Source organism: Gossypium arboreum, chromosome 11 (genome assembly GCF_025698485.1).
Source record: "Gossypium arboreum isolate Shixiya-1 chromosome 11, ASM2569848v2, whole genome shotgun sequence".
NCBI lineage: Eukaryota > Viridiplantae > Streptophyta > Magnoliopsida > Malvales > Malvaceae > Gossypium > Gossypium arboreum.
The window spans coordinates 13191364-13263452 of record NC_069080.1 but is presented as its reverse complement, the minus strand read 5'-3'; the positions used below and the strand labels follow the sequence as shown (position 1 = coordinate 13263452).

Genomic DNA, 72089 nt, shown 5'->3' with positions numbered 1-72089 from the left:
ATGATTCAAAACAAAGGCTACCACAAAAAAAAGCTTGAAAATCAATAATGGCTAGGGTAAAACAGAAATCAAAAGCAAAAAGCATACTAGCTGATTTTGAAACATTAAGATATTTAGTAGATCACAGCTCTCTACAGAAGCTGCTTAATACAATGCTCAAACCTTCTGCTATTTGCACTAAAAAGTATGTATTTAAACTCGTAAATTCATTGAATTCCAGCCTTATGGCTTGATAGCAAAACTAGCTTAAAATTTCCACTTTTGAGTTTTGCTATGGCCTTTGAAACATGGGAGAGGAACAAAACGTCGTTTTCGATCTAACCATACTTTTCAGAATCATTAAGGATCACATAATTTCAGATATGTGATCCTTGTGAGCTCTTGCCCACAAATGGATACATGTAATTCGATGGACATAATTACTTGGACCAATAAAGAGCAAATGTCAACATGTGCATGCATGTGTATGCAACTACATACCGATTGCAAGTGATACAGGATGAAGACCATATTTTTCTGCAATACCAAGGTACTCCTGCAAAGACAGGGAAATGGAATTATAAGTATCAATTCTTATTCAAAAATTCAAATAAAAATTAAGCTCAAGAGTGATGAATTACATGTAAGAGTAAAACTTAAAACAAAGAACTGTATGCTTTGATGCAAAAAGGTTTCCATGTCAAATAATAAAGTTTATCTGACAACCTACACATCCACAAATACACCGATTTGCCAGGATGTTCACATGTTGTTTTGGAACATCCTTCAATATCCTTCTTGATAGATGTCATCCATTTAACCCATTTGAACCGATAATCATACAATAAACTCACTACAAAATGTGAACATGCATTTTGTAAGTTCAAAACCTCACAATATTTTGTTTACCATTGTAGCTAATTTTAAAGTGTTTCGGGCCAGGCTGTATCGGGATTCACCCTCTGAATACCTCCCTAGAAAGCAAAAATGAGATTAAGAGAGAGAAAAAAAGAAGAAGCTCAATGATAATTCTGAAAGTACCCTAAAGAATGAAATTTAAAACAAGAGTTGTTAATCAACCTTTGAAAAGATTTAACCGAGCATCGGAAGGAGCACCATCTGAAGCAAAATACTTCCCTGAAAGTATGCCCATTGCAAGTGGACTGTAGCCCAACACGTAGATCCTATAAAATATTGAGGGAGTATAAGAAAGAAACAAACGTGCAAAAACCTTTTCCATTAATCTACATATGTAGTAAAACTAACTAAAGAGTTAACAAAGGTAACTTCTTTAGAATATAACCCAAATTTTTTAGCAAAGACCGGTATAAGTATATATGCTTTTTGCATGGTGAGCAGCAAAAAAAAAGAATCCTACAGCACTTCAACTATGAGCAGCAGCTATAAATTGCTTATGTCAATACCATATCAGGGTGGATGTAAATTCTGTACCTATGACCTATCATCATATATCCTGATCAGAATGATTATTTAATTCCAGAACAAAAATGGATATGATGCAAGAACATAGAATGCATAAATTATCCAGATCAATCCAATGATTTCCAGAGATTGACAATTCTAAGATAATGAATTTTTTTTTATTGAGATCCTATACATGATGCAGTTAAAATTTAAAAATAATCCATTATTCTAATTTAAAAACATTAAATTCAGAGTATACCTCTCATGATGACAGCACTCAGCCATTCCAGAATCAAAAGTTCGGCAGAGCAAGCTATAAGAATTCTGAAAAATATAAGCTTATAAGCTCCACCTATACAAATAAGAGATACTGAGGGCATATTGCTTTTAACCATAAATGCACAGACAACCTGCACGCTTATAATCTTAGGGTAGTGAACATTGTTTTCTGCAAAATGAAGGAACTTCATGACACCATATGGCGTTTCGTTACTGAGTCCAATATATCTGATCTGCAAGTCAAAACAAAATTTTACTAAATTCCAATGGTGAGATTTTGTAAAGGCAAACACATCATATATCACTTACCTTACCAGCATCAACAGCTCTGCCAAGAGCATCAAGTTGCTCCTCAATTGGGACAGATGAGAATTGTCGGACTGGATCGTACTCGGTTTCTCCAAACATGGGAACATAGCTGGAGACACAACTGTGAAGCACTTTAAAATGACGGCTCCTGTATTATAGAGGAAGAAACTAGAAAAGAAAGAAAACCTAAAGTATTTGTTACAATATCTACAAAAGTCACTTATCTATTCTCTGTTTACACACTTTGTCTTAAAATGGCAAGTCCACAACCCCAAACTGTCCCCCGGGGAAATAGACAAAGGATAAGAGCTATATACAAACCGGTCAGGCCAGTGGATTTGATAGAGATCAATGTGGTCCATCTGCAGACGCTTTAAACTGTGAAACCCAGACAATGAAGATATTAGAGCATAAAGGAATACAAAATACCCACACACAGACATAGGCACTCACTCCATTATTCTCCTAGAAATCAATTTGCAGTAGTCATGGGTAGTGCACACACACACACATATATATATATATATTCATACTAGATATCCATTTGTGTTGGTGTTATGCACTCATGGTGATACAGAATATGATGTTGGTTAAGTTAGATAACAATTTCCAAGTAACTCAAGCTGTATGCGTATGTGCTATTTATGCAATCTGCAAAAACCGAACAATATAGTTCCCGGACTTCTAACTAGGCATTGAAGAAAACCAAATTCAAATAGGTATATTTGCAACCATAATAAGCTATATATACATTACTAAGACAACTTTCAGTCACAAAAAGTTTGACCATCCAAAGTACGAAATCTATTGATTCCAAGTTAGACACTTTTTAGCAAAACAAAAAAGAAAAGCCAGATTCAGAGTGGTAATTGTAACTATTATAAATTAATGGTTACACATTCAACAAGTAAAAAATCGACTATTCAGAATACAAAAGGACTTTTTTCAAGGAAACAAAGTCACAAACTTTTTAAGTTGTTACTCGGACATCCAAGTGAGTGTCAGACATGACTCATATGAGTATGTTTGCGACACAATTCTGCTCAATCTTTTCCAAGTTAATATATTTGGAGAGTTGTATTTCCATACCCATACCCAAATATATGCCAGACATGGGTACTTCAAGGAAAAAAATGAAGAGTCAAGAGCAACATAGCTTTTAAGACTAGGCCTAAAACTCAACGCATGCCCTAACATGCAAAGATGATTAGGATTTGAAGAATGGAGCTCCCCGTGCTATACATGATAATACACTCATTACATGGCAAAATGATTTCAAAGAGGGAACAACCTGGAGACATTTCTGGTGCAACTGATGACACAAAAACCATGACATATGGGACTAACCTGCCATCTACTGCCTCAGTAATATTCTTGGCATCTAAACACTTTGGTCCATCTCTAATCCAACTCATTTGCCCAGATGGCCCCGCAACCTGTCTCATAACCACTTCTTATCATAAAATATTCAAAAGCAAAACTTCAAAATGTGTGGCAAAAACTAGTAAGACACATGTAGCGTTAGGAAAATACACGATTCGGAAGTCTTGTTCCCCAAGAGAACTATCATAAGTCCACACAACGCCAGCTATAAATTTCAGAACTAAATCACTGCTATCCTTGTCAAAGTTATTCTGCCTTTTGAAATGTTTTATTTAACTTTGGAAAGATTGCCGCATGCAGACCCATTAATTGAAGTTCTTACTACTACTTTAATGAAACCAAAATTACCTGTTTGAATTGCACTCACACTCGAATAGAACATAGACCTAAGATGAGTACAAATGTGGAATGAGCAATGATTAATAGAAGACATGAAGCACTAAGTAACATCTGATAAGGCAAGAAATAGAGGTAACCTTGGTAGCAATGACAACACGGTCACGGGATATTTTCCTCTTTCTAACCCACTGGCCAAAGTATTCTTCACTTTTCCCTTGAGTCTCAGCACGCTGAGGAACTGGGTACCTATACTTTACAAGATAGAAAATGAACATAAATAACCAAAAGAATGCCGAAAACCCAGAATGGGTTTGAGATGAAGCATGGGGGACACCGTACATTTCGGCGGAGTCGAAGAAGTTGATTCCGGCGTCAAAAGCTTGGTCTAGAAGACGTAATGACTGAGGAAGAGAGTTTTGCTCCCCAAAAGTCATTGTTCCTGAGGATAAAAAACCAAAAGAGAAATGGAGAGAGGATTAAAGTTCCGAATTGGTGGATATATGGTGGTATGCAGAAGACAGAATAGGGATTGACAAACCTAAACAGAGTCTTGAAACTGTCAAATTAGGAGCAAGGTTGAAGAGAGGAACGGACATTGCTCCTAATGTCAAGAAAACCCCCGGTGAAAATGGCGGGAAGGATGTTCCGTTGAACGATATATATTAGAGAATAAAGGAGGCTTTCCAGGCTCTGCAACGAACTCCCATTGTGGGTCGTACTGTGAATTTAAATACAGCTGATAATACGTTAAAAAAGGTAAAATTAAAAACCCACTTGGAGATGCAGGGCAATTGAACCGTGCACCTCTGGCATTTAATCCCCCATCTCATATTGCCAGAGGCAGCAGCAACATCGACTTGTAGTTTTAATTATGGAAGAAGCAACTATTCACGTTAAGCACCTATTTCATTTCTTATATATCTACCAAAATCTTGATTTTCAAGGAATTTTTTGACATCGAAGTCAACTAAATTTGATGATGAGAGCAGTAGGTCTTCTTCAGTTTTGTGGAATTTCATTTTTACATATATTTAATGTCTCTTTTTATTATGCTTAATGGGTTGATGATGATGATGATGATGATGATGATGAAGATGAACAACCTCGTTTATCCGGGCATTTGAGAGGATGTGTTTCCATTAGTGAAATTGGCGAAACAAATGTGTTCCAAAAATATTCGAGTTTCAAACATCATTAACCTAACCCGCCATCATCAATTGTTACTTGTCATGTCAAGCTGCCAAGACCCCAAAATCCTAATCGCTTTCCGATTTGGAATTTACATAATGGTTGATTTTAGATCAGAGCACTGTATCGTCTCGGCTCTTTTTATAGTCCCATGTCAACGAAAATGGATCTTTCTTTTTGTTCTTTCTAGTTATTACATATAAACAAATTTCATCATTCAATTCATTGAATGTATTGTAGAGCAAACTTTTGTTTTTCTTCAGGATGACCCAACAAAAGGGAAGAACATATATATAGATGGATGTAAGCAATTCTCACGGTTCGATTAACCTCCAGCAAAAGAAGCTGAAAACCTGGCTGAATCCATCGGCCATAGCTGGACTTTGCTTGCTGTAGCACATCGGAAATTTTGTAGACCTTGCATTGTATGTGCATGCATGAAAACCTAACTATTATAGTCACATGAGCGGAACTCCGAGTTTTTCATTAACAATGACAATAACCTAACAGAGGGGTAAAAACATCCTGATATTACATTCCTGACAGAAACTTACATTTGAATTCTATGATATCCCAATCTAGTTCAACTACATAAATCCTTAAGTTATGATCGTCTTCCACAATCCACTTGCAATTCACACTCTAAAATCTTTCGTCGAAGGACCAATCTCCAAGTCATGCATGGGAACTAGAAAATGCATTTCATACCTCACCTACGTGAAGTGGCTAATAATCTGTACCTCTTGCAGATGATCCAGTCCTTCAATTGCCTCAGTTTTCCTGTCTTGAGACTCGTAATGACCTCAACTTAGAAGCGGACTTAAGTGAATGAATCAGAGGAGCATTATCATCTTCCTCATCTCCCTCAACCTGAGCATCTTCCTGGTCTAATGTGTTAATTGAATCCTCTTCATCACTTGAACCATGCTCATCAAAAAGTCTCCTCCCCTCAATATTTTGCCGCTTCCTAGGACGACCCCTTTGTCTTGTAGTTGTCCATTCCTTCTCATCTGCAACAACAACAGCGTGATTAGCTCTTAACTCAAATTCCAGAGAACAGACTCATTTCTGAACACAATTTATATGAGAAATATATATATATAAAGACACGAGAATAAAACCTAAATGCTTGGGAACATGTATTTTGTTAAGGGGTTTTATCCCGCATTTCTTAATTATTGCACCCTTCACCTATTGCCAATTTATACTTCGCATAAAAATGATCCAGGGAATGATTGAAATGAAGCTCACTAGTACCTTGGATCCCTTCATTCTTTGCACACTTTTCCAGCAAACTCTCGTAAAATGTATTATAAGGGCGCCACCCACTTGGATCCTCTTCTGCATTTACATTCTCTGTCCTCTTCTGGACATCTTTCAGACTATAAAATAATAAGTGACGCACTATGGTCAGTCCCTGTTCAAAGAATGAAATAAAATGTTTTACATTGAATTCAGAGAAATTCTTACATGTCTCGTATGTCAGGTGCAGGAAGTCTTGACGCAAAATGTAGCACAGAAGCTTCCAGAAAAGACAGGTGTCTTGGAGTGTCTTCAAAAGCATACTCAATGCCTTCCTTAACAATCTTTAAAATCTCAGGTCTGTGTTTGTTCCGAGCAGCACCAACAAATATTCCAGCAAGCCGAGCAGCCAAGTTCTTACACTCCTGAAAAGACTCACTTTTTATGAATTCATCATCACTTCTTGAAAGTTCCAGATGTCGATGATAGGCCTGGTGAAAAGAAAAAAAAAGGTGAACTAAAAGGGATACACAAACAGAGACAGAAATATAACAATGTTTCCACCACATTTCAGTTTTGGGTTGGTCAAAGAATATGGCCCTACCGCTCTATAACCGTCATACCATTTCTGCAAATTCTGAAGTACGGATCATTAATTTAAGTGGACAACACACGAAACTCATATTAATAGCTTTTCCAGTTTCATTCCACTTTAATTATTTCCAATAAAAATGACAAACATATTATTATATTGGAGCAAAATAGAAATTTTCAATCATAAATTATTTCACTTTTTTCTATGTAAATATAGTCTCAAACAACCTATATAAGAGGCCCTATTAGTCATTACACCTAACAAGTGGCCAGTTCGTTTCAATGTTGAACCTCAGCCATTCGGCACATAGTGCTTAACTCAAGATGAAAAAATATAAACAAAATTCCAGTGGAAGCTCAACACGCAAATAAGTATTTTTCAAGACATGTTGAAATTAACACATGCAGCAAAAAAGAATGAATTTGTAGATTAGCACGTGAGCAGTGGCATCATCAACTAAATTTCACCAAAACAATTGAAGTCAAGAATTCTACCCTTTTCAAAGCTTCTAGAAAGATTTCAGAGACATTATCATCTTTCTTCCTCAGAACTGTAATCAGGCTCTTAACAATCTCTGCAATGCCAGCTCCATGCATCACAAAATGAGAAATTATCTCAGGAGCAAGATAATCCTGCAGTAAAATTTGAGGCTTATCTAAATTAAGAAAAGAAAGATATTGCAAGCAAAATTTTAAGCATACTTCAGAGATAACAATAATTTGAAACAAGAAAAAAAATTGCCTAGAAAGCAAGAAATAGACATCAAATTCTGTAGCGTACAGGTACCTTTGGGATTGTATCACTAGCAATCAACTTTGCAGCAGCAATCATGACTGTATCTCTATTTGTCTCCTCTATATACTCTTTGTTAACATCATCATCTTCTGTGTCATCTGAATATATACATACAAGGCTTAACTAAAATTTGCAAATTAACAGCAGTGTGAAATTTGAATGAATTCTCATCAAAATATGCAACCAACATCTAAAGGGTGTAAGCAAACAATATGCAGAAAGCACATAAAGGTTACTTGGCTCCAATTGGTTCAACCAGAAGGTGATTCCCCCGATAGTAGCATGTTAAGTATTTCAAAGCTTGAGCTCAGAAAACGAAAAGAAAGAATTTGCCACCTGAAATTTTCAGCTGCTTCTCACAAAGGGTCCAGAACTTCTGAAGTATAGAAACATCAGGACAATATCCTAATCTTTCAAGCTTTGTCGACGAAAAATTTGTCTTCCTAAACAGACACCAGACATCTGCTAATATAGTACAAACCTGGGTCATTACATAAACTTCATTAGAGAAAACAATCTCAGGGATTTTTTTAAATTCATATATTAAGGAAAAAAGATTACCCTGCAGGCTAGCTGATTTCCTGATTTGCTCCCTTCCCCGACTTCAGGAGGAGCATTAAGAAAATACTCAAGTTCCTCCAACAAGGTATCACGTTTAGACAGGAGAGACGATAAGGATCCTTCAGAGACAGTTTCACTGTTTATAATAGAGTGCAAAGACCAGGCTACATCCAAGTACATATTCAGCAGCAGAAAACTAACAACCTAAATGAGAATGAGAAGTGATTAAGAACAAATGCGATGGACATAAAAAACAAAACAATTTTTAAATTTTGCTCATCCAGCTTACTTCATCATCCAAATTTCTGAAGCTGTGCAAGATTGTGATACTATCCCCATAGAGTTCATCAATTGATATAGGCCTTGACAATTGAAGCTCGTACAATCTTTTTAAATTCACAAGAAGAGAATACTCATCCTCTCCATCCTGCAAATTTAAAAGTTGTCAGCCTTATACATTTAGTGATCAAGGCCACAACCAAGAACAAAAGGTTCAGATGGAAACACATACTATCACTTCTTTAGTTGCAGATTTAAGCTTATCAAGAAGCTCATCCTCAAGCTCCTTTAGTTTGTTACGAGCAAAATCTTGCAGCTCTCCTCTACTCTCAGTGGAACAGAATTTAATAGCCTTTACACAAGATCTCAATGCATCCTTCTCACCATGCTTGAAAAATGCATCTTTGATGAGCAGAAGAGTAGTTCTGAAATTCTGAAAGGAAAAGCACATCCGTTGGTGTTTAATTGTTAGACTCTAACAAGAAAACTTTATCACCTACCTGCTCCTGTCTCTTCAGAGAATAAAGCTCAAGGTTCATATATACAATAATCTCAACCAATGATGAAATTTTTGCCTTGTCAGCCATGAATTTACGTAGAAGTAATGGGTAGTTCTTCATCATGGCAATAGTTAAATCCCGCCGATTGTTTTCAATTGCTTCCTAATATTTAAGAAAAAAGACGGTTTGAGTTTTAGTCTTCTTCATGAGTGGCAATACAGAGCAGAGAAATCACCAACTAATAATGCAAAATAAGAACATAATATTGTAAATAAATCCTTATATGAGGTGAGGAATCAGAATAAGAAATATGAAACAAAGAAATCAGATACTTTTTGAGCTTTACTGAAATATTGTTTCCGGTTATCAGAAGCAGGAACAATCCTCTCTCCAACAGCCTTTCTGACAGAAGCAAAAAGAAGCCTAGTCAGGTTTGTTGCGTCTTCATCTGTTAGCTCTATTAATGGATTCTCATCCAAAAGCATGGAGATGATACACTTCCAATCCTGTAAGCAAAAGCCAAATTGCAAAATTAACTATGATAGATGGTATATAATATGCAGTTGTTCCTTAGAAGCATGTCGGCAAGATTTATAGAGGTGGGGATGAAAGCAAAATCTGTAAGTACACTCCCAAAATATTCCATCTAACTAGTTTTTCACCATAATAACAATCAAAAAAACTTGGCTTTTTAAAATATCAATTCAGGATACCTCAAACATTCACATGCACCAGAAGGACAAAAAAATCCTTGAAACATATAAATTGTACAGATGAAACTTTCGAGTTCTTTGTTAAATTATAAGCATTACTTCCATTTTTCTTCCTCATAAACACTCTAGGCAACAAATAGACTACCCAACAGACCTTATTGCTTCTCATACCCAACCTTAGGAAATCAATATTTTCCATTTTGTGCCTATGCCTCCACTATCCAGCAAATTTATAAAAAATTAAATTAGCAAAGCTAAAATTGCACTTTACCCCCCCCCCCCCCCGCCCGCTAAAAATGATAAAAATTTAATTTAATCTTTTAAAAATCATAAAGAGATAGATATTAAAATGGTGAAATTGCATTTTTACTATCGTAAGAATATACAATTTAATATTGGCCCCCCTAAAAATGATAAAATTTTGATTTAAACCTTTAAAAATTATAAAAATATAGATATTAAAATGGTGAAAATGCATTTTTACTATCGTAAAAATATACAATTTAATTCCGGCCCCCCTAAAAAAAGTTTCTAGCTTCGCCCCTGCCCATCACTTAGATTAAGTAGGTTTGAACCTATGTTGCTACAACTCTTCATTTTTCTTGAAGCACATGTGTCCAACAAAAGAGTCATACGCATATCTGGATATGAATAGAGGATATGACCTCCAAGGACTCTTCAAACACATGGAAAAACTTAGAAAAAATTGAACATACCTGGTTCCGATACTCAAACCCAATTCCAAGTAACATAAGTACAAACCTTCCTCTTAATACCTCATTCTCCCTGTCCCAAACTTTAGGAAAATTATAACGTACCTTCATGGCCTTCATGTACTCCCAGACATCATCGATAACATATTTACTTAAAATGGGATCCGTTGAAAACTCCCGTAATATCTGCAACATTCTTCCAAGATGAATCTCACTCTCATTGCCTAGAAAAGAAGGACATTTAAGAATGAGCAGTAATTGATACAATCATTTGTCAACAACGGATATTTAAATCTAAAGATGAACAAAAACCTTTTGGGCCAGGTTGGGAACTATTAAATTTTTGTGCAATTAAGTGGTCATATACTAATTCTCCTATTGCACGCCTGATTTCTGGTGGATCATCAATGAGTAGATCATACAAAGGACCCAAATCATCATCAGGTATAAGCTGATGCCTGCAAAACACAGAAAGATTCAATTTCAGTGGACAAACATCTCCATAATAGAATTAGAAATAAAATCCTGGAAAAATATTAAAAGCAAATATATAGGTTACCTAAGTAATTGTTTTACAAGCCCTATGGCACATACAGCCACAGAAACATCAACATCATCAGCAAGCTCAATCATCCGGTTAGAAAACCTTTCAGTAAAAAGACTAAGAGTGGGCACATTATCCTCCACCTCATAGAGATTTTGTAATGCAAGGACAGCAGCTTTTCTTACTCCAGCACTCTTCAAAAACAATAACATTGTATTATGAAGAATGTAGTGAGAATAAAAATCAAGTATGAACCTATAACTCAAATAGCAAATTGTACTTTGTCATTTAGAGTCCATCCAAGATACTTCAAGTATAGATCCTGCAAGAACAATGTAGGATATGACAAAATCCAAACACCCAGCGACTGTATGCATGACATTCGAATATTAGGATCAACATCTCTATATCGATGCACAAACAACCTTCAAAAAGCATAATATGGAACATGTTAGATACAAAAGAAATTTGTTATCAAACATGAACTTATCAAGTGATACTTAAATTTATTAAAAATAAAATAAATAAAAGCCCTACCCAGTGAAGATTTTGCGCATCATCTCATCTATTACAAGTTTCTGCTCATGAGTTGCTGATAACCTGTTATTTAGTGACTCCACACGAGGTCCGTCAACTCTTTTCTTCCTTTCAGCATTTAACTGTCTTTGAGTAGTATCACGCTGTACAGCAAGCCTCTTTGCAACAGAAATGAAAGATGTGACTAGCTGGAGACCCATCAGGGAAGCAATTAGACGATAAACTCTTGGTGGTGTGCTGCTCAGTGTCAATACCAGGCAAAAATATATAATAATAAGTCACCTTATAATGCAGCACAAAAGAAAAATACTCACAATGGTAATGTACTAACCACGACAGTGCAATTATATAATCCATACACTTGTCAAACAAATCTTTATCAAACAAAGGCCCATTCTGGCACTCAATAACCAAAGTGTCCCAGAATGAAACAAGATTCTCCTTGAAATTCTTGAATTCCTTCTTTTTTGAACCCTGATAATCTTCAATTTCCCCCTGAAGTTCATAGTTAAGCCAACACATTACATTGAAAGTTCAGATGCTAGAACTTAAAATGAGTTATTAAGTTGTTTTGAAAAAGATGGCTATGAACTATTAAATACTTTTAACCAATGCGGAGTTAAAGAAACAACAGAATAAGGATATGCTTTTAAAACTGAAAATGATTTATATAGAGGTATTCTGGAAATTTTTGAGCCTAAATTAAGCAGATAAAAATATTCTAGTCATAAAAGTTTCTGGAAAACAGAGCACTTAATATGTGCATTTTACACAGATTACAGCTACAGAAAAGTATACTGCTACTATATCAGGTTGTTATCAGTGAACCTCCGTAAAAAAAACTGATACCCCTCCCTAAAAAGAGGAAAAATGGGAAACATTACATAAACAAATATATATATATATGGACAGGATACTTTTCTAGCAAGGTTGACAAGAGCAACCACAACATCATCAACATCAGTCTCATCCAGATACTCTTCCCTGATGTAATACTTTGCCCCGCATGCCTGTGGAATCATAAATATTTAATTTCAGTCAAAAACTCCAAACTGAGAAAAAGGCATGCAGTTGAAAAATCCAAATGATGCGATTTAGTGATTCAGAGAACTAAGAAGTATCAGGGTCAGGTGAGAATTTTCCAATAAGGTTGTAAACCAATATTGTGGGTAGTAGGTACTCTGTCAGGAATTTCACTATTTTATTTGTTTTCCACTCTCTAATGAGCATTACTCGTAATTCTACAAGAATTACCTCAAAAAGCATCATTAAGAGTTCAACCATAGCAGGTTTCGGATTCTTCTCGTATCGCTCCACCCACTGCTTGACAGCTTGAGAAATATGTTTACCATTACCTTTGATAACCTCTGATGAAAATCACATCCAAACAAAAATATTAATAGGCACATCCCTAAATTAAAAGATGTAGGCCAAATAGCCACAAGGAAAACACTCTTCATAGGAAGACACTATACTGTAATATAGTACTTAAATGGAGGAATTTTATGGAAAAATAGTGAAATATGCAAAACATGTAGAGCCAACAAAAACTGAGATAATGAAGCTTCATTTATAACTCTATAAATCTCCAATATGGGCATATAAATTAAAATATTCCAAAACAAAAGAAATTTCGAAGTCAATTACCAATTAATCTCTCTTCAGATCTGTTGGGGACATCAGAAGTCCCCTCAGCAGGTCGAGGTCGCTTAGTTTTGGGACGAATTTCTTCAAAATCATCTGGTGAACCCTCCCTTTCCCCTGGGTTGGGACTCCTATCACTGCCGTCGCTGCTCCTTTCTTGATTCTCCCTATCATTACCGTTTGCCTTGCTGGGCTCATCTCCACCGTCTAGAGCATGAACCCTAGCCCTCTTCTGTGCACACAAATTTCACCAAAATTAGGTTAGTTGATATACTAAACGAACGGAAATTACAAGCGGAGAAAGAGACAGTGAAGGGGAGTAGAGAAATACCGAATGGCGAGTGGTTATTTCGGAGGCTAGAGGCGCGTCGTCATCCATGGCTTGTGATTTTGAGTAACTTCCAAGAGTAGTTGACCGGGAAATTTGAGTGCAGATAGAGAGAGAATGATAGGCGCCAATGCGAAAATGAAGAATTTCCTGATTCTGAGGTTTGGGTTTAGAGAAAAATTTAGAGGTTGTATACTTTAAATCATAAAATACATAATAGTTCTTTGGTGCCCATATTTCTAAGAATTGGCACAAATATGTTCATCAACATAAAAATGTGGCACATTAAATATTAAATTAATTATGACATAAATTATTATTAAAATCACTCAAATATTACATAGTAATCATTTATCTGTTAATTTATATTATTTTAACGAAATTATGAAATAATGAGTTAATTTTAATAATTAATAATTAATTTATAACTTTAATACTTTTAATTTTTTCATAAGAATTTTTAAAAATTCTTAAAATATCTGAAAATTCATAATTTAATTTTCCTTTTGTTAAAATTAAACCCATAATACGTCATCTTAGGAACGTAATTATCAAAATGTTGTATTATTTTTCCGTGCGTTTCTTAAATCTATTTTCCTTTTCTTTTAGTGATTTATGTTTTCGGCTTCCAAGTCTATCTTCTCGGCATTTGGATCATGCTGTTAGGTTTGATTTCTCACGCATCTATTTGTCTATATTAGGAACAATTAAGTTCAAACAACTAGTGAAATCCCGAGGGATGCAATTAGAGGTATCTATGGTTAGATTGGGGTTAGGTTACAACTAAATATGATATTAATATATTTTATATTTATTTAAATTCAGTTTAGTTTAAAATATGAGTTTAAATTTTACTAAATTCGTCAATATTTATAAATTTTTAACTCAAGTTAATTTAAGGTTCGTCTATATTATTTTTTAAAATATTAAAATTTATATTTATATTATTTTCATTTTAACATTTAATAATGTATATGTTTTTATTTATTTAATTTTATATATATTTATCTTTACATTTCCCAATGTTTACATTATAGTAGTTCTACTTTTTCAATGTTCAATTTCTAATGGTGTTGAAAACACATTTCAAAACTTCATTTTCATAAACTAAGTCCATAAATAAAAAATAAGAATATTTATGAAGTTCATATGAAAATATGAAAATGATCGGTTAAGTAAATTATTCGAGAAAATAGTTAATTAAAACTCATGGACTAAATTGTAAAAGTTCAACCGCTATTAAGTTTTTAATTTAGAAAAATGCTTGGGGACTTATATAGCTATAACACCCCTCGTCCGACCCGATCATCGAGTCCAAGCTATAAGATGCCATATTTGTTGTCAGAGTAACTACAGTCAAAATCAAAGTAAAAAATCATTCACACGTGCAATTAAGTGTCAACCACATTCAAATAATGTTAAACAATCAATTTCAAGTCTAAATCAAGCTTACGAAAGCTCTTTTGTCAATCCAAGCACGAAATAGGACCAAATTGCAAGGTTTTAGAAATTCAAGGCCAACACCGTGAAGCCGCCAAAACAGTATGTCACATCACAACCTCAGGCTACTTGGCATCATGACATCACTTACTATCAGCCAGCGTTGCAACAAGAAAGGTTGATCGTCAAGACGTGGCCCATATTTTTGGCAAAAATAGACCATTTGATACCTATTTTAAAGCTTCCAACAACAACCCTTCAATAAGTTCACAAATCACCACATTTACTTGATTGAAAACTTACCAAATCATGCTAAACAAGCTTAGACTTTACTCAACATCTTACATGATAAACAACACTTGTTCATCAATTAAACCTAAACATTTCTATGTTATTTCAACCTAATAATAAAGTCATGAAATTTCCAAACTATATTTATGCCATACCATTTTGAAACTTACCTTTCCACTTCATTTGCTTAAACTTGTGAACCTTATGCACATATATGGCATAAAAGCCTTAGATTTAGCCATCAACCATAAAAATTAAGCAACATTTTACAAGCATGTTTTAAGTTACAAATGTTTAAATGCATTTCCATTTCATACACCAATCAAACAAGCTACCATTTCTATCTCGTTTTATACAATTCCATTTGTCATTCTTGTAGTTATAGAACATCACATCTTCTGCATAGGAGCACATATATGTCAACACCATAGACAATCCAATTTATCAATTAAATATAATAGGTAGTGATTAAAACAAACTTGCCACAAGTAAACACATTCACGTACTAAACTACACTTTGTCACCTATATATTATATATATGCCACAACCTTTGACTCAAAATGACCAAATAACTACCGATTTGGGGATAGTGTGAGCTTCGAGATAATCCGATTTGACGTGTTCTGCAAGGTGATGATCTACAAGAAGAAGGGAAAACAAACTAGGTAAGCATATAAAATGCTTAGGAAGTTCATAAGCATTAAACAAAACTTACGTTATCATTCAATAAAATACAACAAGCTACCACAATTTGACATGGTTTGGCTAGGCATGACAAACCACAACATCAACAATGTGAGTTTTAACATATAATCAAACCATATGATATCTCAATTATTTATCATGTCAATTCAAATGATTTTAAACAACTAATCTCAAAACCCATTCAATCAAGGAATGATTCAATCACATACATTTCAAAATCATGATTCCAATACATTGTTCAATTCAAAATTTTTATATTTGAACATTAAGTTCATTTTATCTCATTTCAATTTCTCGTTTCATAAAAACTATTTCACCTAATGAACCTTAGTAAACGGACTCGAATACATAAGTATCTACACCACACCAGTTGCTCATCCAAGTTAAATATGTATTTATGTCAAGTCACTCGTTTGAGCTAAACCTTTAAAAACGACATTAGGTTACTCGTCCAAGCTAAACTTGTGTCATATATATATATGAGAATCCGCAACATATGTTGGACTTCAGTAACATCTGTAATCAATTTCATACAAGCACTCACAAGACCCTATTGGCATGCCAGTCATATTCTAACATTTACTAAATTCACACGGGCATCTATCACACATATTAACATTACTTTTCAATTTAGTCAAAAACTCAACTTTTGAACCAATTCACAACCAAACACATATAATTACAAATCAAATACACAACAACTTATAAATAAATACCATATAAACTTGTCTGGACAAAACATTAAATAAGTTGAACCTTCATGGACTAATTGATAATTTTGACTTTTCCTTGATTATCTATCGTTTGATTCAAGTCTTGATCTATACAATTAATCCATTCAACCTGGTACATGTGTTAGCTAAATCAAGTTTCCATGATCTTAAAAACATAAATATTACAAGAAAATGACTTGAAATTGCTTATCAATCAATAGTCAAATACTTTGAGTTCAAAAATGATTTTTTCCTTTGGGTTTTAAGCTCAAACGGTGGATAAGAAGAAATAATGATGAAAACTTTGCACTAAATCACCTTTTTATGCTTAGATTAAAAGTTAATTAACCTTAATTAATCAATTAAACCTTAATCACAATTAATCAAAATTAATGGAAGTTAAATCATCATCTACTATTTGATGTAACAAAATGGTTTTTTGTCATTTTCAGCCTTTAGCTAAATAAAAACTTATAGTTATAAGACTTTTACAATTTAGCCTCTGCATACTAAATAAGCAATTAATAGACAAAATTGAAGGACCAAACATTAAAATTCTTTTATATCAACTCTGTAATATTCATATTTAATATTTACAGACTCAATTTACAAAGATGGCGTTCCAAAACTATATTTTTTGGTACCACTGAAAATTGAGCTATTACAATAATAATTGTTCAAAGGACCAAAATGATAATTTAACCATTATTCAATATGAGGTAGCGGATGAATATTATTTTCCCACATAGTTTAATTAATAATAAGACTAATATAATACAACATTAAGTTAATTAAACCAGACTAATTAAAGTATAAATGCCAAATAGTGGAAGATAAAAGCATTTTATCATTTTCCTCATTCCTTTCTTATCCTCCATTGAAGAAGAAAAGAAATAAAACTTTCAAACTTTCAACCATTAATCAAATAAGGTCCCCAAGCCATTTTTTTAATTTTATGGAAATTGAATCATGGGAGCTTGATCTAGCTTAGCCCGTGTATCAATTTATTTAATTGTTAAGTTTTTAGCAAGTTTCCATTATAGATAAATTAATAAATTAGGCTTGAAATTGATAGATATTAAACTTAAATCATGATAATGACTAAATTGTAAAGTTAAATAAGCTTGTTGAATAACTTTCTAATATTGGGGACTAAATTGAATAAATTAAAAATATAACATGAAATTATACTATGAATAGAAAGTATAGGATCCCTAATGAATGAATGTGAAATCGAATTTGGACTCGAAGCTAGATATAAAAAAATGCATATCCCGAGTATCTAGACTAAATTGAATGAAATGCAAAATATGTGTGGCTATGCATTTGAATGTGAATTGGATAAAATTCGATATGGTTTTATTTATTGAATTATCAAACGAAGCTAAAGAAGACGTCGGGCTGTCACGAGGAAAAGGAAAAGCAAGAGTCATTAACGAGTGAAGAGAGAATTCAGTTTGCACTTTTATGATTCTATATCATTATATTTATATGCACATACATATTGAATGCATGATTGACTATCTAGGTAAGCTTATGTTTGTCGTATGAATTGATTTGTATTGAATGATATTGAATATCGAGAAATTTAGATTGAATTGAATATAGTATAAAAGAGTACGATATAATTGATAAATGATTTGTAATACAAAATGATGATGAATTTGGTATGAATTATGTTATGTTGTATTGGATATATATATATATATATATATTGATGATGAGATGAATTGAGAATGATGTTATATGAAATAGATTATAGAACGTAAACGGAACATTGGTATCCTATTAACTGTTCGGGTAGATTCAGATATAATTGACATGTCGTAGGATTAGATTGTGTGTGAGTTTTATTCTGGTTATACCAATGAGCATTGGCCGTATATTACTTTGAATGTTCCAATAAATGTTGGGCACACCTTTTTCTTCGGTTATAATGATGATTGTTGGACGCAATTTATATACTTCAAGCATTCCAATGAGACACCGGGTGCCAGATTGTTGTGTTGGTTGGATGATCCGTGTATCCATCCCGAGTCCAAGTCAAGTCAATAGGAAAGTAGGAATTCGATATATAATATTGGATCGAAAGAATATGTAACACCCCTTACCTTTATTCGACACCAAAACAGGGTACGAGGCATTACCGGGCTTAAACTCAAACAAACATTCGAAACCGAGACATGAATTTCCACTCAACTTTAAAATTTTTCAAAATATTCATATTGTCTCTTAAACGAGCCTACGAGGCCCAAAACATGCTCTGGAAGCGGTTCGGGACTAAACCGAGAACTTTAGAAAACTTCCCAACACTTAGAAAATTTTTCATCAAAACATGGGTCACACGCCCGTGTAGCTTGGGACACGTCCATATGGGTAGGCCATGTAACACCCCCTAACCCCAAACCGTCGCCGAAACAGGGTTACGAGGCATTACCGGATATATCAGACAACTTATGGATGTTTCATAATTATTATAACATTCATAGTATAATTGAAGAATTATGTCCCTATAATGGACTTTCGAAGCCCAACACAAGTATTAAAAGTAGAATGGAACGGGACTTGTTCGAGTATTCCGGGATTTTTTTTTTACAAAAAAAAATTCGACAGTATTTCTTCTTATTTTTACATAAAGCCCCCTGCAAATTCAAACCGGAAACCAACTAATCCAAAACCAATGGCACAATCAAAACAATTTAAACCTAAATATATCTAAATCATAACCAATTCATTAACGTAGTCATTTAATAACTAAACATTCATAATATTAATCCAAATTAACTAATAACTTCACTCATTTTTCATTCCAACTTAATACCAAATTATATAATATAATATTTACCATTTTATCAAACTAATAACAAAATATGGTATACCTTTCTTATAACTAACATTACAAGCATATCTATATAACTTATACAACACCTAGTACATGCCACTTTCAATTAAGAAAGAAAACATCACCAAAAATTTGCTGGAGTCGGGATCGTTCAGATGCTGACCGGGATACTATACTCCTATTAACCTGCGCACGGAAACAACCGCACGCTGAGTATTCCATACTCAGTGGTATTACCATAATTCAAATTATAATAGCAATAAAGAATTTTAATTACCAAACATGTAACTATCTAATTTCACAAATATCAATTCATCCTTAAACTTTTATTAATTAATAATAACAATACAATTTTTAACTATTTTTCAATTTCCATCACATATTACATGTAACAATTTCAATCACTACATGAACATTAAGTTCATACCTTTCATTTTCAATCTTAATTTCAATCCATTATTCAACTTTTTCGTTTCTTTCAATATTTCAATAAAATAATCAATCAATTTATTTTAAATTTTTCATTTTAGATGTTCACCCTATTAACAAACCTGGACTTTGACGGATACACAGATTCCAACCCAACACACTATTATGGCACATTGTGCTTAAAACGGTACATAGTACCTGATCAGTATATGACACATAAAGTGCCTAAAATGACACACGAGGTGCCTGAAATACGACACATAAAGTGCCTAATCGGTAAAGCTAGCAAATCCCGTACACTTTCAGATCCTATGGCATGCCAACTATATCCGACTTAGCCCGACTAGTTAATAGGGTATTTTAATCCTCAATTCACTTTCATTTCCAATTCAAGATCACTTCTCAATTACAATTTCACATTCGACTCAAATATCAATACTTATCTTATAACTCACTTATTAAATATAGAATTTATATAAAACATATAATAAAAAGTAATTTGAATTATAGTAATACAAACCGTGAATTTCTCATTTTAATCCTCGATAGCTTTCTCCTTTCCTTTGTGCGCCGATGTCTTGGGTTATTTGTTGACTACGAAAATAATAATAATTTATAATCATCAATACAACACAAGTCAATTTAATCCATGAGCCTAAACATGTAAATTTAACCATTTTTATACATATAATTCCACTATTTACTTATATGTTCATTCAAAGCTGTCTACTTGAGTCATTGTTACTAAATCATTTATATCTTGAGCTAGAAAACTCCAAATTAAGATCCACTAATTTTCCCTTTTCTTTCTTTTATTTTCTTCTTTCCTTCCCCTGTTCGAATGCTTTCTGTTCTCTTTTCTCTATTCTTTTTGTTTCTTTTCTTTATTCTATTTCTTTTATTTACTTTAGTTACTAATAATATATAATAATTTATTTATTTATTTATTTTACCATCCACTTGTCAAAATCATATAAAATCTTAGATTTTTACTCCTTTTGCCGCCTCATCTTCCCAAATAGGCTTAATTACCTATTTGGCCCTTATTATTTCCTATTAATTTATAATTAGACTTTTACACCTTATTCAATTTAGTCATTTTTACTAATTACTCTAAATTAAGCTAAATTCACCTAATTTAAACCTAATTAAACACATCGCTAAACTTATAAATATTTCTAGTAATTATTTTTGAACTCGATTTACTAAGACGGAGGCCCGTTAATGTACTTTTCTGATGCCCGTGAATTTTGGGTCATTACAGGCCATGTGGTCACACACGCCTGTGTCTCTAACCCGTGTAAGTCTCTGTTTATGACATCATCAACAAATTAAAGTCATACGGCCAAGTCACACGTGTAACACCCACTAACCCAGTCCAGTCGCCGGAACAGGATTATGGAGTATTACCGATCATTACAGTACATTTGCACGTAAAACAAGAATAATATTATACATCAAATACATCTTAATATACCTTTAATGGGTCCTCGGTACTCAATAAGTACATTTAAAACAAACCGAGGCTTGATCGAAAGTTTAGAAAAATTTTCGTGAAATTTCAAAGTTTCCTCCTGTGAATAGTACCACACGCCCATGTGGTCTAGGGGGACACGCCGTGTGCCCCTTTCAACATGCCCGTGGGAACCCCTCGCATCATTCATACGGCCAGGGCACGCCCGTGCCCTCTACCTATGGAACTCTCTGTCAATTTACTCATGGCTAACTAATTTTACAAGGCCAAGACACATGCCCTTGTGCTTAACCCGTGTGGATTTATTTTTGATTCGAAACAAGTGCAGTTTTCACACGGCCATGGCACATGCCCGTGGTGCATGGCCATGTCTCTCACACGGCTGAGACACACAACCGTGTCCCTACCTGTGTAGCAACGCCTGAGCATTCTGTTTTGGATATTTTTAGGTGCAAGGGACACATGGCCTAACAACATGCCCGTATGTTAGACGTGTGTCTCACATGGTCTGGTCACACGCCCGTGTGCCAGGTCGTGTGGACTCAAAATGACCATTTTATCATAAACTTACTGTCCCTGCAAAACTTAAGCTTCAAGCTAGAAATTTTCTTAACTTTCAACATTAAATCATCCAACCAATGTACCCTTATTGGTACCACAATTTATATCAAATATACTAGATCACCACAACAATTAAACATACTTAGATTTAACTTCAAACATATATATATATTCCATGCATAGTCCAACAACTTTAATACCATTTACTATAACTATCATGTATAAAACAACAACTTAATAGCCTAGGTACATGCCATTTTACCAAAAAGAAAGGTACTTCACCGCTTTGAGTCCGGGATTCGCTTGGATGTTGAATCCTTAACTCTTTAGTACCTAATCTTACGCACGAAAACAAAACCGTACGCTGAGTATACACTCAGTGGTATTTCTATAAACTAGCACTTAAAACATTAATAAATGGTTTATACATTTAAACCCTAAGTCTTTACTTTCATGATTTTAACGGTTCGTTTACTCATCTTTATCTCTTAGCCTTTAAATGTCATTAAATAATTCTATACACATTTCGTATCATTCTATACTTTTCAATAATCATACATCAGTAGTTATTTATATTCACTAACAATCAACATTCAGTTGTAATCATATAATCGGTAACAGTCAGTCTTCAGTACCTTCATTTACCCCTATTAACATAACTCGGACCTGGACAGATACACGGATCCTACCCACACACCAGGATAGTATATAGTGTTTCATCGGCTGAAGCCAGAATACACCGTAAGGGTAACAGTAACAGTAACGGTACACAGAGTACCTCATCGGAACAAATCCGGAACAATAACAGTGGTCGACACTTATAGTGTCTCATCAATACACAGTCGGAATATCCCTGAACACTTCCAATCCTATGGCATGCCAACTATATCCGACTAGCCCGACTCTGTTAATAGGGTTTACATAGCTCGATAATAGATATACTTACCTTTACTTTCATTCATTATACATTTTTGGAAGTCACATTAATAAATATGCAATAAGTTTAGTTTATAGAAATACAAACCGTAATTCTCGAGTTTATTCGATATCCTCGTTCACTTTCTCCTTTCCCTTCTTCGATAATGTTTCCGGTGCTACGTTAGCTACATAAAAGTTAACATTTAAAATTATCAATGTATGTTATTTAATAACACATTCTTTATTTTCCATGTAACTTTCACATAAATTCCAATTTGGTCCTATCACCATAACCATTCTTTCTCTTTAAAATTAATCTTTTATTTTCAATTAATACCTACTATAAGTAAGTTTCAGTTCTTAGTATTCAATATAAAACATAAATTCTGATTTTCTTTCAATTTAATCCCTACTATGTCAAAACTTATTTCTCTTTTTACAAATTAATCCTTCTCCTACTTCTAACTTAAATTCATATAAATTAAACTCATAATTCTTAAATTTATCCAACTTAATTAACATTTAACAATTCACTAACTTTCTAATTTTCAACATAATTCATGTAAAACCTTGTCGTAGGATTTCAAAAACATCAAAATTGCAAGAAAAGAAGATTAAATTGACTTACCAATCAAGCTTGAAACTTCAAAGCCATAATTTTCCCTTTTATTTTTCTTTCTGTTTTTCTTTCTTTCTTTCCCTGCTATTCGTGCCTTCTTTCTTTCTTTTTATGTTTTATTTATTTTATTTTATTTATTTATTTAATATTTTATAATAATATAATATAATATAATTTACTTATAATATAAGTAATTACCTAATAATCATACACTTATATCATTTATTTTAATTCCACATGTATTTCACTATTACCACACAATTGTCACCTTATAGTCTAATTCCTACTTTAGTCCCTTAGCTTTTCTTTAGTCTATAATTAAACCTTTATTCTTTATACAATCTAGTCCTTTTTCTAATTAATCTTAATTCAAACTAATTCACTAAATTAGACTCTAATTGATCACTCAACTATCATTCGTAAATATTTTTAATAAATATTTACGAATTCGTTTTACAGAAATAATGACTTAAACCTTCAGTTTTCAATGACCGTAATTGTCGGGTCGTTACAACATGCCTATGTGCTTAGGCCGTGTGGGTGATTTAATTTTCATAATTTTTCCTAAAATAGGTGTAGACTTCACACGCCCTGGGCACACGCCCATGTCCCTAGGCCATGTCATTCACACGGCTGAGACAACAACTGTGTCTTTGCCCGTGTGGCCAATTCGAAGCTAAAATTCAAAATATAGAGGACACACGGTCGGATCACACACCCATAGGGCAAGCCGTGTGTCACATACGGCCTAGACACACGCCCGTGTGTCTACCCTTGTGGACAAAAATAAGGTTATTTACCAAGCAATTTTGCCACATTTACTTGCACCAACCTACACCACAACGAGCAACACAAGTCCAAGTATATTATTACAACCAATTCAGCCACAACAATATATCAATGTATCATTTACATGCAACCATCTACCATATACAAACATCACCTACTTATCAATTCAATCCATGCAAATTCACACATCCTTGAAAACATCATCATATGCATATATATATATATATATATATATATATATATATATATTTAAGCCAATATTAGCCAATTTCAATGGCCATTTACAAAATGAAATATCAAATAACATAAGACAACACTTTTGGCCAAATCAATTATGACACATAGCAAAAAGACCAAGTCCCTATACATGCCATAACATAAAATATTAAAGTCATTGGTACCCAAAGTATTAAGTTGATAGTGTGAATGGATCTCCGACGGTCTTCGATCCCTAAGCTAGCTTGCGACACTGAAAGATAAGGGAAAAAGAAAGGGGGTAAGCTTTAAAACTTAGTAAGCTCCTATGCAAATAATATACATCATAAACACACTTTAACATATATTTAACATAAAGTAAATTAACATAAATGTCATTGTGAATTCATAATCAAGCTTAGCATAGATGATATTAAAACCTTAACATCGTAACTTACTCAATCAAACCTTACCAAGGGTTCATCACATATCGAGCTCATTGAGCATGAGTTTTGTGTACATACCTGTACCAACTTGCAACATACCATTATCTTTCACAACATGCCATGATCATTCATAACTTTAACATTATCGTTAAGTTACCTGTTGAACCACTTGGAATACTAAAGGATACTCGGGAAATCTCACACACATAGAATCATACCAATGTCATATCCCAGGTATGGTTTTACATGGGATCTTATATCAATGCCAATAGCCCAGCTATGGTCTTACACGAAATCTCATATCGATGTCATATCCCAGATATGGTATTATACGTAATCTCAACTAACCTTAATGTCATGACATTTGTATCCTATCTATTCTTGAGGTTCAACTAGGATATTTCTCACTTGTCGAAACTTTGTCAAATTCATTCAAAGAGCAAATCACAATTCATACAACAATAAAAAAATTAAAGAATAAATAATAATGCATTATTTACATACGAACTTACCTCGGTACAAAAATAGGAGAAATGGATTTAACCGTCAAACACCTTATTCTTTCCCCAATCATGGTCCGAACTTCGTTTTTCTTGATTTATAATAGAAAATTTAGCTTATTTATTATTCACATTATTCAATTCAATCCATAAATCATATTATGGAAAAATTACATTTTTGCCCCTAAACTTTGACATATTTACATTTTTATCCCTAGGCTCGTAAAATGAAATGTATCCATTTTATTTGTTGCCCAAGCCTAGCCGAACCATATACATGCTCATATCAGCCGACATTTTTAATCAAATCAGGTTTTTACTACCCATTTTATAACCTTTTACAAATAGGTCCCTTTTTCGGTATTTTCATAAAAAATCACTTAGTAAAAGTTGTTTATTACACATCAAACTTTCATTTTCTACCATTAAACATCAAAACACATGCATGTCACACTTTGGTAAATTTTTAAACATGAACCCTACTTCAAAATAATGGTAGAAATAGGTAAATCGGGTTACGAGGACTTTAAAAATGTAAAGAACATTAAAAACGGGGCTATAATGCACTTACTATCAAGCTTGAAAGTTGAAAAAAACCCTAGCTATGGTGAGCTTGAGATTTTCAGCCAAGGTAGGAGAAGATGGACACAATTTTGACTTGATTTTCCCTTTTTATTCTTTTATTTACCAAATGACCAAAATGCCCTTTTTGCCTTTTCTTGAAATTTTATCTCTCCATGTCCATTATTGTCCACTAACTTAAAAAATTTTCTAATTACCATCTAAGGACCTCTAATTTAAAGTCTTATAGCAATTGGACACCTTTAACATGTAGAACTCAACTTTTGCACTTTTTACAATTTAGTCCTTTTGACTAAATTGAGTTCCCAAATGTCATAATTTTCGAAAGAAATTTTCACGAAATCATTTTGTGAAAATTTATATCATAAAAATATAATAAAAAAATTTTACTGCGTCAGATTCGTGGTCTCGAAACTGTTCCGACTAGCCCAAAAATCGGCTATTACAGAATATGATAAAATGGTACCATAGGTACATATATGTAAACATGATTTACGACAGCATGTAAAAGGTTATGCAGACTGATTTATACAAGCACAGATGATTTATTTGAAAATAGAACAAATCGATAGATTCGAGAATTAAATGAAATGAGGTAAAGAAATAAAAATTTGGTATGTCATGAAATGAATGTATCGACATCTTATTGTTGAATGGTATGACATGACATGATAAGTTTTAATGTTAATGTTCAAGGATTTGGTATACAAAATGGTTATTTGCATACATCACATGTTAATGGAAACTCTTGGTATGAATTGAATATGATTTGATAAATTGTTGAATTTAATTGATTGTATTCATTTGGTTATTGTTAATGTTACATTGACTTGAATCATGAAACTACTACTGAGCTTTATCGCTTAACATACGATTTGTTCATTCCATGTGTAGGTTTAGGTGGATCTCGAAGCCTCGAGAAGTAATTCAGTATCCAAACTACAACCCTTGACTCAACAATGTTTGTATAGTCCCTTTTCGTTTTAATATATGGCACGTACCTAGATTTTGAGTTAGTTTTGCATAATATGTGATCATGTTGATATTTAAATGTAGAAGTGGTTGGTTTTGTGTAACTAAAATTGGTATAATAGTTGAAATGAATGAAATGTTGTATATCTTGTAGCATATATATGTATTTGTATCAAATGGTTCTTTGGTATGCAGATTGAAGTTAAATGTTGATTTGGTTGAAAGTTCAATTAAGGTTTAAATAGATTTTTGGTAAACAGATGATCGTGTCGCGACGTCAAACCCTTAATGTCGTGATGAGAAATTGACAGTGAGTTGTGTCGCAACCTAGAACCTTCGGAATCACAACATCAACCCAATACTTTAAAAATTTTATAATTTGATCATTATTCGACCTTGAGTCATCTAAAGAGCTTCTGTAAGCTTGTATAAGATCCGTAATGTTTGTATAATATGTCGTAACCATGTTTTGAACTTAATAATATGTATTAATTGTTAAATTGAACTTTAATTTGATCATAGTGTGACATCTTGTAGCTCGGACCTAGTTATCGAGTCGGATATGAGGTGTTACAATAGATTTTTTTATGCGTTATAAATTATATAATATATAAAAATAACATGGAACATTGTAAACTTTAAAAGAAAATAGGTTAGGCATTGAATGTTCAAGCCCGAGCTCGGTCCATATTTTAAATGATCTTAATTTTTTATTGAAATATATTTTACAGGCCTAATATTTTTGCCCAAACCATATAAAATTAGAATTATTGTTAAAAATTTCTAAAATATCCATTAGCTATACCTTACGAGGCAAATTAATTGCTAACCCTTTTAAATAATATATCACTTCATCACTTCATTATAAGGTAATGGAAATTAATGGATGAATTAATAAAATGTAACAACATGATAAAGTATGTTATTATTATGTAATTTTAAAGTTGGATTACTAAAATATGTTGTTAATCATAGTTTAAGGATAATTTATGCAGTTTACCCCATAATTTAATTATTTAAATTTCGCTAAGTTAAAAAATTAACTATTACTGAATTCACGACACACTCGCAATATAGGTAAAAAAATTATGTAACAAATATATTTATTAAAAATCACATCAAAATCAACTAATGTGTTGGTTATAATTGTAAAGTTCATTGTTTATCATGCATGATGTTTCAAATTCAAATGTCATTATAATTAAATTTTTATTGATTTATTATATAAAAAGATAAAAAAAATCCTAATAGAAATATAACTTAAATTTGTATATTAGAGTATATTTTAAAATTTTTATAATTGGATTGTTAGAGTATATTTTAATAATTTTATAATTGAGTTGGAGTCCAGTTGACTTGTGGCACCAACTCAATAAAACAAATAAAAATTATATTCTTTCTAGTTTTTTTGTTTATAAAGATTTTTAATTTTTTTTAGTTGATTCTAAAAGCATAGACCAAAAGGCAAAATGCACTGGTTGTAATATTTTTATCACGCTATAATATATACTATTTTTTAAATTTCTGACTGAGTTGATATTGTTATTCTCAATCGGGTCATCAACTCAGTTAGGAAAATGACAAAAATATTCTTTTGCAATTAAAATAAATTATATTATTTCAGAGCATTTTAGTTTTTTTATAAAAGAATAAAAACATACATATGATAAGATTTGAACCTGAACTAATTGTATTAGTAGATGCTTTAATTTATCACTTAGCTAAAGCTTTATTTTGAGATTTTTATACATTTTAATTTTATTATACACACTTTATTACTTTAATCAATTATATATATATTTTATATTTTATATTTATGGTTTTCACATGGATACGTGTATGATAGAGTTTCTAATATTACTTGATTATTTTGTTAAAATTTCATGAAAAGCTTTGTGAAAAATCTTCATCACCAACCTTATAATGGGTTAATAGTTTTACTCTTGTATCTTCTTCAAAGTTTAAACATCTAAATTGTATTCAACAAAATTTTTAGAGAATTGAGTTGAGAGAGGCGAATATATATCACGTTAGTAAAATTAACAAATATTATTATTTTATCTATTTTAAGTAATTTGATAAACTATACAAATTTAAAGATTAAAAAATAAAAATTTAAATTAAAGATTAAAGTAAATTTTAAAATAAAATTGAAGGTTGAAGTAAATAATTATAACTTTTTGAAATGTCTGTCGTGGATCAAAGTCAAACATCTAATGTGAAACAAATGTTACAAAATTAAACAACTTGAGATTAATAGACTTAAAACAACATATATTCCTAACATGATTTTACAAGCTTAGAGAATACGAAAATCTAGCTTTTCTTTTTACGTAATAATCTTAAAAATAGTAAGGAATCGTGATTTGTGGAGGAATGAAGACCTTTTTTAGTCCCAACACCAAAATCCGCCTCTAAGAAGAGACCAAAATGGAGATGTGACTGATTTGGGAGAAGAGATTTGAAATTCGAATGTTATGATTTTTGGAGGGAGAATGGATGGTTTGTTTCATCAAATGAACGTTGGAGGTGTTTATACGGCGGCCTGGGAGTGGGCCCATCCTGTCTCCCCCTGCCCTTGCCGCTATTCCTCTTCCATTTTATCACCGTAAAAAGCAACCATATAAACTGTTATTTCTAGGCTTTTCAGCGCTACCCAAATTGTTCCCCGAAGCTTCACCACCCATATGATCTAGGCCGCTCCTTGTCTCGATATTCTCACGTGCCTCTTTCCCCATTTAATTGTCTCCCTGCAATGGCCAAAATCACCTTCCTTAACTAATGCCATACTCATTTTTCTCTAAATTAATCAAAATCAAGATTTTGAATTCTACTTGGATGATAATAAATAAAAGGGCCCAATCAAAAATTGGCAAACTGTCTTACTTTAGTGTGTCTAGTCAATTCTTTTGCAGGTGAAAACATGGATGGAGTAACTCGCCTTATAAATATATTTCTTGGGTTAAATAATACCAATTTTTAAAAAAAATTAATTGCACCAAATATCTTAAAATTATGTTTTTCATTGTAAATTGGTCTTCAAATTTTAAATTAATTATATCTTCAAACTATTAATATTATATTAATAAAGTCTTTTATTATTAAAATTGTTAATTTAACCGTTAAAATGAGTTGTCAAATCTTATGTGACATAATTTAAAATAATTTTTAAAAAATTAATGTTGTATTAAAATTGATTTTAAGATTTTTGAAACTTTTACAAAAATTATCAGTCTCCTCTCTCTCTATCAATTTTACTTTATTTTTAATTTTTAATTTAAAAGTTATGCCACAATATTTTATTTTTTCTTTAAAATTTCTATTTTTAATGAGAGTAATAGTTTAAGGATATTTGATACAATTAACTCTTTTTAAATAATATTTTGAATTTAAATTCTATAAATAAATAAATAATATTAAAAATTTAATTTAGTTAAACCTTAATTCAGATTGAGGTCTAAACAAGTTTAGACTTATATTATCCAAAAAAAAATATATATATATATAACTATAAGTATCTTCATCGGAAATAAAAAAGTAATTTCAAATTATATAAAAAACAAGAAAATAATAAGCCTTAGATTCCAGTTTCTAGACAAAAACAAAGAAAGAATAGGAGTCCTTTAATCACGCCAATAACATGAAAAGGACTTTTTGGAACGAGTATCCTTGGAAAATGCATTCATTCCATTTCTCCTTTCAAAATACATTATTTAATTCTGTTTATATAAAAATATTGTTTAGTGCTACTTAATATTATAATTAATTGGTATTTTGTGTGACAGCTCGGACTGCCTTCATCCTCTTAAATGCCTAACCACCTCTTTCAAGATTTCTATTCACAAATAGTTGGGACATTCAAAGTTTTTAGTTACAACCATTAAAAAATATGTTTGGTCCAAAATTTATGTATTAATAGATTAATATGTAGATCAAAGATATGAAACAAGTAAAAGGATGAAAATGGACATTTGGTTATTTCCAAATCATACTGTTAATTAATTGATGCATGAAACACATTTAAATTTATATTATATAGTGCCTATTCTAGCGAATTAATCCAATATTAATTAAAATTAGATTATGTATATGAGTAAAAATATAGATATATTTATAAAAATTAAATTAGGCTTTTGTTTGAAATGGTGGAGAAAAATTGTTAAAAATTATAGTGATTTAGATTTAAATTTTATTTTACTTTTTTTATGTAAAAAATAAAATACCTTTAAATTAATATAATTTATTTTGTAAATAAATGATATTTTTAAAAATATTAAATACGATAAACATTAAATGATATTTTTAAACAATAAATGTTAATTTTATTCAGATTTAGCTTTATTTATTCTTTTAATAGTATATGGACTAATTGGATCCAAATTCCTATAATATAAGGATTTATCTTATACATTCTCCATTATTTAAGTCATTAGTTGAATTTTTGTCACGAGTATAATGGGCATTGATTGAGTTCAATCAAGAAATCATGTTTTTACAAAATAAATTATATTGCTGTAAGGATATTGACATCACAAATTAAGTAGATACCGATTTAATTAAAAATTATTAAAAGTTCAATTTTTTTACAAAATAAATAAGTTGTATTATTATAAGAGTATTTTTATTTTTATATTTTATATAAAATTTATAAAACTAATTTATGATAAGATTTGAATTTAAAAATCATGAATTTTAAATTTTACGTTTTCAATTAAAGGTTTATTTATTTTTAATTTTAACTTTTAACACATTGGATAAATTTTTTAGAGTTAAAATTAAAATTATATAATAAGTATATTTATAAAAATAATATAAATAACTTTAAATGATAAAGTACAAATGTTAATAAAACTTATAAGGGTTTGAGTTTAAATATTAATATATGTATTTATATATTTATTTTTATATTGTAGATATAAAATAAAAGAATACCTTTAAAATAATATAATTCTCTTTACAAAATAAAAAATTATTTTGATCATTATGTAATTGAGTTAGTGTCAGAGCAAAATTTTAAAAAATGATAAATTACACCACAAATCACTTTAAAATAGCGTCATCTCATTTTGTCATTAATTTTTCTGTAATTTAGTCACTCTAATTAAAATAATTGCTGGAATTGATCATTACCGTTAAAAATTGCATTAATCCACTAATAGATTGCTGACATGATTTTTTTTTACTTTTGATTAAAGCTATGAACCTCTCTGTAATTATTTCAAAATACTTGATTTTTGTTTATTTAGTGACAGTGATTGATAGTTCTTATGTTGCAAATAATCTAAAGAACAAGTAATTTAGTTAAAAGTAAAAAATGTCATATTAATGAAAATTTTAATGGCAGTCACAAATTTAAATAATTATTTTAATTAAAGTGGGTACTTTAACAAAAAAAAAAAACTTTAGAGTGACCAAAATACAAATGATATTATTTTAGAGTGATATTTGATGCAAAATGATCCTTTAAAAAAAATTGACAAATATGTCCGGTTTCGATGGATGCGTTCTCGTAATATTATTTCAATCAGAAGGCCAAACACAAAATATCACAGTAGATAAGTTAAAATTCATAAAAAATGTTTAAAAACAAGTGTCCATTACTAGGGAAACGTTAAATTTTCAGTCCCTGTAATCTTCTCATATTTTAAATTTAATCCTATGAATTTAATATCTCTACTATTTTAATTTAATACTTTAAATCTAATTGATAACAATATAAAAAATAATTAAATTATATTATTAGGTATTTTTATAATAAATAATAGTTATATGATCAATTTAAAATCATTTGAAAAAATATCATTTAATTTTTTATAACCCTAGAAAGAAATTGAAAACTTTATAAATTTAAAATTTATCATTTTATTTATTTATTTGGTATTTAATGTATGAAACACGACTATTAATTTTTTAATTTAAAATGCTACAAAATTTAATTTAATGTTAATTTTTTATCAATTTTTATAAATAAAATGATTTATAAAGTTGAAAGAGTAAAGAGATGAATGACTGGATTAAAAGTAAGAGAATATTTTAAATGTATAAAAAGTATAGGGACTGCGACAAGAATTAGGAAAAGAACTTAAAAACCCATTGCCTTTTTAAAAAAAAAAAAAACCTTCAGACTCGAAAAACTCACTTGAGTTCAACACAACAAGAGAAGACTCCACACAGAATTTAAAGCCTCGTGACCATCGAAGAGAGAGAGAGAACCAAGGGCATTACAGATAATGACTAGTTTAGTAATGGTGACAAAAGGGAGTGGTTGTGGTGGTGGCGGTGGGAAGGGAGGAGCTAAAGGAGGAGTTAAGAGCCGCGAGGAAGAGCAGCAGAACCAGATATCTGTTCTGGCGTTGCTTTTAGCTGCTTTGAGGAAATCCATGCTGTCTTGCCGTGTTGATTCCCGGGATGAAGTAATCTCTTCCACCCTTCAACATATGGAAATCGGGTGGCCAACCAACGTAAGACACATTACCCATGTTACCTTTGATCGTTTCAATGGCTTCTTGGGTCTTCCCGTCGAGTTCCAAGTTGAAATCCCCAGTCGGGTTCCAAGTGCCAGGTTAATTCCCTTTGCTGTTTCTCTTTTTGTTACTTGGTTTCAGTTTTTTTTTTTTTATTTTCTTTTGGGTTAAAGATTTCAACTGGGTTTTGGTCCTTTTTTAAACTGTTTTAAAGTCCAAATGTTTGTGTTCTTGTGCAGTTTAGATCTCGAAGAGTGAAAACAGTACATTTCTAAAAAAAATGGAAAATTTTGAAGAATTAAGCTTTTGATTTTGAAAACCATAACCCAGAAAATTCAAAATCTTTGACTTTCTCAAGCTCTGTTCAGTTTGAGAACTTAAAAACGTTGCTAAACTGGGTTTATACTTTCTTCTTTTCTCTTCCTTAAAGCTCTCTGCACTCTAGAAATGGCAGTAAAAATTGGAGTTCCATGGCGATGTCCAGTGAATTTCATGGAGTTTATTAGCATTAAAACAGATTTTGTGGTAATTCAGTTTTTGCAGCACCAACTGTCATTATTATTTAACCCTGTTTTCTGACGGGTGAAATAAATAATACCGTGTTCTTCATTAATATTTTTATTTCCAAATGTTATTGCAAACCAATCTTCTTCGACAAGGTATTTGGGTGTTTAAAGAAGTTCCCTTTAATAGCTGTAACTCTAATTGATATCATTGAAGTTATTTTTTTTTTCTGTTAAGTTCATTGGATTCTTTGCTGTTTGTTGAAATGACACAATTTCCTGTTTATTGTTTTGCTCTGGTTAGTAAAAGTGGTCCTTTAATTGCAATTGTCCTTTTGTTTACAGTGCTAATGTGTTTGGGGTCTCAGCGGAATCAATGCAATGCTCATTCGATTCCAAAGGGAATAGCGTCCCCACTATACTGTTGTTGATGCAGGAGCGGCTTTATTCACAAGGGGGATTAAAGGTTTTTTAAAATTTCTATGCATATACATAGTCTGCACCCCTATGTATTCGATTTCGAAACTAAATGGTTTTCCACCTCGGTGTCTGGTGATCTGTTTTGTAGGCGGAGGGGATTTTCCGGATAAATCCTGAGAATGGCCAAGAGGAGCATGTAAGGGATCAACTTAACAAGGGCATTGTGCTGGATAATATCGATGTCCATTGTCTTGCAGGCCTTATAAAGGCCTGGTTTCGAGAGCTTCCTTCAGGTGTTCTTGATGGACTTTCCCCTGAGCAGGTTCTCCGATGCAATACGGAAGAAGAATCGGTCAACCTCGTGAAGCAGTTGAAGCCAACTGAAGCGGCACTGCTCAATTGGGCTGTTGGTCTTATGGCGGATGTTGTGGAGGAAGAGGAATCAAACAAAATGAATGCGAGAAATATTGCTATGGTTTTTGCTCCGAATATGACTCGGGTATGGGGGCATTACTTTCCTTGAAACTGTAAGAATTATCCAAGTGTTAGATCAGTAGAGATGAACTTGCAATGTTTCTGAAGTTGTTGATAACTTATTATAGTTTAGTTTAATAAAAAAAAAATGAAGCAAGCATTCTTAGTTTGATTTTCTGTTGAGCAGATGTCTGATCCATTGACGGCTCTGATGCATGCTGTTCAAGTGATGAACTTGCTCAAGACCTTGATCATCAAAACGCTACGGAAACGTGAAGAGACGGAAATGGGAGGGTATTCACCGATGTCGTCTCATTCATGTGACTGCCCTACAGATGAGGAGTTTGATAGTCAGCCAGAGATGGATACGAGTTGTGAACTGAGAGGGCCAACATCCGATTATGATAACACCCTTTACAGTAACTGTAGTGCAGATGAAGATGAAGATGAAGATGAAGATGATGAAATCGAAGCTGAAGTCGAGTCATTGGGTGAAATAGAGGAATGCTTCGTAAGGCAACCGGATGAGCATAAGAACATCACACAGAGTTTCTTGGAGGAAGCCGTGGACGAGTCACAGAGAGACGATTCAAGTCCAAGAAGTTGCTCGGTTTGCAGTATCGAGTCTGGTGTTTCCTTTACAGATAAAAAGAACAAGAGTTCTGCCTTGTGTATAGGTAATGGTGAGAACATTGGTGACACGGATATGGTAGACAAACTAGATGAGCCTGCAAAATCGGACACATCGTCTCTGTCTATTGCTGGCTGACCAATGATTCGGCCTCACATTATTTAGGACAATAGTTGCACATTTTGGGTTGTCACCTTTCAAATATGGTTCAGCAAGGGCTGAACCTGAACTTTGTAGTTGTATTTTTTGTTTTTTAATTTTATGTTTAATTAGGACCTCAAAACTGTTGGAACTACTCAACCAGTCTTAGGTAGATTCAGCTTTTAAATTCAGGGAGGGTGTAATTTTGAAATATGGTTGAATTGCAAAGCTAAGGCATCCATTTGAATTTTAAGAGTGCTGACCTGACCATGTGATTGATTTGTCTTATGTATTCTGCAAAGCTGAGTTTGCCATCTTATGCTTGGATTCATCCTTGAAAGTTATTTTTTAGATGCCATAACATTTATGGCGTTAAATCAGTTTTAAGAATATATTCTGATTAGTAATATATCAATAAATCATTTTTGGTACTAATAAAATTACACATCAACCCAGGGAACATAGCAATTATTATTATTATTTAAAAATGCATTCCGATATAAACTTTATTTAAAATAAATGAACATAGAGGGCAGCAGAAAGTGAAAATAAAGAATAATGACAATGACACGCCGGGAACTGAGGTATGGGTTTTTACTTCTTATTAATTTTAGTTCTAGTTCCAGCCAGTACTACTTATGGTATATCTTATTTATTTTATGTACATCATGTACATAGCATTTTTTTGAGAAATGGGAAAAAATGGATAAGGATGATAATTGATGGTGATTTAGGACCCACAACTTTAAACGAAAAATGAAAATTCAGGCCTCACCCTTACCCTCATGGTACAATATTTTTAATCACCACTTGGTACAAATCTAGATAACACTAATAAATTTTTATTTTCCTCTGTCACCTACAATTACAAGGGACTTCTTATTTCTTTTTTTAAAATTAATAAATTAGATTTTCAAAATTACCTACTTTTAACTATAACATCACGCAGCATAAAAGAAACACCACAAAAAGGAGAGTAAAAAATGAGAAGAGCTTAGAAAATGTATGTTGATGAGGGAGAAATAATTAACAATAGCAGTAAACAAATTGGAAACAGTACATTTAGGGAACACTGTATCATGGATGTCCCCATAAGATTATACTATCAACAAATCATTTTCAGGAAAAATCAATAAATTAATAATTAGTGCTTAAATGGAATTTAATGATACACAGAATACAAATCGTGTAGGGCACGGATTGCGCCATGAATTACAAGTTTCTGGGATTCTTTTTTTTTTTTTGATCCCATGAAGCAATTACAAGGATGGGTTGAAACCTATACAATCACAGGTTATCCTTAATCCATCCGAAATGCTGATACTGCAGTCAGTCGATATATCCAGGTTCCTTCGACTGCGTGTTCGTTGCCTTCCTTCCATGACTCACCTCCCGATCAATAAGGTTTGTTCTGTTTGTTGTCTCTCTTAAGCTGAACCTTCAGTTTCTTACCTCCTAATTGGCATCCATTCATCATGTTTATGGCATTTTGAGCAGCTGCCGGAGAGTCGTAACTTACAAATCCTGCAAAGACAGGGTTCTTGAGAGAGAAAACTCCTTAATGTTCATATCAGATCAAGAAATAAAAAGAAAATGCACCCACCGAAACATTTGCTAGCCTCCGTTGCTTTGTCAACGAAAACCTTTGCACTTAAAACCCTACCATATCCTTGAAAAGCGTTTGCCAATTCTTGATCTCCAAATTCTTGAGGTATGTGATAAATAAATAGGTTTGCACCAGGTGGACCTAGGTCAGAGCATAGACTAATTAATTAATAACATGCCGCCACCAAGAATCTAGTTTTAGAAAGACAATAAAATCAAGATGACTATAGATAGCAAACCTTCAATCTGACTTCCCGAGCTTGTACCGACACTGGAAGCTGATGAAGAGTTACTGCTTGTATTTGCTTGTGGTAGTGAACCAGGTGAACTGGTCAACGGATGGTGGCTAATAATTCCCCCAGGATATGCCATGGGGTACTGAACACCTTGCACGGCTGGGTAAGCTGAGCCAACATAACTTCCAGGAGGCACAGCATAATTTCTAGGTCCAGCCCTGGGAGCAAGGTCAGGTGTGATTCCTCGCAATGCACTTGCTTGATTTACTGGAGGAATCATGTTGTGAAATGCAGACTGATTCTGCATGGGTGGCATGCGGTACTGCATAAGTCCATAACTTCCTGGAGCCTAATACATAATGAGATGATGAATCAAATTTAGATATAAAGTAAGAAACAAAAGCTCTGTCAGAACATCATGACTAAAAAAAAAAGCAAGACATCCCCCTCTTAGCCAAAAAGAGGAGGAAACAAAACCACTAATTATTCACGCTAAAGCTATGTTTGTTTTTTTTCTTTTTAAACACCTTCCGAAAAAATAGTTTCCTGAAAAGATTAACATTATCTAGTGGTGGGATGATTAAGCCTTAAATGTCTTCCATAAGTTGCTTTCAGTTAAACAAACATAGCAAAAGCAGTATTTGATGCAAAACATTATCTTATATAGTAACTATATTTGTTACAAAAGCATTGCTTTTTACAACCAACTATATTATATAATAGACTTAATAATAACCGATACCTAATTAAAATTTAAAATTGTAATTACATGTATGAGAGTAGATAATAGCATATTAAGCTAAAAGGGATAAATGAACTTAAGAAAAGTTTAAACATATTTATATTATTAAAATATTCATATCTTATTATAAAACATTTATTACTATATATTTATTATTAAATATTAATATAAAGGTTTTTCAATAAAACATCAATGTTTTTAGACCAGACCGGTGATTGACCGGCCAGGCCACCTGTTCGTTGATCCGACTGATTCAATTAAAAACTCATTAAATTTTTAGAAAATAAAAAAAATCAGTTCAACCGATCCTTACTAGTTCTCGGTCCAACTGGTTCAATACAATTCTCCGAACCAGTACTCCCAGTCCAATTGGTCCGGTTCAAACATCATTGATGTAAAACATTAAGAATACTAATTGAAATTTCAAAATATTATTAATAATAAAATTTATTATTAAACTAATATTTTCATATTAAGTATTTTATTAAAATAATAATGAATATTAATTACATTAATTATTTATTATTAAGTATAAATATATATGTTTAATAATATAAAAAATTTAAATTTAAAATTTTATTATTAACACAATAATATTTAACTAGATTAAAGTTAATTTTATATAAAAATCATCTTACTCATAAGAGAGATCTTTTTGGAAATTTTCTTATACTTTTCAAAAGGTGAAGACAAATTGTCAAGAAAAGAAAAATTATTTTTCATTTACCAGTATGTCATTTTTCGAAAAAAACACAAGAATGCAAAAAGCATTTCTTTAAGTCATTTTCCATAAAACAAAAACACCCATAATATGTGTTTTTGAAATTTTAAAATTGCTCCATACAGAAAAGGAAAAGCTACCTGATATCCATATCCATTGTATGGGGGAACATAACCCATTGGCAATGCTCCAAACAATGAAGGATGTTGTGAATCTACATTCGGTTTATTCAATGCTTGAAATTGGGCTTTTTGAGCCCTTCGTGCTAGTCTTTCCTTCTCTGTATCTGCCCATTTGACAACGAGAGGGACACTTGAACCCTAAAATAGCAGAAGATAAAGACCAAAATATAATACACCTTCATTCAAGAATAACTACCACACTACCAGACATGATAAGAAATGACTTAACTCATATTTGGAAGGCAATAGGTAAACATAAGCTTTTGCAATACTTCCATATGCGTATATGCATTTTGCAACCCACTAGGGTATAGAAGGATATTCAGATGTAAGCCTTATGGTATGCTTGATTCAATGGAAAAGTGGAAGGAAAATGAGTGCGCTTAGTAGGAAAAAGAAGAAGTAAAGAAAATAGGAAAGATAACATTTTGCGATAACAAATCATTCCAAATTATACTAATAAGAGGAGAGAAAATGAGAGAGAGGTAAGTTAAATGTGTATATTTACAAGATTATGCATTTCTCAAATTTTCCATTTTCTTTTCTCCCCTTTCTCAACTCTACCACGCAACCATAGAAGGAAACATTTTTTTTTTTCTTTTTTTTCATCTTTTCTACCACGCATATACTAATGGAAAATCTATTTTTCTCATCTAATTTTTCATCTTTCTAATTTTCTCTTCACCCTACCAAGAAAAGCCTTAGTGCATCTTGATTGCGATAAAATACGGGCTTCTAGTGAGACTATTTGCTTGACAACTGTAATACTAGATGCAACATGCAGTTAATCATAACAATGACATTCTTTTAGTGGATTGCAATATAATGAAGATATTATCACAAAAATCATCTTTGCATCTTCAAATACCTTCCAGATTTATATGTGAACCTTAAGTGACTTGAATCAAGGACTGAGGGATAACTAAATTTTGATGTCATAACTTATTACTCCAAATGAAAAATGAGCATGTAAGATAGTTGATTAGTACATAAACATTAAAGTTCAATCGCATTGAAACATCTAATACCCGAAAGATACCATACAATAAAGGTTAGATACTAGGAAATCTGAACAATGTTTTGGGTAATTCATTGATTTTCAATAGCAGAAACATTAATGAATACAAACCTCCATTCTATGCTTTCCATTAACAGCCTGCAGCGCATCAAGGGCTTGTTCTTTAGTCTCAAATTTCAGAAAGGCACAGCCTGCCATAAAGAAACCAATACAACTACAATTCAAATATTGAAATAAACTTAAGATTGGGGTTTTATAGTTTATACAATTAAGCAAACACCTTCATCTTTAGAGGAAAGGACATCCAAGTTAAAAAAATAAGTACCTTTACTAGTTTGTTGAGAACCTCTTATAATTTGTAGGTCCTTTATGGTTCCATATGTAGAAAATAAATCAGCAACTTCAGCTTCTGAGACATTCTTCGGCAGCATGCCAACAAAAAGTTTGTGCTCTTGATCCCATCGGGCAGTAAAGGAAGACAATAATTCAGAGTTTATTTAACAAATTGATTAAAAAACCATCAAATAAGAAGTGGAATTATAAGCAACTAGTTCACTGAAGTTACGAGTACCTAATCTTTCCAACTCGCCATCTGCATACTTCACTTGCAACGGACTAGATGCCTGAGTTATACCAAAAACAGAAACTGGGTTCTGATCAGGAAAACAATAAGACTGACAGGGTAAAAGACTCTCTGATACTCTCCACACAAATATATGACAGCAGACAGGTGATTGCAATAGATAACTTCGAATTGAATTGTCCCTGGACTTTTCATTAAAAATGCGAATGACAGGATTGAGACATCAAGTTATTAATCACTCTAAGTACTAGACCAAGAGATATGCTGCGTTGTATAAACAGGAATATCTTACATCACCACATCAGAATGTATGATGATTAATCACCCAAAAAAAGTACACATGACTTGCCACCATGTATTCCAACACTTAAGGGCATAAGTTAATCTATTCATACATGTAATCATCTTAAGATAGATTGATCAACAAACTTGCTTTCGTTTTCAATCAAATATGAAAGGTATTGACTGAAAATAATAGCAGGAGAGTGTTTAGTGTGATTTCTTACAAGTACAACTCCAACACCTATGTTTGCTTAATTATTAGGAATTGAGACAAATTCATGGTTGAAATCATTAAATAACCCTGTTCATTGCTCAAATTATGTTTTCTGGAACAATACCTAGTATAAAAAGCCCTAGCATCACTCTTTCACATGCTAATAAAATACGGAAAACTTCTCATTTTCGTTGCTTCTAAAACTCAAGATACCAATTTACTTCAAATGAGCTAGTATAAAAAATTATCAAAACTTACATTCTACAGTCTAGAACAACATTATCTGCATGTACCCTAATCAACATAACAGAGCAATTAAGGTAGTTTTAATGTATACTTGAGAACTATATTCTACATGTTGCAGGTTGTCAGTATCAGATACGGTACATGCCAAAGCCACAACTAATGCCCAAAATGCAGTAATAATTTTGAACGTTCCATAGTTCAATAGTAAAATAGGGTGCTACATTTGCAGATTAGCTAAAGGTGATGAAAATTCGCTAACTACGTCCAACTTCGGAAGTAGCATGTAGATCTTCACAAGAGCAACTAACAATGTGGCAACGAATCACTAAAACGCAAGGCAAAACAAGGAAAAATAAATTAAAAAAATTGAACTAACCCCAGGCAAAGTCTTCTTATTGTGACAGGCATTGACCGCCTTATCGGCCTCTTCTCTCGACGGGCATATAACAAAGCAACAACCTTAATCAACATTTAAAAAAACACGAAGAATACCTCAAAATTAGGGTTATAAACACCTCAAATCCCACTCCAAACTAAACGAATCAAACAAATCACCAAAAAAAAAAAAACCAACCGCTAAAGACAAAAGAGAAATGTGAGAGATTTGAAACTTGGAAAATAAATATTGAATTTGTTACGAAAAAAGAAAAAAAGGGAAGTGGAACCTCTAGAGGCACGAGTAGCCTTGTCTTTGATGATGTTGACTTCGTCGACCAAAGCGAACTCTTCGAAGATTGCAAGAACTTGAGCTTCCGTCATGTGCTTCGGCACTTGACCGACGAACAGCTTAACGCTCTCTTCGCTTGTCGTGTTCTTCTCCTGTTTTCCCTCCGCCATCAATGCCTGCTCTTCTTCCTCTAATTTTTTCTCCTTTTTTTTTTTTTTTTCCCTTTAAATTTCTTTTGAGTCGTCTGGTGGGAAAAAATGGGTTTCTTGATGGCAAAGTTGGATCTTCAATGGATTTAATGTAATAAAAATGAGTGAAAAGTGGGGTTAGTGTTTGGATTTATTTACGATACTGCCCTCAACAGCTGTGCGAGTTCTGGGGTTTGAGCTGGATGTCCTTTGAAGAAACGCCACTGCTGATTACGTAATTACCCTTTCATTTTTTTTTCTTCGTCTTATTTGACCATATTTATTAGTGATTCCCATCGGCTGTATTGCAATTTGAAAACCTTTATGATTCGCGAAAAAAGAGGACACTGAACTAAAAAAAAAAAAAATGAATATGATAGGGTGGGCAGTGGATCAAGTGGGGTAAGTTGAATTTATGAGTGTATGGTGACATCAAACCTAAGCCCCTGTCAATTTATAATCTTTTCTTAAATTTTCCGTCTAATGCTCACATGATATATACTGTCAATTTTAAAAATATACGGAGACTGTATAATATAATCTAAAATCATATTAGAAATAGGTAGAATCAGGTTGTGATTATAGGCTAGAAAATTTTTTGAATGTAAAACTGAAATTTTGGCCTCATGTTGAAAGTAGGAATTCTTTTGGAAATTGGTTTGATTTGATTCCTTGATTCTCCTTTCACATCCATTTCCGCTTTTATTTTATTGCAAACCAATTTCTGGAAAAAGAAAAGCAAGTAAAATGTTTTTGGAAATATCCCGTTCGTCAATCATCACGATACCAATAATATATATCACTTTTTTTCAACACCAAATTATTTGCGTCATAATAGCCTCTCTCCTTCTACATTTTAAAGTTTAGATTAATAAAATCCTTTTCGTACTGCTTGATTTATGCACCCAATAATATTTTTTTTTTTAATTTTAGTGTAATGATAATTTTTTCACTTTCATCATTATTTTTATTATAAAAAATTTATTTAATTGTTAATCATTTATACAAATTTAATAAAATACAAATATTACAAAATTCATATATTTAAGCCTCCTATTTTTGATAACTTCAAATGAAACTTGCGTTTAAGATACCTTGTGCCCATTTTTTATAGCAAGGAAAGTACGATATTGGGTTCCTATTAACTTTCCTCAATTTGTGCTTTAATATTTTCATATCAATCCTTATTTAAAACTCTGCTAGTATGAGTTAAGTAGAGAAAATAAAAAAGAGAAATGGAAATGGAAATGGAAAGGAGAGCGGTTGACCAAACCAAATCGTCAATTTTTAGGTAGAAAAAGGAGTACGGATACCGTTATAAGTTTCAGGAGGAGGAGGAGAAGGGTAAGAAAGTAAAAGCGAAGGGGAAGGTTATAACAGTAAATTGCCCTGAAAACCGAGGTCCAAAATTACGCCAGACTGTCCCGCTAACCCCGCCCTTCTTCCCCTGGCTCTGCTCGTGTTTCCCGTTTGCAACTTGCACACTGGGTAAACCTTTTTTTTTCTTTTTCTTTCTAATTTCACCCTGGGCAAAGTATATTTACCGCTTGTAAAAACTAAAAACTATACAGACTGGATGGGGGGAAAAAAGGTCCAAATTCATCGGTGACCTAATCACTTCAATTTATTGACTTAGAAAATTTCTAATATACAAATTTTGGTGATAAATGTTGACCAAGTGTTTGGAAGTATGTTGTAGTTGGACATAAGTTTCTCTAGGCACGTGTCTTGAATGTGATTAAACAGCATATTATCTTATTATAGAGCCTTTCGATAACATAACTTCTCCACTATTAATAAGGCAAGCTACTCATTGTTCTATTTTTTTTGGGCAAAGTTGAAATCAAAATAATAATAGAATAAATTATCATATGATCAGTGATTACGCCTATAGTTTAAGTTTTTTTTAGATATTTATTTTTGAAACAAAATTATTTTTTAGAGTGCACGTAAGAGTTTTAATTTCATGAAAAATTAAAAGAATTTTCCTGTCACTTTAATTATTTATTTAATTTTTGTCATTTTAATTATTAAATTTGTATTATTTATCAAATTATTTCTAAAATAAATGAAAAATTAAATATTTATTAACTTTGATGATGTTGTATATATATGTATGTCATATTAATAATTAATAAAAATTTATTAATTGTTAACGTGGTAATTAATGTGCACGTCACATTAGTAAAAATTTAAAATAAACAACATAAGTTTAATGATTAAAATAAACGAAAATTTAAATGAAGATTAAAATATTTTTTTATAAAATTAAAGAATTAAATAAATTATTATGCTAATTAAATTTAAAATCAAAATAAATAATAATTTTAAATATATTCATTTTGATTTGGATGACTTTCTGTTAAGAGAGAAATAACTAAAAAAGGCATGAAAACTGTTTAAGAGTGGGACAGGTTTCTGGCATCCCATGTTGGACTAGTTCCAAGGTCAAAATGCCAGAAATGGAGTGATGGTGACTTGTGAGTTCTGCGTGAAGGTCGAATACCAAATGGATTTATCTTAACCAATAATAGCCCCCACTGACTTGCCATGCCATGCCACTCACTGGCGCAAATTATGAGCTACAGTCTTGTTTTTAAAATGAATGTTAAAAAGTTAGAGCCCCAAAAGGTTATACAAGTCTTACCCTTTGTTCACATCACGCATGGAATAGGATGAAATTTTGTCACAAACTATAATTTTATATTTATGATTATTTTTTGGAAAAGTTTTTCAGTAACAATAATAAAAAAAAGGGAAACTTTTGTTAGAGGAGAAAACAACCCAATGGTGAATCGATTTCTTGGGTTAATTATGATTCATGTTTGAAATTTGAAAAGATCAAGAAAATAGATTTACCCCCGGGTTTGGTGATGAAGTCAATGGGGCTGGGTATGCGTGCATTTGAGGTTCATGCAAGGTGGCAGCAGCAAATTGAGAAATAATCATAGGGTGGATGTGAAAAAAAATAATTAAGGGATAAAAAGTAACATGTGTCGAAATCATTTTTATTTTGAAAAAATAAGGGATCGATTTTAAAAACGAATCATGGAGTCGCCACCGATCTTTTTTGAAGTGTAATCGGATTATCTTGAGATTGATTATTTTAACAAAACATTTGATTTATTAAACAATAATTTTAGGTCTACGAAAATCGAGAAAAAAGGATCGGGAGTCGGTTACGCACAAGGAAGGATTAGCACCCTCGCGACGCTCAAAATTGGTATCGTATTGATCAATTAATGTCCTAATATTGAAGATTTAGAAAAAAATTAAAATACAATTCCTTTGAAAACGTTTAGATAACTTGAATTGGACATATCGAGATTCTCTCGTTCAGAAGGGATAAAATATCATATCCAGCACGATATGATACAACATTTCAAATCCTCAATACAAGATCATCTCATGATTTCCAGAACTCATGTATTTGAAATTCCAAAAGGATATTTGGCTATCTAGTCAAATGGTAAATCGAAACTCAGCACGATTAGACACGATTTTTCAAATTTCCAAACACAAAATATTGCCTCATTTCAATTTAAAAAACATGGATGAAATTTCGATAGGATATTCTGTATTTTAGTTGAATGAAAAATCGAAACCCAGCAGATAGGGCACGATTTCTCAAACTTCCGAACACGAAACATTGCCTTGTTTTGAGAAAATTCAAATAAATAGTTATTAAAACTGAGTCAAAATATACTTGTTTGGTTTGTTTAGAGATAAAAGACAATCGATATTGGACGAAAATTTTAAATCTAAAATCATACAAGCTTAATATTGAGCCTGAAATAAAAATACATAGCAATAATATTACATGAATAATCAAAAGTAATAAGGAATTTCAAAAGAACAAATTAGAGTACATACAATGACAACATATCATATACTATATAAATTACACAAATAAAATGTAACAAGCTTTAAAATAAAATAGAACAAATAATAGGAAAGAAAGAAAATTTGGAAACATTGCCATACAAACCATACAAAAACTTTAAACAGGAATAGACATAAAATTTAGAAATAAAAAATATGTATGTATATATTAAATAGCAATATACAAATAAATTTTAAAGTAAATATTATAAAGTGGATAATTTATAGGAAAGTTTGAAAGATATTAGAAATAAAAATCAAAATAGACAATATATGTAATAACAACGCATAAATGCAATCTCAAAATAAATAATATATATATATATTTAAAATGTTTAAAATAAGTGATATTCAAAGTAATATACATACGTTAACCTAAGTAAATAATATATGAAATGGATCGAAAAACCTAATATAAATAATATATATGTAATAGTAATAATACTTGAAAGTGTTTAAAATAAAGAAATATGTACATGAGAATAAAATAAGAAACAATGTGAAATCGACAAAATAATTCAAAGTAATGAGTTAAAATAAAACGTTTATTTTTAAGAAAATGAATAACTAAAACTTGATTGAAAGAAAAATGAAGTCAAAGGATAATTTATAAATAAAACAAATCGCTAAAGTATAAAATTATATAAAAGAATTTTAAAACCAATAAATCATACAATAAATCAATGTAAAAATATGCAAAAAGAAATAAAAACCTTAATAATATGTAATTTATTAAAAAATAATATATGGAAAAATGAATAATAAAAAAGAAAATTTAAATTATGAATTAAAAACCTAATTTAAAAAGAATTAAAATCAGAAAGACAATTTGAAAAAAATAAAATATCGTGGGATCAAAATGTGAGGCGTATAAACTAACGGGGACTAAAAAACCAATAAACCAAACGCCCAAAATGAAACAGCGGACTAATTTGTAATGGCGCGCGAATTCCAGGGGCAGTTTAAAAGAATCTAAAAAAACTTAAACATGGCTCAATTGAACGTTAGCGCGAAGAGGGGGGACTCAATGCACAAATCTCATTTTGAGCCAAAATGCGTGGGTCCAGCACCAAACGGTGCTGTTTCATTTGCCATTTAAAAATACCAAAACAAATCTCTGCTAGGGTTTCAACCCAGCTTTGGGGAAGCCACAATGGAAGGTCATCAACACTTCTATGCCTCCGTATCCGACGCCGATCACGACGTGAACCCAGGTAAGTCTCTTTCCCTTCAGTTTTTATTCTAAATCAATTTGTAAAAAAACACGGAAAAAAAAAGAATCGCATATTCGAAAAGAAAATTCTCGGAAAAGAGTGAAAAACAACCTTTTAAACTTGGATCTGATATTTGATTGCTATTCGTTTTCTCTTTGTATTCTTTTTCTCTCGTATTTGAAGTAAAAAAAAACCAGTCCTCTACGATGAATTTTTGAAGGCTTTTTATAGCCATTTTACAACTGGTTTTCAACGTTTTTGTAGTCTGACATGGCGTGGTGGAGTAGCGCACGACGCGAAGGGGAGCGCGACGTGCAGTGCCTGGAGACCGACTTGGCTGTGGCGGTTGAAGCACTTAGGATTTCCTATTTTGGGGTTGGGTAGTTGGGCCTGATGGGTTTAGGGTTTGGGTAGTGATTTGGGTTTCTAACTTTTTTGTATTTTAGACTTAAAAATTGGACTGGTTTGGTCTCTTTTGTTTGTTTATTGTTTGTGGGTCTTGGGTCGGGCAATTTTGGCCCATTACAATTTGGTATAAATATAATAAAGAAAACTTTGTGATGATTGTATTGGAAAGTGATCTTAAAGTTTTTTTCATCAGAATAATATCATATAAGAAAACATAGGGATTTATAAAATCATGGATGTGGGCTACGCCATCGTCCTATTAAAAAAAGTCAAATGAAATGGTTGTACGTATATACCAGAAGATTTCACTTTGTGTGAAAGATGAGAAAAATAGTAAATGATCATCAATCCTATAAAAAAACCAAAAAGATTAAGAGCTCATTTGGATTGGTAATGCGTTTACTTATGATTAATGTAAAAATAATGGTGACGATAAAACTACTGTAGTGATACTATAGCGGTGAGATAAAGAAAAAAATTAAACGCACCGCACTAGAGGTAAACGTTTATCTAAAGAAACCCTTTGGATGAGTGGTACGTTTATTTGCGATTAGTGTAAAAATAACGGTGACTGTGAAATTAAATACTGTAACATAAGATAAAAAGAAAACTGAATACACCGCGCTAAAAGTAAATGCTCATCCAAAAGGATTTTAAAGTCAAAAACATCAATGTGATGCCAAAACAGAAAAAGAAACTCAACATAGAAAAATAAATTCAGACGAGACTACTAATCGTCCCATCAATTACCACAATTATAAGTAAACCATACTATTAGGAGAAAAAAAATTGACAAAAAAATACACCAAATTTGGAAAATAAGGGAAAAGTAACGAGCAATGCTACAATAACCATTTTAGCCAAATTGAGACTCAATTCTAAATTTGATAAAAATATAATGTATTAATCTAGATTTAAAGGTGGGTTTGGATGGTGGTGTGTTTACTTACGGTTAGTGTAAAAATAGCGGTGACGGTGAGATTAGATACTGTAACGTAAGATAAAAAGTAAGTTAAATACACTGTACCGTACGAAGTCGTCCATCCAAACCCACCCTAAATGAATACCAAGTAGTCTATATCTCATTCTGTTTAAAATTTCGATGTGTTTCAACTGTTTTAATGTGTTCTTAACAATATCAATGCATATAAACTTGGTTGGTATGCAATTTTTATTTTTTTAATCTTAACCATTTTAATTTTTCTATGATTACATATGAAATTAAATTATAGTTACTAAATTGAGTTATTTAACTTAATTAATGATTTTAAAACTTTTATTTACATGTAAATCATTATATGGATGTAATCGAGATATATTCGCATGCAGTATATAAAAAATCAATTATTAAGAAACTATAACTTAGATTATAAATATACATATGCATGTGTGTGAAAATATTTAAAAACATTGATAAACTCAAAATTGTATATCGAAATACACCGATACTAGTACATATCGATGTTAGGACAAAAAAAATACATCGATCAATATAGTATTGACTACCTTGATATGAGTTATCATTTTCATCCTATTTTATCTAAAAATCGTAAACATCCAAAAACATGCCATGCATCACATTCTTATTTATAATTTTCATTTTTGATACAAACTAAGACAAATATGATAATTAAATTACCAACATGAGATAAAAAGAATAGATACTGAAATGAGAAGAAAATTATTGTTTAAGGATTAGTGATGGATCTTGACGTTAAGTTTTGAGAAATTTAATTAAAATTTTAAAATTTTAGAAAATTTAATTCAAAAATTAAAAATTTTTAAATAGCTTAATGAGAAATTTAAAAACAGAAGTGTAATTATAATTTTATAAATTTTTAAAAAATTGAGATGGATTAATTAAAATTCTATAAATTTTAAAAGTTCAATGAAATTAGAAAATTTTCTTAATGAAAATGTTTCAAAATTTTGGAGGCTAAGGTCCCCATGGGCCCTGGCTCCAATAATGATCCGCCTAAAAGAGGCAACAGTGCTATGACAAGAGGAATTTGTCTAAGTTCGCGTTGTGTACAGTCGTTATGGTACGACGTCGTCTTGCTTGTGCATATTTGGTCTGTAAACTGTAGTATCGAACAAGCACTAACCGTTGGATGTGAGGACATTAGCCAATCGCTACCGTCAGATAAATCATCACGGTTCCTGCAACTCACCATTACAACTCGTATATATTTATACAACTCCGTGCACTTATCGAAGTTTCTAGAATCGGGCAAAATCATAAATCCCATTTCTGCTCCTCCTTCCCTCGTCTTCGAGCTAGGGTTCGGTCTGCTCACGATTGCAACCAGCTTCCATTCTGATATTTTCCCCTTTTTTTACTCACAGTCATGCCTCGGTATGGGTCTCTTTGTCAATTTATTCAATCATACAAGAAATTAACGTTCTCGCTACGAGAACATTTATATTAACATTCTATGAACATGTTCATTTGGATTGAAATTTGCAGGTATTACTGTGATTATTGCGACACTTATTTGACCCACGACTCTGTAAGTTCATTTTGTTAATTTATTTTTTTTATTATATTTATTTTTCTGTCTTCATCTGTCAATGCACTGTAGTCAGCTTATGTTTTGTCTCTAAAACAGATTTTTTGGTTAAATTGTCGAAAGTTTTATTATCTGGGTTGTTGCATTAGAAAAAATTGCTGATATTATTTTTGTGGGCTTATAAATTTCAGCCATCAGTTAGAAAACAACACAATGCAGGGTACAAACACAAGGTATTTATTAGAGAATTTTATCTTTATATTTGTTTGTTTATTTATCTTGTCAATTATACATTTTTGCGAATTCTGGAATTTTAGGCAAATGTTAGGACGTACTACCAGCAATTTGAGGAGCAACAAACCCAGAGCTTAATCGACCAAAGAATCAAGGAACATCTTGGCCAAGCTGCAGCTTTCCATCAGGTTGGAGCTGCTTTTAATCAACATCTAATGGCTCAGAGACCTCGACTTCCTATTCTTCCGACTCCTGTTATGCCTATTCCGAGGGGCGCACCTTTACCTATAAATCAACCAATGGTCCCTGGGATTAGGCCCCCTGTACTGCCAAGACCAGTTCCAGGTGCTCCAGGTGAGATTTCAGACATATCTGCTTACCAGTTCGAGGCACTGGCTTTTCTATTCTAGATCTCTATTGTATACACAGAGGATGGAAATTTAATATATATTTTTCATTTCTGGTGACATTGCCAGGTTATGTTCCTGTTCCAGGCATGCCACCAACGGTAGCACCACCTGGTGCTACTTCCTTCCCTGGTCAAATAAATGGCCTTCCACAACCTCCTACATTGGCTGCCCCATCAACTGTTCCTGTAACTGCAACAACACCCACTTCTTCTAATGCAGCGCCTACCATGGCAACACCAGCACTGTATCAGTCCAATCCTGCTGCCCCAGCGAGTGGAGGGTTTGACAATTTCAATGCCAATGCACAGCCTTCTGAAGCTAATCAGTAATTTGGTTAAACTGCCTGCTTTGCTTCCATATCTGAAGTAAGAACCTAAGTAAGCCCATGTATCTGTGCTATTGAATGTGAGGCTTTCCAATGAGTAAGGGTTCACGGTAACATTTTTCTTGAAGGATAGTTTGTTTATTAGACCCGAAGCATTGACTCATTTTGCTTTGATATTGTTTTTTGTTTCTTTTTGGGATGAATTTGTCTTTTGGGAACCTTATAAAGTTTGGAGATGAATATCTGGTCTCAAATGTTTTAGGCCAATGCAGAAGTTCAAAGTGGGCTTATCTTTTCACCATTTGGGATTAGCAGTGGTTGGTTGACACAATTTCTATTGCACCAAAATACTGTACATATGTCATCATTCTTCACTCTTTTTTTTTTCAATTTATATTTTTACTTATATTCTTTGTTATGTTAAAGTTCGCAATGTAAAACAAAGGATCAGCTGAAGATATCATGTGAGATCCTAAAAATATCATGAGTTTTTAAATATAAGTATTACTTTTTGATTGCATTATTCTCATAATGAGGGATCGTACTGTATATTTTATGAATCTAGGCCTAATGATTCTACCTTATTTTGTCTCTCTTTGATAACTTTTACCATTACCATACTCCATTTACAGGCAATCAGAGCCAGATGGCATTCTTCCGAGTCCGATGATAATATTTCACTCAGCTTTCGTATTGGGATTTTTACGTTTAAATTGCTTAAACTTTTTGGGTGCCGAATGGAGGATAGATTCGTACCACCATTAGTGTTTTTTTTAAAAAATAAAATATTAAGCTGAATTTTAGGTAGATTTTGATTGTAATGCAGTTGGAAGTTGCTGACAGCTTCTGTATGTGCTATTTGTGAAGAAATGAAGTATGTACTAGCTGCTCCATGATGATTTGTTTATCTATGCATCAGAAATATAATGCGGCAGTTGGAACTTGCATCTCATTCTACTGCATTTAGATATAATCTCATATTCTGTTCGGCCTAGATGTGAACCTATCTATCAAATTCAAAGGGCTCGAGACAAGGCACAGTTGAGTTCAGAACATGCAGTTTCAGTGGCATTTACGAGATTCCTTAGAAATTCTTATTCTAATCCTGATAATTTTCGAACCCTGTCCGTGAAACTTGGATGTTAAAATGATTTTGGAACTCTTAAGTTGGTAGGGTGGGAAGAAGGGATAAAAAAATATGGAAGATGAAAAATATAATTTTTTTTTCGTAAGTGTGCTTGGTTAATAGTTGGATTTTAAAAAAGAAAATAAAATATTTGAAAAATATATAATTTTGTACTAACATATATTCTTTTATCATTTTTTTTATTCATCATTTCAATTGATTTTTATGTCATAAGATAAAAAATATTCTCTTCTGAAAGTTTATTTTTTATTCTCTTCTATCATCTTTAATTTTTCATTCAAACAAGTATATCTTAAGATCTCGTCTTCAAACAATTTCTTCGCTAAACGCAAACTTTTTTGCTTTCTTTGGTCAGTAGATGATGGACTCCTCTTGCTGAAGAAATCGGCTCTCCATGACCATACTGATGTCTCTAATGGAGCTCCTGTTAGCATTGTATTTTCCATAATGAAATCGAAATTATCATTTTCTGGAAATCTAATTTTTTTTTTAGATGATAGAAATTTAAACCGAAAAGGTGACAAAACAATGAAGTGGAGCTTTCTAGGAGAAGAGATAAATAGGATTTATATAAATTAATTTTCATCTTATATCAATGAGGGTATTTGGTTTAGTGGTATAATTCTCCCTTAGGTGCGAGTTCAGTTCTTTTTACTCAAAATTTTTTCATAGAAGAATGAAATTTTGACTTATTTTACTCTATGGATCATAGGCAGGACCTCGTAATAAAAATAAAATGGGGAGTTCCGAGAATACTTGGGCACCTAATCGGTAAAGCCCAAACAATCCTTCGTGAAGTTGAATTAATGTCAATGCAATGCTGTTGCTTATAAGCTGAGCTTCGATTGAAGCTTGTTTAATGTGAAAACTGCAGAAATATATAATTTGCAAACGATATTGAAAGGTGGAACTTCAAATACAACAAGGATTAGTACAATCTTTTATCATTCTGTGAGTTACATCCCTTTATTTTTTATAATAAAATTTTTGGGGTTAATTCTTTTGTCCAGTTAGCAGATGCTACCAACTTTGGTATTTAATAAAAATTTCTTTATAATTTTTAAAACAGGAAGAAGTCAAAAGAAGCAAAAGAAAACATTTCAGTAATCCCATGACAATATTACCCTTGCAATTTGACCAACCATATCTATTTAATTACCAAGGCCTCTTGGTTATAGTTTGCTCACCTTACTTTCCCCTTCGCTCTCAAACACCATAATTTCCCCTGATATAACCATGTTCAGGATTGGATCAAGGTTTGTTTCTTCATGTTTTTTTTTTCATTCGGAGTATTTGGTGTTCTTCTTCTTCTTTTGCGAATTCAAAGTCATTTTTTCAGTTACAGGTTCATATAAAAACGCAAACCCTGTTTATACAGCTCCTTCATTGGTTGGACTCTATGTTTTTAATATATATATATATGTTATGCATATATGTGGAGGTAGAAGTGCAGCTTATGTTTTGTTTTGGTATTTTGAAAACAGAAAAAATGTGCTGGTGTGTAGAGCTTCTTCACTTGCTCCTACCATTTTAAACAGGGAACTATCTACACAAACTGGAAGGTATGGCAAAGGTTTCCAATCCTTATTCTTTTTACATTTTATTTTTATTACGATGATTGTTTGTTATATAATCTTTATAGCATTGCATTTCCATGTTTCAAAAAAAACCTTGAGGAGTTATCCAGACACAAGCTGTGGAAGATGCCACCACACCATGTCCTCCCAAAATCTATTAAAAAATATATTTTTCTTATATTTCCAAAACTAAACAGATCACGTCAGAACTTTGGAAGATACCCCATGAGACGATTAGGCAGCTTTTGTTTTTTCTATACAAAATTCTCTCTTGTTGGTTTGTTAGTAAGAGGTTTGTTTTTGTTTTGTTCTTTTATAAGAGGTGTTTGTCACCCATCCTTTTTCGCCATTTGTATATTTCAACCAAATCCCACCTGGATGCCACTAATCCTACCACTACTTTCCAAGATTATTCATACAAAAATGATACTAAAATCTTAATTGCTTCCCCTGCAACTATTTTCTTGTAATTACTTTGCTTTCATGTATGGGACCCTTTTCCAAACTAAAACATTCCCAAGGGAGGGAATAGCTGCACAAGTCATTGAGGAGAGACTGAATGCATAAAATTAATAGCTTGGTCCCTCAACACACACTCTCATGGTTTTATCCCTAACTCTGAGGAGAGATTGAATGCGATTCTTGACTCGCTATAGAGTAATGCACCGTATAGATCCTTTATATGTTAGAGGTTTTAGATTCCATGTGCATTGCTCTGGGGCAATATCTTAGGCCACTCCCCCCAGTTTTTTTCTTTTTTTGATTTGTGTGATATCTGATGTTTTTAATTACACATAAAGTACTGTATTTAGTTTTTTTTCCCTGTAATCTGCTGTAATTAAAATATTTTCTTATTTGTATATTGCTATCAAAGGAAGCTAGAACGCAAAGTAGCATTAATCACTGGGGCAGCAAGCGGTATTGGAAAGGCAACTGCGGAAAAATTCATCAGTAATGGTGCCAAAGTTGTCATTGCCGATATAGAACACCATCGCGGCCAAGAAACTGCGAAACAACTCGGACCCAATGCCACCTTTATTCCCTGTGATGTAACAAAAGAATCGGATATCTCTGATGCTGTTGATTTTGTAATCTCCCAACACATGCAATTGGATGTGATGTACAACAATGCCGGGGTACCTTGCTACACTACTCCAAGCATCGCTGACCTTGACCTTGCTGTTTTCAACCAAGTCATTGACATCAACGTGCGAGGAGTCTTGGCCGGAATCAAACATGCCTCACGTGTGATGATCCCTCGTAGAGCTGGCTCCATTCTCTGCACGGCTAGTGTCACAGGAATCATGGGCGGACTAGCTCAACATACTTATAGCATTTCCAAGTCTGCTGTTATAGGAATTGTTAAGTCCACGGCAGCAGAGCTATGCCGGTATGGAATCCGCATCAACTGCATATCACCTTTTGCGGTTCCTACTCCTTTTACAATAAACGAGATGAGCCGGATTTATCCACACATCGACGCCGAGCAGCTTGCAAGAATGATACATAAACTTGGTGTGCTAGGCGAAGCAGCATTGGAACCAAGTGATGTTGCCGATGCTGCAGTCTATCTTGCATCAGATGATGCAAAGTATGTTAGTGGGCATAATTTGGTGGTAGATGGAGGTTTTACATCATTTAAGAGATTGGAATTCCCTGCACCAGGTCAGGTGTTGTAACATTATCGCTACTCAAAGGATATAAAATAAGATTCAGCTATATATAACCATTTACAATAGAAACTACTTACACAGATCATATAGTCATCCATAAGATGCATACAAAGCAAGGTACTTTATGTACCATATATATACATATTTGAGGAAATTAATGGGAACACCATAAAAACCAACAGAAGAAAAATACTGTCATTTTGAGCATTGGGTTACTGATTTCAGAATTGTTCTATTACTAGTTTTCTCATGAAGTCTTCAGGAGCTGCAAAGGATCATAAGTTTAGAAATAACGCAGTTATGCTGCTATTTCAGGCAATTTTAACCGGAAACGGGACAGGAGATGGAAGAAGAATGTAAAGTGCAATGTTGTAGAGGTAATTAAGGAAGATTATTATTATTACCTGAGCCACTGGTGAACAGCCTGAATTGGCCTAGAGCTTGCCTGACAAACATCTCAACACCACTCACAGTAGTGACTCCAACCTCTGCAGCTTCCTTCAAGAGTTGTGTGTTTCTCGGAGTGTAAACCACATCGAAAACCAAGTCATATCCTCTCAAAGCCTCCTGAAGAAAACATGAAAACATGAAGGATATGATGATGAATCATGAATGAATTTGAATTGTATAACGAAAAAGAGAGAAACACCTTTGAAACAGCACTTTGATGTGAATTTGGTTCCATTCCAATGGCAGATGCTTTTGCAAGGATCGCCCGTCTCCGGGCGGAACGTCTCTAAAGCTTCATACAGCAATGCTTCCCCAGAAACCTCATCAGCGAGGGCTTTTGCTCTCTCTGGACAAGAATCGTCATTAAAAGGATGTCAAAGCTCCACAGAAACAAAAAAAGGATTTGCATGAAGAGGAGACTGGTAACGTAATCTTTACTGTAATCGCGGTTGAAAATGATAATTCTGGCCCCTTTATATTTAGCACCGAAAGCTAGTACCCTTCCTGCATCTCCTGCTCCAATCAAAACAAATGTTCTTCCGGATATCAAGGAAGAAGTACTATGGGGCACTCCTTTGCTGCTAACGTTCCTTTCTGTCCATGCCAAGGAAATATGAATAAGCGACCTTTATCGTAACTGATTATCTCCGAAGCTCTATAGGCCGTACAATGGCCAGTGAAGTATGAAAGATACAATGTATCATGTACCTGTTAGTGCATCCTCTATAGCAGAGATAGCAGCTTCACAGTCTGTGTTATAAACAATTAGCTTCCCATCCATGGCCTCCTTACTATAGTGTTCACTGCTCCTATAGACTGATTCACAAACGATGTTGCATGCCGTCAGAATCTCCATTGGGACCAAGACATACCATAGATCAGCATTTTACCCATTTGTTTACCACAAATCTAAAGCCAATACAATGAGAAAATTTTTTGGACCTTTGCTATTGGATGGACCTCATCACAGCACCTGATTGCTGCTTCCTTATATGGGATTCCAACACTGCAAAGTTCAAGAATTGGAAAATGTTACTTATATCATACAGATCTGTACTGCTGCTCTTCATAGGTTAACATTTGTATATACCTGAAACCTGCAAAGTCAGAGCCTGAATAGGTTTCAAAGAACTCCTCAATATCATCAACAAGCATAGGAACGTAAATTCCATTATATCCCATATGTCTGAAGGTAGGGTTGTAAAGAATAGGGCCTTTACTATGAGCAACTGGATTCGAGACGAGACCGAAAACTTTCGTATCCGCATTTGTATATTCGAGCTTATAAACTTGTCTAAGACTGACAAGAGAAGGCAATCCAGGGACTGGTTTTCCTCCGAGAGATCCATATACTAAAAAAGCACCGAATTTTGGTCCTAACAGTTGGCTTATCAGACCACTGCTGCCAACTGCCATAGCAATCAATGGCACCTGGTGAAAAAAAGATTCATAGGTTTCACTCACCATTGAAGAGAGCATTCCTTATTCTAGTATGTCATATTGAAGTTGAATGCTGAGTACCTGACAATGAGTGAGAACTGTAAAGATTGGTGCTAAATCTGTAATATAATCAACACAGATATCAAGTTTTATAACATCTGCTCCTGTGGCCTGCATGCATGCAATTATATCGACAAGCTTTTCTACTGAAGGTCTCCCATCATTTACATAGTTGGATACAATGATTCTGGTATTTGAACGGTTGTGCAAATATTCTGCCATATTCACCTCACAAGTTAACTGGAAAAAATTTCCAATTCTGTCCACTCAATTGCATCGGAATTAAAACTTTCTTGTTCAACAAGTTATTACGCAACAAGATGGCTTATGGGTATATAATAAAATATTGAAATTTTATCATACGGTGCAGAACAAGCAATATGAATAGATGAATGATACCTCATAGTCCATTTCAACGAATTCAACATCTCAAGGTCCAGGATGATTTGAGCCTGTAAATCAAAATGTTAAACTTCTTTATTTTTTTTCTTTAAGGTAAAAGGACCTCTTTACCCTCTCAATTTTGATATTGAGCAAATTGACTCCTCCAAAAAAATTAAAGTAATCTAATCTTTATCAATTTCGAGAGTGAACAATTGACAAATAATTATATTTTTATTAGTATAATAACAAATTTAGCTCTTAAAATTTATACATTCTATCAATTTTGTTTTAGTTTAATAAATTTAACCCGTAACATTAAAACATTCTATCAATATTTACACAAAATATATAAAATATGAAAAATTAAATTTGATATTATACAAATCAAAATCAAATACAGAAAACACTAATATTATAAAATTGATAATAATCAATTTAATCTAACTTTGTAAAAAGAAAAAAAATTAAGCAAGTCGATATCAAAATTAAGAGTGAGCAGTTATCCTTGATGTTGAATGCGTTGTCTGTTTCAATGGGAAAGCCATCTTACTTAATATATTAGTTAGGTGGCATGTCTCATTCAACCTTAACCTTGTCCTTATTTCTTTGATTATATGTTGAAATATGTCCAGACAAGTCTTAAACTTACCGTTCCGTCAGTTTCTTTACTTGAAGGGCTAAATTGCATGTGCTATAATCATGGAGTTTCCTTTTTCCTTTTTAAAAAATTTCAACTTATATTCTGAGGATGATAAGTAGAATGTATGCATGTAAATAATTATATGAAACTGACATATCATTTCCGTTTATATCAATTATTAAAAATTTTAACCGTTTTGGTTTTTTTTTCGTAATCCTTAAAATTCCTATTTCCTCCCTTAGTTTTGAATTGCATACAGAGATTTCTTCTTTATTTTCTTAATATGGGTGCGTTTGAAAAGTAGAAAGGTAATTACACTCAACTTAAAAACATCCACAAACACATACATAATTACACTTAAATCTAATTATTAAGAGAGTTTGAAAATATTTTTAACAATTCACAATTTCTCTCAATTTTTTAAAATAATAATAAATAAAATCTCGGATGTAGAGTTAGGATAATGGATTATATTAAACTGTGATTCTATGTCATGCCCATTCCTTTTCCAATAGGAGAATGACAAATCAAATTTTTCTAACAGAAAATCAGGAGTAAAAATTTGATTTGTCATTCTTTTATTGGAAAGGGATAGGAATGGGTAGAATCATAGTTTCATACAATTTTTTCTATATAGGTAGAGGAGGTGCTAGGCATTTACCACTAAATTTAAAAATTGTTATTCTTTTTTTAAAATTATAATTTTTTAACCTCAAGTTGTGATTTATTAGTTAGGTTTTCATGTTCTTCATTAATGGTTTGAATTAAAATTTTCGTCATACCAAAAAAAAAAGTTTTTAATTAATTGAATGGTACAAGTATATTTGGTTATTTTAAAATTTAAAATTCAATTCTAGCTCTCCAAGATGGAAAGTTTATGGTTTAATCTTTAAAATTTATAAAATTTTATATAAATATAATGAGAAAATTACATTTTAACTCTTTAAAAAATCTATAATTCAAATTTAGCTCTCTGTTTTCTTCCCGTAAAAGTATCATAAAGATCCATATATTAAGAGTTAAATTGTATTTTACTCATTTTACTAAAAATAGACATATTAGTCCCTCGTACGATAGATTAAAAAGTAAATTGGTCATTTTTGTTAAAAATTCATTCAATATTATTGCTAAAAATTCAGTATAGTTGAAGGAATAACCAAACAATTAACATGACACGTATCTCATAATTGACGTACATAAATCAAATTTTAATAGTAAAATGGATAAAATTTTTAATAAAAAATTAATCTACTATTTAATCTAACGTATAAAATTAATTTACTCTAGTAAAAATAGTGAAAAAAGTGAAATGTATTTCAATTTCTATTATAAGAACTCGATAGTACTTTTAGCTGTTCTTCATTAGATTAGGTGATAACTTTTTATTGGTTAATTAAATATTTTATATATGGAGAAGCGCATATATTTCTTGCTGGTTTGTGTAGATATTAGAAAACCGCAACAAAGAGAGACACCATCCCATCGTGTGTTTGGATTTTTTGGGGTTTACATCTGGGGATATATATATATATATATATAGGTAAAGAAGATTTAGTTACCTGAAGGAGACAATAGCAGGAAGAGTTTTTCGTTCAAGAAGTTGGTCAACTACTTGATGAGAATGGTAAGGGGCTGCCATGGACGTATGCAAAGTTCCACAACATCTGCACCTTCAGCCTTTGCTTTCTCCATGGACGTACGCCACTATTTCTTCCAAGCTTTCACATTCCAACGGGGTGCACACCACCACATCGTTCTTCACGTCCATCCCAGATGAAATAAAAAACTTGCTAGCTAGCTAGAATGTCAGTTATGGCGTGTCCCTAAAATAGGCTACTAAACTTTGTAGGTGGAGGGAGGGCGGAATGTGTTTGGCATGCACAAGCAGCGTTTTTGGGGAGAAGAAATGAAACCGAAAAATGAAATATAAGCAGTAAACAGTGAGCATGTGTCACTGTCATTCTTTTTTTTTTGATGAAATGTGTCACTGTCATTCATTCATACATACATGGTCCCTTTTCCTTAACTCTGTGTGACTCGATTCCTTAGATCACGGAAGAACTTGCTAACCTGTCGGTGCTTGTGCTTTTTTCATTTATTAAGAAACAAGTATATATTATGCATTATCAATAAATTAAATTATGTGACACCAATAAAAATAAAATTGAATTGAATAAATTTTTTTATCACATGTCAACATTTAATTAATTAATAATATGTATAGTTATACATCATTAATATATCAAATAGAAATATTAAATAGATTAAAATATAGGGGCTAAATTGTTGATATATGTTGATTTTTTAAATTGACATTTTAGGCGGGTTTTTTAAAATTAGGAAAATAGATCGTTTTTGGAGAGAATAAAAGTGTCTTGCTGGGCGCGCTTTCACACTCTCTTCTCGATTTTTTTAAATTTTTTTAAAGTTAGGGTTTTTGTTAGGAATTAGGCTTTAAGATTTTAGGAGTGAAACTGTGAAAGTTTAGGGGTTGAGAATGTGATAATGCATCTCAAGACAAATACATTTCTTAGGTCATGTCGGGATAGGACCATTATCTCAGAAACCCATCTTATGGAAGTCAGGTTTCGGGGTGACAATTCTTGGTATAGTCACGGGTCAAAGTCTAAGTGCAGGTCCCAATCAACGGTCGTGATGCAGTTATGGGTTCGAGTATAACCAAGGGCCAATTGACGGTCATTATGTGGTCACGAGTTCAAGCTTTTTGGAGACCCACAAATGTTATTTGATATATACCATACATAAGATTGATGACATAATCATAGGAAAAAAATGAAGGGTTTTCCAATGTAATCAACATATTTTTTTTTCTTTATTTCTAGACAACGGGTATCTTTAACCTTTCATTTTTATTCGAAGGCTGACATCGAGGTGGACATAAGAGGGCTTTCAGGTGGAGAGCAGATGTTCAAGCATAATAGAGGTCAAACTCGGGTCGACGCTGCAACGATTGTAGTTATTAATGGGTTGTTTAATAACGACAACCGTTGTTACCCCGAAAGGAGCATCAATTTTACTGCACCGCAACAGTTGCTACCCACTTGAGAGTTCTCCTACGTCTACGATAGTGCCGAACTTCGAATAAGAAGGAGGTTAAAGATATTGACTGTGTGGAAATGAAAAAAAATTATGTCGATTATAACAGGAAGCCCTACAGTTTTTCCCTATGATTATGCCTTCAAACTTCTGTATGATATTATAAGGCAAAATCTCAAGGTATCCGAAAAGTTTGAGCTCATGCCAATATAATAACTGTCAGCTGGCTCCCTTGTTATACTTCGATCCATGACTTCTATAACACCCCTAGCCCCCAACCGTCACTAGAATAGGGTCACGAGGCATTACCAGACTTATACACTATCATTTATACAAAACCGAGTCATAAAATTTGCATTCCAATTCAATTCTTTTCAAATTTCACCCTAAAGTCAGTAATATGGGCCTATAGGGCCCAATACATGCTTTAGAAGTGGTTCGGGACTAAACTAGAAATTTTAGAAATTTTTCCTTGGAGATAAGGGCACACGCCAGTGTGGCCTGGGACATGGCCGTGTGGCCAGTCCGTGGGGATCACATGGTCGTGTGGCCAGCCGGTGTGGAATTCTGACTTGCAATTTCTTAAGTATCAGAGAGGCATATGGCCTGGGCACACGCCCATGTGGCTAGGCTGTGTGGTACACTGATTTTTCACCATTTTAAAGCCATTTTCACATGATTTTGACACACGACTGTGCTTGAAACCCGTGTTCTTCACACGACCAATACACACGGGCGTGTCTTTGTCCCATATACTATCCTGACTTCACATTTAAGGATGCAGGGGATACACGGTCATCTCACATGCCCGTGGGCTTACCACGTGTCACACACGGCCTAGACAAACCCCCGTGTGTCTACCCGTGTGGACGAAAATAAGCCATTTTAGGCCACTTTTCTCACCCTCTCATCTATTTCCTGCACTTAAACACAATTACACATTAATAGAATCCAACCAATCAACCATTTCAAGTCAAAACATGTATATTTCATTCTCAAACACAAAACATCACATTCAACTCACTTTGCATACTTAATCGTTCCTACAATTACATTATCAAATCAACCACTATACATGCCATATAAATTAAAAAGTTGTTTAACAAAATCTACCGGATTAAATTTGGATAGTGTGAACCTTGATGTAAATCCGATCCTCCGTTTGTATATAAATCAATCTACAAAACAAATAACATACACAAGTAAGCTTATAAAAAGCTTAGTAAGCTCATAGGCATAAAATATAAATCTTACCGAACATGGTACACAAACATATATATTTTAAGTTAACTAATTCATCCTGTAAATCAAAAATTCATTAATAAGCTCATTTGAATAATTTCCATGTTGCTATTCACAATTTAACTCCTTTGGGCCCATTTTTCATTCACTTCTATTGACAAATTAGGGAACAATAATGGAATTGAGTGCTTCACAATCATATTGCCATGGTAAAACCATGGACTTGCACATAATCACATATCACACGCCGAAGCCATAGCCCTGCCATGGTCTTACACGGATCACATAAACTACCGATGCCATATCCCAGATATGGTCTTATACGGAATCACATTATCACATTACACCGACACTATAGCCCATCTATGGTCTTATACGGGAACACGTATCACATTGTACCGATGTCATAGCCCAGCTATGGTCTTATATGGGTGCACATATCACATCTCTTCCGTCAATTCATCATGGTCATAAAATGAAAGCACTCAAAACCATTGTTCCAACTAATTTGTACTTTTAGTTAAACATTATTTAGTAATTAATACAATTTGATAGTATTCGTCTACAATAAGATACCTTAGCAATCATAAGATTTTCATAATAAAATATTGAAATTTTCCATATGAACTTACTTGAGCTAATTTGCAAAAGTTGTAGAAATTCAGGGATTATTCTTGCAATTTCTCCTTTCCATGATTCACTTCGTTTTCTTGATTTATAAATATAAAATCATTCATTCATTAGCATCTATTTCAATTCTATTCTACTTCACAATTTATACCCTTTAATTTTTGAAATTACACTATTACCCCAAACTTTTCAATTTTTAAAATTTAGTCCCTGCTCAAATTATTCATCAATTGAGCTAATTCTTCTCAATTAACACTTTATCAAGACATTATAAACTAATTCAAATCCTTTAACACTCAAAATTTCATCACAAAACCCTAATTTCAACAACTTTCACAATTAGATCCTAAAAATTGATTTCTATAAAAATCTCTTCATAAAATCATCATATAATAAAATTAAAACCTACATTCCATGATAAATCATCATAAACTTTCAGCACTTATTCATGGAAACTTTCAAAATTACCCATGAAATCAAAAACTAATGAATTAAACAAATGGACTTAGTTGTAAAAGTCTCAAAAACACAAAAATTACTAGAAATAATCAAGAATTGAGCTTACATGTAATACAAATATGAGAGACCAGCTTAAAAGAACCCTTCAATGGTGTTTTTTCTGGAGAGGATGAAGAAAAATGAAGAAAACTCTAGATTTACCTAATATATCATATTTTACAATTAAAATTTTTTACCCTATTTCCAATTTTGCCCCTTGTTCACACTTGATTTTTATTTTTCCTGCACACTCATGCTATCAACCCATCTAATTTGGGTCTATTTACATTTTAAATCCTTCTATTATAATCACTTAAGCTATTTAATCATATTTTATAGTTTTGTACTTTATTCAATTCAGTCCTTTTTCTTCAATTAACTATCAAAATGGTAAAATTTCTTAACGAAACTTTAATACTAACTTATTAACACTCCAAAAATATTTTTATAAATATTTATGGCTCGGTTTATAAATTTGAGGTCTCGATACCTCATTCTTATCTCATTTAACTATAAATTTCTTTTAATTCATAATTTCACTAATTTAAAAATATTTTTAAAACCACATTTAAATTTTTCTTACTAATATCTAAATTCACATGTCGGATTTAGTGATCTCAAATCACTATTCTGACACCACTGAAATTTGGGCCGTTACAACTCTCCCCCCTTAGGAAATTTCGTCATCAAAATTTCGTACCTGAAAACAAATACGGATATTATGATCTCATTGATTCCTCTGTTTCCCAGGTTACCTCCTCCAATCTATGTCAATGCCATAATACTTTTACTAACGGTACTCGTTTATTTCGTAGCTCTTTAACTTCTCGGGTTAGAATTTTCACTGGTTTCTCTGAATAAGTCATATCTGATTGTAGCTCTATCTCAGTATGAGGAATCACATGTGAAAGGTCTGATCTATACCGTCTTAACATATATACATGAAATACATTATGAATTTTCTCAAGTTCTGAAGACAAGGCCAATCTATAAGCAACTGGACCAATCCTCTCAATGACCTCATACAGCTCGAAAAATCGTGGACTAAGCTTTCCTTTTCTACCAAACAGTAGAGCTTTCTTCCACGGGAAAACTTTCACGAACACACGATCGCCCACATTGAACTCTATATCTCTTATTTCAAATCTGCATACGACTTCTGACGATCGGAAGCAGCTTTCAAACTTTCTCTAATAATCCAAACTTTCTCTTCAGTTTCTTGAATTAAATCCACTCCCACTAATTTCGATTCACTTAATTCTGACCAATACAATGGGGTTTTACACTTCCTTCCATACAGAGCTTCAAATGGTGCCATTTTGATACTAGCTTGATAACTATTATTATAAGCAAGTTCAGCTAAAGGTAAATACCTTTCCCGGCTACCACTGAACTCGAGTATACAGCACCTCAACATATCTTCCAAAATCTGAATCACTCGCTCTGATTGCCCGTTGGTCTGAGGATGAAAAGCTGTACTAAATTTTAACTTAGTGCCTAAAACTTCCTGTAGTTTACTCTAAAATCTTGAAGTAAACCTGGATCTCGATCAGAAATAATTGACGTTGGCACTCCATGTAGTCTTACAATTTCTGACACATATAATTCTGCTAATTTTTCAAGCGAAAAATCTGTTCTAACCGGAATAAAATACGCTGACTTAGTCAATCTGTCCACTATCACACAAATCGAATCTTTCTTCTTCAGAGTCACAAGCAACCCATATACAAAATCCATCATCACATGTTCCCACTTCCATTCTGGAATCATTATAGGCTGTAACAAACCCGAAGGCACTTGATGTTCTGCTTTTACCTGCTGACAAATCAAGCATTTCGCTACAAATTCACAAATTTCTTGCTTCATACCAGGCCACCAATACATTTTCTTCAAATCACAATACATCTTCATACTGCCCAGATGAATCGAGTACATGCTACTATGAGTTTCTGATAAAATGTCATTTTACAAATCTGGATTATTCGGAACACAAAGTCTATTGCGATAGTATAACATACCACTATCATCAATATAGTATTCTAAGTTCAAGTTGTTTTGAACCATTTGTCGTTTCAATACTAACTTTGGGTCTTCATCTTGTAACTCCCGAATTCGAGGAAAGAATACTGGTTTTGCCTTTAATTCTGCTACCACAGAACCATCTTCATTAACAGAAAAATGAGTATTTAATGCTTGAAGAGCAAATAATAACGATTTCCGACTAAGTGCATCTACCACTACATTTGCCTTTCCCGGATGGTAGTCAATAACAAGATCGTAATCTTTCAATAGCTCTAGCCATCGTTTCTGTCTCAAGTTCAGCTCTTTCTGCGACATTAAATACTTCAGACTTTTATGATCTGTGTAACTACCCATATTTCACAGGCACCGAAAAAGTGAGTTTAGGGCTTCCGTCTTAGGAAAATGAGTTCGTAAATATTTATAAAATAAAATAATTACGAAGTTAGTTGCAAGTTGAATTAGATTTTGATTAAGTGAATTTATTTTTAATTAGAAGTAATTAGTAGAAAGGACTAAATTGAATAGAGCATAAAATTTAATCATAGAATAGAGAAAGGATAAATGATTAAATTAGTAATTAAACTAAATTAGTGACATGTGTAAGTTAGAAAATAAATACATGTGTATTTAAATTATTAGTACAAATGTATATAATATATAAATTTACTTATAAATTAAGTAAAAGATATTTACTTATTATTATTATTATTATTATTATTATTATTATTATTATTATATTTTATCAACTAATTGAGATAATGACATATGTATGGTGATGAAATATTACATGTGTACATGTGTGTATAAATACACATGTAGTATTTTTATTTGTATTAATTAGAATATTTTATAATTAGTTATTAATTAAGTAGATAAAGAATAAATAAAATAAAGAAACAAAAGGAAAAGAGAAATAGTTACAGAGAAGAAACGAAATAGAAAGAAAGAAAGAAGAAAAGAAAAGAAAAAGGAGAAATTAGGGTTTGAAAGCTTGGAAGTTAAATTGGTAAGTCAATTAAGTTCATTTCTTAGTGATTTTGATGTTTTTGAAGTTCTAGAGTTGAATACTTTTGAATTTGTGTGAAAATATTGAAAGATGATAGACTTTTAAGTAGGGTTTATGTTGAACTAATGATGAAATTATGAGTTTAATTGATAGAAATTTTGATTTAAATTGATTAAAGGATTGAATTGTAAACAAGGTCATAAGTTTTGTATTGTAGGGACTCAATTGATAGAAATTCAAAATTATGGAAAAATGATGAAAGTTTGATGGTTATATTAAAGTTTTGATGGAAATTGAATAAGGAAATAATATGAATTATAAAAAGGAAGAAGATGAAAATAGTTAGGACAAATTTGGGATTTAGGTTAAAGTTGTATAGAAAGTTATTATTTTCTATAAAATAAGTGTGTTATTAATTAATTATAATTATGCTAATTTTTGTAGCAAACAAGGAAACCGAGACGTTGAATGCGAAGGGAAAGGAAAAAGTGATCGAGGAGTAGCTCGAGAAAATATCGGTTTGTACTACGTTAATTCAAGTTAGTTATTATTAAATGTTTACTTTCAATATATGTGCATGAAAATTGAAATTGAGGTAAGTAGTGATATTTGAATTGAATTAGAATTGGATTTGATTGATGAATGTATACATGTGTGAAATTGAATTGTATAATGATTTGTGGTGAATTGGAAATTGTGATTGAATTGTTATTGTGATGGATTTCAATTCGAATGATTATGATCAAATGAAAGTGAAAGTGATATGAATATGTGATTTCGATACCCTATTAACTAGTCGGGCTAGGGTGGATATAGATGGCATGCCATAGGATAGGAAGTATTCAGGGATTCTTTGACCTCGAGTCGATGAGACACTTGGTGTTTCATATTTACTTCGGATAGATTCGATGAGGCGTTGGTCGCCACTTTGCTTCGGCTTAACTGATGAGACGTTGGTCGTCACTTAATTGCTTCAAACTATCCGATGAGGCGTTGGCCACCACTCTGGTGTGTTTGGTTGGATTCGTGTATCCTCTAAAGTCCAAGTTATGTAAATAGGGGAAATATATGTGAAGAGAAAAATAAAATGAAATTGATAAATTGAATTATTGAATGAAATGAGAAAGTGATATTATTATAAGATGAAATGAGAAATACAATTTGAGCTATGAGATTGAAGGCATAAAACCAAGGTTCATGAATTATTCATATTAGAATGTGAAATGGATATTTATATGTGATTGAGAGATGAACCAAAGGTTCATGAATAGTTGGTAATCTTTTTGATGAAATATTGAATCAAATAATGAAAATGATACAATGGAAATATGATAACTTGGTATGAATTATATGTATGATTTGTTAATTATCTATGCATGTTTATGATATTTTATATTTGCTATAATTTGAATTATGGTAATACTACTGAGTATTTCCAATACTCAGTGTACGGTTTGTTTCCCTGCGCAGGTTAGGTAAAGTTGAAGTTCGGTACAACATCCGAATCTGTAACGCGCCCACGCCCAAGACCATCGCCGGAGTCGAGCTTGAGGGGTTACCAAACAATATTTATCAAATTAAAAACTTCAAATCATTTATTTCTATATTCACAGCTTTCTAACTACCCGCGTCACAGTTACAAGAAAAATCATATCTCGAGTTACGAAACTTGAAATCTAGATCCGTAAATTTTTCATAAATCTAGACTCATATATCTATTTACTAATTTTTTCCTAGAATTTTTGGTTGGGCCAATTAGTACAGTTTATTAGTTAAAATCTCCCCTATTTCAGGGTTCGACTGCTCTGACCTTTGTGTATTACGAATCAGATATATCTCTATAAAAAATTTCAATGACTATGAGGTTTGTTTATATTAAAACTAGACTCAATAAGGAATCTGTACATATAAATAAAAACTTCTAATTATTTTAGTAAAATTTATTATGAATTTTTAAAGTCAGAACAGGGGATCCAGAAATCACTCTGGCCCTGTTTTGCAAAAGTTTAAATATCTCATAAAATATAATTTATATTCCTGTTTTGTTCAATCCATATGAAAATAGACTCATTAATCTTAAATATCATAACTTACTCATCATTTAGTTCTATTTATACTATTTTTAGTGATTTTTCAAATTCATGTCATTGCTGCAGCAATATTCTGTTTTAAGGCAAGTTTCATCTTTCCATGAATTTTTATGAACTAGATAACCTGTTAAACTTCCATGATATCAAACATGATCTAAATTAGCCATCACCATGACTTATCAATATCAAACATTTTCTCAACCAAACATGGCCATATCATAAAATTATTTACACAAAATAGGTATATTGCTATACATGCCATACTTAAGTAGTTGTACAAGCCATTTACCAAGATAAAAGTCCTTTGGATAGTATGATCGAACTTTCGACTGTCCCGATTCTGAAATGGCTTGTTCAAAACTACAGTGAATGAAAAGGAAGGAGTAAGCATAAATGCTTAGTAAGTTCATATGTAAATAACAAGTAACATAACAATACAAATATACCAAACAACTTTAGCATGGTACCACCAAAACATATATCACATCTTTAAACATCATTCATCATCTTACCACCTTATCGTTGTTGTATCTATTTTCAACCCGAGGGTTAAGAACATACCTGTCCAAAGTGTCCATTTCACAACACTTACCAAAACGTCGCTTGCATCTTAAGTGTTCTTCCATTTCACTAGAAATTTCACCCGTTGAACACATCGGAATACAACTCGGATACACGGATAAACATCATTCATCATCTTACCACCTTATCGTTGAGTTGATATTATGATATGGCCATCTTCGCTGTCTCAAATTCAAGTCTTTTTGTGACATCAAGTATTTAAGACTTTTGTGATCGGTATATACTCGGCACTTTTCACCATACAAATAATGTCGCCAAATCTTCAAAGCAAATACCACCGCAGCCAATTCCAAATCGTGAGTAGGATAATTCTTCTCATGAGGTTTTAACTGTCTCGAAGCATAAGCCACCGCTTTTCCTTCTTGCATGAGTACGCACCCCAAACCATTTAGAGAAGCATCACTATACACCACAAATTCTTTACCTGATTCGGGTTGTATCAACACTGGTGCTTCAATTAATAACTTTTTCAATTCTTCGAAACTCTGTTGACATTTTTCTGTCCATTCAAATTTAACATCCTTTCGGAGTAGTCTAGTCACAGGAGCAGCAATTATAGAAAATCCATTTACGAACCGCCGATAATACCCAGCTAGCCCCAAGAAACTCCTAACTTCAGTTACATTTTTCGGTGGTTTCCAATCAACAATGGCTGAAATTTTACTAGGATCAACCCGTATACCATCACCTGAAACAATATGACCTAAAAATCCAACTTCCCGGAGCCAAAATTCACTTTTACTAAACTTAGCATACAGCTGCTTATCTCTCAAAGTTTGCAAAACTATCCTCAAATGCTCAGCATGCTCTGTCTCATCTTTTGAATAAATTAAAATATCATCTATAAACACCACAACAAATCTGTCCAAGTATAGCCGAAATATGCGATTCATTAAATCCATAAACACAGCAGGAGCATTTGTTAACCCGAATGGCATAACTAAAAATTCATAATGACCGTACCTTATTCTAAAAGCAGTTTTAGGCACATCTGACTCTTTTACTCGCAATGATAATACCCGGATCTCAAGTCAATCTTTGAAAACCATGTCGCTCCTTTTAGTGATCAAACAAATCATCAATTCTCGAATGAGATACTTGTTTTGATTGTCACCTTGTTTAACTGCCGATAATCAACACATAATCTCATAGAACCATCCTTCTTTTCACAAATAACACGGAGCACCCCAAGGTGAAAAACACGGTCTCAAAAGCCTTTATCACCAACTCTTGCAATCTGCGACTTTAATTCTTTCAACTCTGTTGGTGCCATTCTATATGGAGCAATCGAGATCGGAGCTGTTCGATGATTAAATCAATACCAAATTCTACTTCCCACGATGGAGGCAAACCCGCAATTCTTCCGGAGATACGTCCGCAAATTCACACACAACCCAGACCGATTCAACTTTCTTTTCAACTTCTTTTGTATTAATTACATACGCCAAATAAGCTTCATAACCCTTTCTCAAATATCTCTGAGCCGACATCGAAGAAATCATACTAGATAATGCCTCTGATTTGTCTGGTTCAACCCGCAAGATTTCACCACTTTCACATTTTAATTCTATAACCTTTTCTTTGCAATTTACTATAGCATCATGCAATGTCAACCAATCCATACCCAAAATAACATCAAATTCATCAAACGACAACAACATCAAGTCGACCGGAAAGTAATGACCCTGAATCATTAAAGGGCATTTCTTGCATACTTTATCAACTATCACACATTTGCCTACTGGATTCGTAACTCTAATCATAAATTCTGTGTTCTCAACAGGTATATTCATACTAGACACCGGTTTAATGCATACGTATGAATGAGTAGAACCAGATCGATCAAAGCAATAACATTAATATCATAAAGAGAAATGTACCGTAATCACATCGGGTGAGGAAGCATCTTCACGCGCTTTAATAACATAAGTTCTAGCCGAGCTCTTCCCTCGATCTAATCTGCTGCATCTCGGCTACATTCTTCTCGCTTGTTTCACTTCCACTTTTCTCGGATACCTTCCCTCGAGTTTGCACCACTAGCTTTTACACTCTGAAAATTTTCTTTCTCACTCTCTCGGCCGCCTCTAATAAAATGATCCGGAGAACCACATCGAAAACATTCATTTGCTCTGCACGGACCAAAATGATTTCTACCACACAGCTGGCGCTCGGGTTTAACAAATCTCGAGTTCCCTACATTGGCTGCAGAAGTATTCTGAGATTTAGGACCCACATTCTGCTTCTTAAAATTTCCATATGATTGCCCAAATGAAACTTGGGAACGAGGATTCATATTTCTTGACTTTCCGGGTTCTTTGTGAAGGTGCCTTACTCATTGGCCTTTTCTTCCAATTTCGTGTCTCACCTCTACCTTCCTCTTCTCTTTAAGTAGTTCTTCAGCCTTACAAGCTCGATCAACTAGGACTACCATTTCTTTCAGTTCAAGGATCCCGACAAATAC

General features: G+C 32.6%; 6 protein-coding genes, 1 long non-coding RNA gene and 1 pseudogene across 11 annotated transcripts in view; 4 read left to right on the top strand and 4 right to left on the bottom strand.

Moving 5' to 3' along the window:
* The window catches only part of LOC108471155 (uncharacterized), a 5029-nt gene extending 282 nt beyond the window's left edge, over positions 1 to 4747 (bottom strand). The window contains exons 1-12 of the mRNA XM_017772751.2: positions 4253 to 4747; positions 4054 to 4153; positions 3852 to 3960; positions 3340 to 3428; positions 2314 to 2370; positions 1993 to 2101; positions 1815 to 1916; positions 1664 to 1728; positions 1060 to 1163; positions 889 to 953; positions 481 to 535; positions 1 to 17 (exon numbers count right to left, since the gene is read on the bottom strand). The exon at positions 1 to 17 is cut by the window's left edge and continues 282 nt beyond it. Of these exons, the coding sequence (XP_017628240.1) occupies positions 1 to 17; positions 481 to 535; positions 889 to 953; positions 1060 to 1163; positions 1664 to 1728; positions 1815 to 1916; positions 1993 to 2101; positions 2314 to 2370; positions 3340 to 3428; positions 3852 to 3960; positions 4054 to 4153; positions 4253 to 4310 (930 nt within the window). The 5' untranslated portion in view covers positions 4311 to 4747. The remainder of the gene's footprint in view (positions 18 to 480; positions 536 to 888; positions 954 to 1059; positions 1164 to 1663; positions 1729 to 1814; positions 1917 to 1992; positions 2102 to 2313; positions 2371 to 3339; positions 3429 to 3851; positions 3961 to 4053; positions 4154 to 4252) is intronic.
* A 634-nt stretch (positions 4748 to 5381) lies between these two features.
* LOC108473531 (sister-chromatid cohesion protein 3) lies at positions 5382 to 13691 on the bottom strand. Its single transcript, XM_017775155.2, has 21 exons — positions 13357 to 13691; positions 13029 to 13257; positions 12636 to 12748; positions 12299 to 12391; positions 11713 to 11876; positions 11382 to 11618; positions 11125 to 11269; positions 10860 to 11038; positions 10613 to 10758; positions 10406 to 10524; positions 9207 to 9380; positions 8875 to 9036; positions 8607 to 8807; positions 8385 to 8522; positions 8096 to 8299; positions 7871 to 8015; positions 7526 to 7632; positions 7234 to 7371; positions 6373 to 6635; positions 6160 to 6284; positions 5382 to 5912 (listed from the first exon to the last, which is right to left on the bottom strand). Exons 1-21 carry the CDS (start codon positions 13402 to 13404, stop codon positions 5674 to 5676), a joined length of 3369 nt encoding a protein of 1122 aa, XP_017630644.1. The 5' UTR covers positions 13405 to 13691; the 3' UTR covers positions 5382 to 5673.
* Positions 13692 to 32844: 19153 nt separating this feature from the next.
* LOC108474230 (rho GTPase-activating protein 2-like) lies at positions 32845 to 35716 on the top strand. Its single transcript, XM_017776165.2, has 4 exons — positions 32845 to 33392; positions 34143 to 34263; positions 34366 to 34716; positions 34879 to 35716. The coding sequence occupies exons 1-4, from the start codon at positions 33061 to 33063 to the stop codon at positions 35458 to 35460; spliced, it is 1386 nt and encodes a 461-aa protein (XP_017631654.1). The 5' UTR covers positions 32845 to 33060; the 3' UTR covers positions 35461 to 35716.
* An 863-nt stretch (positions 35717 to 36579) lies between these two features.
* Positions 36580 to 42516, bottom strand: LOC108470523 (RNA-binding protein BRN1-like). The gene is made up of 9 exons (XM_017771867.2): positions 41958 to 42516; positions 41669 to 41751; positions 40539 to 40590; positions 40293 to 40418; positions 40079 to 40158; positions 38908 to 39087; positions 37308 to 37653; positions 37067 to 37210; positions 36580 to 36987 (listed from the first exon to the last, which is right to left on the bottom strand). Exons 1-9 carry the CDS (start codon positions 42127 to 42129, stop codon positions 36860 to 36862), a joined length of 1311 nt encoding a protein of 436 aa, XP_017627356.1. The 5' UTR covers positions 42130 to 42516; the 3' UTR covers positions 36580 to 36859.
* Positions 42517 to 47049: 4533 nt separating this feature from the next.
* Positions 47050 to 47819, top strand: LOC108473288 (uncharacterized). The gene is made up of 2 exons (XR_001869718.2): positions 47050 to 47243; positions 47508 to 47819. It is a non-coding gene; the product is annotated as an uncharacterized LOC108473288 (long non-coding RNA).
* Positions 47820 to 49831: 2012 nt separating this feature from the next.
* On the top strand, positions 49832 to 52026 carry LOC108470640 (U1 small nuclear ribonucleoprotein C). Of its 5 annotated transcripts, none has more exons than XM_017772007.2 (6): positions 49832 to 50007; positions 50119 to 50161; positions 50353 to 50394; positions 50479 to 50749; positions 50872 to 51170; positions 51763 to 52026. In XM_017772007.2, exons 1-5 carry the CDS (start codon positions 50000 to 50002, stop codon positions 51132 to 51134), a joined length of 627 nt encoding a protein of 208 aa, XP_017627496.1. In that variant the 5' UTR covers positions 49832 to 49999; the 3' UTR covers positions 51135 to 51170; positions 51763 to 52026. The 5 variants fall into 5 exon arrangements, 3 of the variants coding, with proteins under 3 accessions (XP_017627496.1, XP_017627494.1, XP_017627492.1); XM_017772005.2 differs by having other exon boundaries at positions 49839 to 50007; positions 50872 to 51182; XR_008274328.1 differs by having other exon boundaries at positions 49840 to 50007; positions 50872 to 51447.
* A 1438-nt stretch (positions 52027 to 53464) lies between these two features.
* LOC108473008 (zerumbone synthase) lies at positions 53465 to 55580 on the top strand. Its single transcript, XM_017774577.2, has 3 exons — positions 53465 to 53533; positions 53762 to 53839; positions 54729 to 55580. The coding sequence occupies exons 1-3, from the start codon at positions 53514 to 53516 to the stop codon at positions 55531 to 55533; spliced, it is 903 nt and encodes a 300-aa protein (XP_017630066.1). The 5' UTR covers positions 53465 to 53513; the 3' UTR covers positions 55534 to 55580.
* On the bottom strand, positions 55336 to 60397 carry LOC108471459 (bifunctional 3-dehydroquinate dehydratase/shikimate dehydrogenase, chloroplastic-like; annotated as a pseudogene).
* Positions 60398 to 72089: the final 11692 nt, after the last annotated feature.

Bases quoted from the DNA above. Each gene is read 5' to 3' on its own strand.
- LOC108474230 (XM_017776165.2), top strand. From the start codon at position 33,061: ATGACTAGTTTAGTAATGGTGACAAAAGGGAGTGGTTGTGGTGGTGGC. The intron at 33,393-34,142 runs GTTAATTCCCTT...TTTTGTTTACAG, and splicing joins AGTCGGGTTCCAAGTGCCAG to TGCTAATGTGTTTGGGGTCT. The intron at 34,717-34,878 runs GTATGGGGGCAT...TCTGTTGAGCAG, and splicing joins TTGCTCCGAATATGACTCGG to ATGTCTGATCCATTGACGGC.
- LOC108470523 (XM_017771867.2), bottom strand. From the start codon at position 42,129: ATGGCGGAGGGAAAACAGGAGAAGAACACGACAAGCGAAGAGAGCGTT. The intron at 39,088-40,078 runs GTTTGTATTCAT...CTGCTATTTTAG, and splicing joins ATGGAAAGCATAGAATGGAG to GGTTCAAGTGTCCCTCTCGT. The intron at 37,211-37,307 runs GTTTGCTATCTA...GCTCTGACCTAG, and splicing joins CTCGGGAAGTCAGATTGAAG to GTCCACCTGGTGCAAACCTA.
- LOC108473531 (XM_017775155.2), bottom strand. From the start codon at position 13,404: ATGGATGACGACGCGCCTCTAGCCTCCGAAATAACCACTCGCCATTCG. The intron at 11,039-11,124 runs GTACAATTTGCT...TTGTTTTTGAAG, and splicing joins GATGGACTCTAAATGACAAA to AGTGCTGGAGTAAGAAAAGC. The intron at 8,808-8,874 runs GTAGGTGATAAA...TTTTCCTTTCAG, and splicing joins CTCTGAAGAGACAGGAGCAG to AATTTCAGAACTACTCTTCT.
- LOC108473008 (XM_017774577.2), top strand. From the start codon at position 53,514: ATGTTCAGGATTGGATCAAG. The intron at 53,534-53,761 runs GTTTGTTTCTTC...TTTTGAAAACAG, and splicing joins ATGTTCAGGATTGGATCAAG to AAAAAATGTGCTGGTGTGTA. The intron at 53,840-54,728 runs GTATGGCAAAGG...TTGCTATCAAAG, and splicing joins CTATCTACACAAACTGGAAG to GAAGCTAGAACGCAAAGTAG.
- LOC108470640 (XM_017772007.2), top strand. The intron at 50,162-50,352 runs GTAAGTTCATTT...TATAAATTTCAG, and splicing joins CTTATTTGACCCACGACTCT to CCATCAGTTAGAAAACAACA. The intron at 50,750-50,871 runs GTGAGATTTCAG...TGACATTGCCAG, and splicing joins ACCAGTTCCAGGTGCTCCAG to GTTATGTTCCTGTTCCAGGC.